General features: G+C 44.3%; 1 protein-coding gene across 2 annotated transcripts; it reads left to right on the forward strand.

Annotated features, from left to right (window-relative positions):
- Positions 1–24,242: 24,242 nt before the first annotated feature.
- LOC141265509 (serpin B3-like) lies at positions 24,243–50,143 on the forward strand. 2 transcript variants are annotated; one of them, XM_073678674.1, is made up of 8 exons: positions 24,243–24,370; positions 24,944–25,128; positions 25,281–25,316; positions 27,966–28,085; positions 31,017–31,134; positions 38,523–38,665; positions 38,778–38,930; positions 49,685–50,143. In XM_073678674.1, the coding sequence occupies exons 1-8, from the start codon at positions 24,310–24,312 to the stop codon at positions 50,084–50,086; spliced, it is 1,218 nt and encodes a 405-aa protein (XP_073534775.1). In that variant the 5' UTR covers positions 24,243–24,309; the 3' UTR covers positions 50,087–50,143. The 2 variants fall into 2 exon arrangements, with proteins under 2 accessions (XP_073534775.1, XP_073534777.1); XM_073678676.1 differs by lacking the exon at positions 24,243–24,370 and adding an exon at positions 24,524–24,653 and having other exon boundaries at positions 49,685–50,140.
- The last annotated feature ends 21,946 nt before the right edge of the window (positions 50,144–72,089 follow it).

The following is a 72,089-nucleotide window of genomic DNA, read 5'->3' on the forward strand; positions in this document are numbered from 1 at the left end:
AGCTTAATACAACCATCATTCCAATAATTGTACAGTTGCCATGATGACTTTTCATAGCCACAGCTTGTCCCTTCAGACTTTTCTCTTCTCCGGTCTTCTGCAGCACACCCTGACCTGGTGCCCTTAAAAATAAGTGTTATTAAAATACTCTCTACTTAAAAGTATCTGTCCATAGTATAAATAAGCTTCTTATGGTATACCGTATGTCTTCCACACTATCTGCCTTTAAGAGCTATACCTGCCACACTGTCCACTCTAAAGAACTATAACCACCACACTGTCTGCCCATATGAACCACGGCCAATACCAGGGCTGTCTTTTATCCACTGTTTTCCCTTATACTCTCTATATCCCCACACTGTCCCCCCGCCACTCCATATTATGTCACCATTTCATGCTGCCCCCTCTCCATATCCATTCTTTGCTCCCTCTTCACACTATGCCCTCCATACTGCCCATCACATTGCCCTCTCCAAACTGTACCTTTGCTTATACTGTCCCCTTACACAGCATGATGGTCACCAGAGTTGCCCATATACTAGGATATCCACAACAGACCCCCAATATACACTATGATGTCCACCACTGCCCACCACATTTTAAAATATGGCCACCAGCACATTCCTCCATAAATAGTATGTCTACCACAGCCCCCCTTATACAGTATAAATGGCTCCAGTCCCTAATATAATATAATGGCCTTCACAGGGCCCTGTACAGTATGCTCATTACAGCCCTCAGCATAATGTCTCCCATAGCCTCCTCCTTATAGTATGATGTTCCCACAGCATCCTATACAGTATAATGTCCCCACAATCCAAGTACAATGTCCCCCACTGCACCTCATATAGTAAGATGTCCCTACAGCCCCAAATCAGTGGCCAAATAATATAAGAAAAATAGAAAAAAATCCTAATCATCTAATCCAGGCTCCCCATCCACTGTGGTTGCCGACTCCTCTTCTATCTGGTAAAGCACTGGGCACTGGATGGCGACATGCAGTGATGTCATTGTGCCATTTGACATCCCCTGAAAGGCACCATCCTCCAACAGGGTGCAGGCTGGAGGTAACCGGCGTCTTGCTGGATTTACCGGCACAGCAGGGAGCTGCCTAGAGCTCCATTGCTCCTCTCTTGGGCGGCGCTCACAGAAGTTTTATGTCCATCTTTATTTGTGTGATTTGGGTGCAGGGAAGTAACACCAGCCAGGGAGTAGGTGGTGAATGATGTTCGTGACTCACTGACACTGCTTATCAGTGTGCTGAATGCCAGAGGCTGAAGAAAAGAGCTGGGCAGCCCCAGGCTCTGATTCATGCTGCCAGTGGGTCTGGTAGCATGAATCTAGTGACTGGTTTCTTTTAATAAAGTAACATGTCTTTTCAGTAAGCACTACTATATTTTTATGTCAGTTTCTGCCAAAAATCATTCACATTCTTATTACATTTTTAGTTTTAGTGTTCTGTTTAATAGACCAAGCTGTAAAATATCTAGGCTTCTGCCTAGCCAAACCCTTTACACAGTGGGCAACTTTTACATTTGATACTGCAGAAATTTCCTCTTCTACATCAAAACAATGATATTATTGGTTCACTTTGAAATCCTCTTGCACGGCCTTTTCTTCGACGATAATTCTATTTTCTACACTCATTTTTAATTTTTGTAAGGAACTGCTATGTTTACTTGCGTTAATTTTACATTGTTCTTTTTACATTTCTATGATTCGTTTTTTACATGATTTTTCTATCAAATGCTTGTTCTGTTAAAGTTGTCCCCAACTCTATAATTTAAAGGGTAACCGTACTGCAAAATATCTTTTAGAATTAAACTGTCAGGTGTGTGCATATCAGGAATAACATTATTTATGTCCATTATTTGTGTTGTATACTGCATTTACACCAGTTTTCCTCTTTGCATTATCTATTTCTTAATTTGCAATTGACTCTGAGCTAGAGGGAGGAAACTAGTGGCTGTGGCCTCTCCTATACATACCACAGCAGACAGATATGGATTTATGCTTGTCATTCATTTTTTAGAACACAAAGTCAAGACATAGCAGCAAGAATATTATACAACAGTGCTAAGCTGTCTGGATGTGAATCAAGCTCTGACATGAAGTAAAAGACTTGTTATAAAAGCTCAGAACAATTGTTCTGTGTCACTCTCTGCCTGTCTCCTCTCTCTGATCCTCATTCCTCCTTAACCTTTCTTGGAGTATAATGGTCTGTGTGATATGACACCAAAGTGAGCTGACAGTCTGTTTTGTCTGAGCATAACTCATTTTAAGCTGTTTACTTTTTTCAGATTGGAGGAGGAGTTCAAGAAGTAGCAGGAGATAGGAAAGAGTGGCTCATCAGTAGAGATGAGTGGTGTTCGAATCGAACTGTTCGCCAATCTCAAAATCGAGCTGTTTTGGGCGGTGTTCGAGCCGTTCGGCGAACACGAACGATTTGAAAAAAATTCGCCTGTTCGAGGCTATGTTCGATAACTGTTCGTGCACCAAAATCATAACTGGATTTTTTCTCAGTAATGCTGAAAATTAATGTTAATACGCAGTTTGAGTGTACAGCGGGGCGGGGGGGGGCAGGGGATGGATCTCTGCAGAAATAATGAAGATCTCCATTTTTTTTTCTCTTTCCCGCATTTACAGTGGGGAGGTGCAATCTGTCAGCCTATCAGCAGCGCACAAACGGAGCGAACTGCTTTTTTTCACACAAGCAAGGGCATGTGTCATTGGCAGTGTATGTCACATGTCCTTGCCCTATAAGACCCAGCCATTTTCCCCGTCGCCACCATTTTCTCACTGCTGCAGCTGAGTATTAGACGGCACCGCTGTTGCTGTGTGCGCTATACTTTGCTAATTTCAAGCCAATTTTCGCACAAATCTACAGATAGCTTGGGAGTAGGAAATAGTTGTGATTGCAGTCCTTTTAAGTACTAGGTTACATCATTTCCTACGACTTTTATCAGGCAGGTCTGTGCTCTTAAATAGATAGGCTGGGAGTAAAGACTAATTGTAATTACAGTCCTTTTCAGGGCTAGGTTACATCAGTTCCTATCACTTTTATCAGGCAGGTCTGTGCTCTTAAATAGATAGGTTGGGAGTAAAGATTAATTGTAATTGCAGTCCTTTCGAGGGCTAGGTTACATCAGTTCCTATCACTTTTTGCCAGCCAGGTCTATGCCAGTGCTGTGCAAGTTTTTTTCACAGCATTTGGCTAAATCTAGCAAAGCAAATCCTTTTTAGCCTCTTGCAGTGTGTGTTAGTCAGTGGAGAAGCCTATCTGTGTTGCAAGCTACTCCACCTGTGTATAGAATACCAATTTTTTTACTGCACCTAGTGAAGTAAAACATTTTGGGCATAGCATCATTCTATTAGTCCATCTATACTAACCTCCACCAGGTTGCAAATTCAACATAATTTTTATCTGCATCTAGCTCTGAAAAAATATTTCGGCTTGTAGCAGTGCGTGGGACTTATTCTATTAGTCCATCTATACTAACCTCCACCAGGTTGCAAATTCAACATAATTTTTATCTGCATCTAGCTCTGAAAAAATATTTTGGCTTGTAGCAGTGTGTGGGACTTGTTCTATTAGCCCATCTATACTAACCTCCACCAGGTTGCAAATTCAATATAATTTTTTTCTGCATCTAGCTCTGAAAAAATATTTCGGCTTGTAGCAGTGTGTGGGACTTGTTCTATTAGTCCATCTATACTAACCTCCACCAGGTTGCAAATTCAATATAATTTTTTTCTGCATCTAGCTCTGAAAAAATATTTCGGCCTGTAGCAGTGTGTGGGACTTGTTCTATTAGCCCATCTATACTAACCTCCACCAGGTTGCAAATTCAATATAATTTTTATCTGCATCTAGCTCTGAAAAAATATTTCGGCTTGTAGCAGTGTGTGGGACTTGTTCTATTAGTCCATCTATACTAACCTCCACCAGGTTGCAAATTCAATATAATTTTTTTCTGCATCTAGCGCTGAAAAAATATTGCGGCTTGTTGCGGTGTGTGAAACTTGTTCTATTAGTCCATCTATACTAACCTCCACCAGGTTGCAAATTCAATATAATTTTTTTCTGCATCTAGCTCTGAAAAAATATTTCGGCTTGTAGCAGTGTGTGGGACTTGTTCTATTAGCCCATCTATACTAACCTCCACCAGGTTGCAAATTCAATGTAATTTTTATCTGCATCTACCTCTGAAAAAATATTTCGGCTTGTAGCAGTGTGTGGGACTTGCTCTATTAGTCCATCTATACTAACCTCCACCAGGTTGCAAATTCAATATAATTTTTTTCTGCATCTAGCTCTGAAAATATATTTCGGCTTGTAGCAGTGTGTGGGACTTGTTCTATTAGTCCATCTATACTAACCTCCACCAGGTTGCAAATTCAATATAATTTTTTTCTGCATCTAGCGCTGAAAAAATATTGCGGCTTGTTGCGGTGTGTGAAACTTGTTCTATTAGTCCATCTATACTAACCTCCACCAGGTTGCAAATTCAATATAATTTTTTTCTGCATCTAGCTCTGAAAAAATATTTCGGCTTGTAGCAGTGTGTGGGACTTGTTCTATTAGCCCATCTATACTAACCTCCACCAGGTTGCAAATTCAATATAATTTTTATCTGCATCTACCTCTGAAAAAATATTTCGGCTTGTAGCAGTGTGTGGGACTTGCTCTATTAGTCCATCTATACTAACCTCCACCAGGTTGCAAATTCAATATAATTTTTTTCTGCATCTAGCTCTGAAAATATATTTCGGCTTGTAGCAGTGTGTGGGACTTGTTCTATTAGTCCATCTATACTAACCTTCACCAGGTTGCAAATTCAATATAATTTTTTTCTGCATCTAGCTCTGAAAAAATATTTCGGCTTGTAGCAGTGTGTGGGACTTGTTCTATTAGTCCATCTATACTAACCTCCATCAGGTTGCAAATTCAATATAATTTTTTTCAGCATCTAGCTCTGAAAAATATTTCGGCTTGTAGCAGTGTGTTGGACTTGTTCTATGAGTCCATCTATACCAACCTCCACCAGGTTGCAAATTCAATATAATTTTTTTCTGCATCTAGCTCTGAAAAAATATTTCGGCTTGTAGCAGTGTGTGGGACTTGTTCTATTAGTCCATCTATACTAACCTCCACCAGGTTGCAAATTCAATTTAATTTTTATCTGCATCTAGCTCTGAAAAATATTTTGGCTTTTAGCAGTGTGTGGGACTTGTTCTATTAGTCCATCTATACTAACCTCCACCAGGTTGCAAATTCAATATAATTTTTTTCTGCATCTAGCTCTGAAAATATATTTCGGCTTGTAGCAGTGTGTGGGACTTGTTCTATTAGTCCATCTATACTAACCTCCACCAGGTTGCAAATTCAATATAATTTTTTTCTGCATCTAGCTCTGAAAAAATATTTCGGCTTGTAGCCGTGTGTGGGACTTGTTCTATTAGTCCATCTATACTAACCTCCATCAGGTTGCAAATTCAATATAATTTTTTTCTGCATCTAGCTCTGAAAAATATTTCGGCTTGTAGCAGTGTGTGGGACTTGTTCTATTAGTCCATCTATACCAACCTCCACCAGGTTGCAAATTCAATATAATTTTTTTCTGCATCTAGCTCTGAAAAAATATTTCGGCTTGTAGCAGTGTGTGGGACTTGTTCTATTAGTCTATCTATACTAACCTCCACCAGGTTGCAAATTCAATTTAATTTTTATCTGCATCTAGCTCTGAAAAATATTTTGGCTTTTAGCAGTGTGTGGGACTTGTTCTATTAGTCCATCTATACTAACCTCCACCAGGTTGCAAATTCAATATAATTTTTTTCTGCATCTAGCTCTGAAAAAATATTTCAGCTTGTAGCAGTGTGTGGGACTTGTTCTATTAGTCCATCTATACTAACCTCCACCAGGTTGCAAATTCAATATATTTTTTTTCTGCATTTAGCTCTGAAAAAATATTTCGGCTTGTAGCAGTGTGTGGGACTTGTTCTATTAGTCCATCTATACTAACCTCCACCAGGCTGCAAATTCAATTTAATTTTTATCTGCATCTAGCTCTGAAAAAATATTTCGGCTTGTAGCAGTGTGTGGGACTTGTTCTATTAGTCCATCTATACTAACCTCCACCAGTTTGCAAATTCAAAATAATTTTTATCTGCATCTAAACCAGCTAATACTTTTGGGCTAATACCACAGTTTGGCCTCTCAGCTCTGCTCGGTTCCCCATCCATTGTTTTTTGTGCAAAGAACCCCAGAGTAGAGATGAGCGTTGTTCTACTCGAACTGTTCGCCAATCTCAAATTCGAGCTGTTTTGGGCGGTGTTCGAGCCGTTCGGCGAACACGAACGATTTGAGAAAAATTCGGCTGTTCGAGGTTATGTTCGATAACTGTTCGTGCACCAAAATCATAACTGGATTTTTTCTCAGTAATGATGAAAATTAATGTTAATACGCAGTTTGAGTGTACAGCGGGGTGGGGGGAGGGGCAGGGGATGGATCTCTGCAGGAATAATGAAGATCTCCATTTTTTTTTCTCTTTCCCGCATTTACAGTGGGGAGGTGCAATCTGTCAGCCTATCAGCAGCGCACACACGGATCGAAGTGCTTTTTTCACACAAGCAAGGGCATGTGTCATTGGCAGTGTATGTCACATGTCCTTGCCCTATAAGACCAAGCCATTTTCCCCGTCGCCACCATTTTCTCACTGCTGCAGCTGCGTGTTAGACGGCACCGCTGTTGCTGTGTGCGCTATACCTTGTTAATTTCAAGCCAATTTTCGCACAAATCTACAGATAGCTTGGGAGTAGGGAATAGTTGTGATTGCAGTCCTTTTAAGGACTAGGTTACAGCATTTCCTACGACTTTTATCAGGCAGGTCTGTGCTCTTAAATAGATAGATTGTGGGAGTAAAGACTAATTGTAATTGCAGTCCTTTTCAGGACTAGGTTACATCAGTTCCTATCAGTTTTTGCCAGGCAGGTCTGTGCCAGTGCTGTGCAAGTTTTTTTCACAGCATTTGGCTGAATCTAGCAAAGCTAATCCTTTTTGGCCTATTGCAGAGTGTGTTAGTCAGTTGAGTAGCCTATATGTGTTGCAAGATACACCACCTGTGTATAGAATACCAATTTTTTTACTGCACCTAGTGAAGTAAAATCTTTTGGGCATAGCATCATTCTATTAGTCCATCTATACTGACCTCCATCAGGTTGCAAATTGAATATAATTTTTTTCTGCATCTAGCTCTGAAAAAATATTTGGGCTTCTAGCAGTGTGTGGGACTTGTTCTATTAGTCCATCTATACTGACCTCCATCAGGTTGCAAACTGAATATAACTTTTTTCTGCATTTAGCTCTGAAAAAATATTTGGCCTTCTAGCAGTGTGTGGGACTTTGTCTATTAGTCCATCTATACAGACCTCCATCAGGTTGCAAACTGAATATATTTTTTTTCTGCATCTACCTCTGAAAAAATATTGGGCTTCTAGCTGTGTGTGGGACTTGTTCTATTAATCCATCTATACAGACCTCCATCAGGTTGCAAACTGAATATAATTTTTTTCTGCATCTACCTCTGAAAAATATTTGGGCTTCTAGCAGTGTGTGGGACTTGTTCTATTAGTCCATCTATACTGACCTCCATCAGGTTGCAAACTGAATATATTTTTTTTCTGCATCTACCTCTGAAAAAATATTTGGGCTTCTAGCTGGGTGTGAGACTTGTTCTATTAATCCATCTATACAGACCTCCATCAGGTTGCAAACTGAATATAATTTTTTTCTGCATCTACCTCTGAAAAAATATTTGGGCTTCTAGCTGTGTGTGGGACTTGTTCTATTAGTCCATCTATACTGACCTTCATCAGGTTGCAAACTGAAAATAATTTTTTGTCTGCATCTAGCTCTGAAAAAATATTTGGCCTTCTAGCAGTGTGTGGAACTTTCTCTATTAGTCCATCTAAACTGACCTCCATCAGGTTGCAAATTAAAAATGATTTTTATCTGCATCTACCTCTGAAAAAATATTTGGGCTTCTAGCTGTGTGTGGGACTTGTTCTATTAGTCCATCTATACTGACCTCCATCAGGTTACAAACTGAATATAATTTTTTTCTGCATCTAGCTCTGAAAAAATATTTGGCCTTCTAGCAGTGTGTGGGACTTTCTCTATTAGTCCATCTATACTGACCTCCATCAGGTTGCAAATTAAAAATAATTTTTATCTGCATCCAGCTCTGAAAAAATATTTGGCCTTCTAGCAGTGTGTGGGACTTTCTCTATTAGTCCATATATACTGACCTCCATCAGGTTGCAAATTAAAAATAATTTTTATCTGCATCCAGCTCTGAAAAAATATTTGGCCTTCTAGCAGTGTGTGGGACTTTCTCTATTAGTCCATCTATACTGACCTCCATCAGGTTGCAAATTAAAAATAATTTTTTGTCTGCATCTAGCTCTGAAAAAATATTTGGCCTTCTAGCAGTGTGTGGGACTTTCTCTATTAGTCCATCTATACTGACCTCCATCAGGTTGCAAACTGAATATATTTTTTTTCTGCATCTACCTCTGAAAAAATATTGGGCTTCTAGCTGTGTGTGGGACTTGTTCTATTAGTCCATCTATACTGACCTCCATCAGGTTGCAAACTGAAAATAATTTTTTGTCTGCATCTAGCTCTGAAAAAATATTTGGCCTTCTAGCAGTGTGTGGGACTTTCTCTATTAGTCCATCTATACTGACCTCCATCAGGTTGCAAATTAAAAATAATTTTTATCTGCATCCAGCTCTGAAAAAATATTTGGCCTTCTAGCACTGTGTGGGACTTTCTCTATTAGTCCATCTATACTGACCTCCATCAGGTTGCAAATTAAAAATAATTTTTATCTGCATCCAGCTCTGAAAAAATATTTGGCCTTCTAGCAGTGTGTGGGACTTTCTCTATTAGTCCATCTATACTGACCTCCATCAGGTTGCAAATTAAAAATAATTTTTTGTCTGCATCTAGCTCTGAAAAAATATTTGGCCTTCTAGCAGTGTGTGGGACTTTCTCTATTTGTCCATCTATACTGACCTCCATCAGGTTGCAAACTGAATATATTTTTTTTCTGCATCTACCTCTGAAAAAATATTTGGGCTTCTAGCTGTGTGTGGGACTTTCTCTATTTGTCCATCTATACTGACCTCCATCAGGTTGCAAATTGAATATAATTTTTTTCTGCATCTAACCCAGCCAATAGTTTTGGCCTAATACCACAGTTTGGCCACTCAGCTCTGCTCGGTTCCCATCCATTGTTTTTTTGTGCAAACAACTCCAGAGTTGTGAATTAGTTAACCACCAAAATGAGTGGAAAAAGGCCTGCTGCTGGTGGAAAGGGGAATAGGCGTGTTGGGAAGGGGAAAAAAGGTTGTGTCCGTGGGGTAGGTGTTAAAGCAACAGTAACATCTGCAGAGGAGGTGGAGGAAGATGCTAGTGATGACGAGGTCAGGTTGCGCCTTCCTGGACAGAGACGTAGTACTGGAAGCACGTCAACATCTGCATCCTCAAACACAACTCTGCCTCTCACCACAAGTCGTGGTGGCTCTTCAGGTCGCATGGGTGCTAAGCCTTGCATAGCCTGGGCATTTTTTCAGATCGATAAAGATGACCCAACTTGTGTTATCTGTAACATTTGTCAGCAAAAGCTAAGTAGAGGCCAAAAAATACATAGTTTGAGTACTTCATGCATGAACCGGCACATGGACATGAAGCATAAGTTGCAGTGGGAAGCTCAGTGTGCTACAATGCGGCCTAGCCGGCCGGGCCAACCACCGTCTGCCATATCTTGTGCATCCGCGGCCTCTTCATCCTCTGTGACTGGGGGGACAGCAGTCACACCTGTTTTGGGGCGCAGACCTGCCACCTCTTTACCCGCAACAGCCAGCGTGATTGGCAGGTCATCATTTTCTTTGGAGGTGGTAACACCAGCTGGTGTTGAGCGCTGTCCGACATCGATAGCACCACCTTTGGATCAAGGCAACCTAACATATCCGCCTGCATCTTCCTCACAGACCGGCAGATTGCCGGGGACACCCTTATCAACCCCGTCTAAGCACAATAGCCAGCCCTCGGTCCCTCAGATGTGGACAAGTAAAAGACCATTTCCTCCTAGCCATGAGAAAGCTAAGAGGTTGAATTTCACCATCTGCAAGCTCTTGGCTACAGAAATGCTGCCTTTTCGCCTGGTGGACACAGAGGATTTTCGAGACCTTATGTCCGTCGCAGTGCCCCAGTACCAGATGCCCAGTCGGCACTACTTCTCAAAGAAAGGTGTGCCTGCGCTCCACCAGCATGTCGCACACAACATCACCGCTTCTTTGAGAAACTCTGTGTGTGACAGGGTGCATTTCACCACAGACACTTGGACGAGTAGGCATGGACAGGGGCGTTACATGTCGCTGACTGGGCACTGGGTAACTATGGTGACAGCAGAACAAGGGGCTGCTGTCCAAGTCTTGCCGTCCCCACGAGTTGTGCGTCAATCCTCTTTATGTCAAAGTTCCTCCACTGCTTCTGCCTCCTCAACCTCCTCTCGGTCTTCCACCTGCACCCAAAGCCTGTCTGGTCATGCCACAAGCTTTCTAACTGCGCAGAAGGGATCCTGCACACCTCCTTACTATGCTAGCAGTAGGGCTCAACGTCATCAGTCGGTTTTTACTTTGAAATGTCTGGGAAATGTGAGTCACACAGCTGAGGAGTTGTGGTCAGCTCTGGAGAACCAATTTCATGAATGGTTGTCTCCACTGGACCTGAAACCAGGGAAGGCCGTGTGCGACAATGCTGCAAACCTGGGTGCGGCCCTTCGCCGGGGCAATGTCACACACGTGCCTTGTATGGCTCACGTGTTGAACCTGGTTGTCCAGCAATTTTTAGCCCACTATCCCAGACTAGATGGCCTTCTGCAGAGGGCACGGTCGCTGTGTGCTCACTTCCGCCGTTCGCATCCCGCAGCTCAGCGACTTACATCTCTACAGAAGTCGTTGGGCCTGCCACTTCACCGGCTAAAATGCGATATGCCTACCCGGTGGAATTCAACTCTGCACATGTTGCAGCGACTGTGGCAGCACCGACAAGCCCTGGTGCAATACGTTCTGACGTATAGCCTGGGCCAACGAGATCCGGAGGTGGGGCAAATCACGCTGGAGGAGTGGTCTCAGATCAGGGACCTATGCACCCTTCTGCACAGTTTTGAAATGGCGACGAAGATGTTTAGTGCTGACGATGCCATTATCAGCATGACTATTCCGGTGATTTACATGCTGGAGCACATGTTAAACAGAATTCGGAGTCAGGTGGTGGCACAAGAGGAGGTGGAGGAAGTAGAGGAGGAGGAGTTGTATGCGGAAAGGCTAACATCTGCAAGGTCCAGACGGTCGGCAGCACCAAGGCGGCAGGCATGTGAGGGTGGGGGAGATGGTTTTACCAGGGCGCATGGTAGCAGCCAAACTAGTGAGGAAGGTGCAGGAGCCCAGGAAGAAGTGGAGGACGAACTGATGGAAGACTCATCAGATGAGGGAGACCTTGATCACATTTCTGTTGTGCAAGGTTGGGGGGAGAGGACAGAGGAAGGAAGCATGATTGTTACCTCGCCACCAACACAACAGGGACTTGGTGCTCCTGGAGGCGCAACACAGATGAGTGCCTTCTTGCTGCACTACCTGCAACATGACCCTCGAATTGTGAGAATTAGAAATAATCCTGACTACTGGGTTGCCACACTGTTAGATCCCCGGTACAAAAGTAAATTTGCAGAAATTATTCCTGCCATAGAAAGGGATGCACGCATGCAGGAGTATCAGCAGAGACTGTTGCAGAATCTTACATGTGCTTTTCCACAAAACACCAGTGGTGCACGTAGTGAATCTCACAGTTCCAACTTGCCAACCGTGCGACCGTGGGACCGTCAAGTGTTCAGCACTCAAACCGTAACAGAACCACAGTATCTGCTAGTAACATCAATTTTGCGGAATCATTTCACCACTTTTTTAGCCCATCCTTTGCAAGGCCACAGGAGACAAGAAGTCTGACACATAGTCAACGCCTAGAGACGATGGTACAGGAGTATCTCCAAGTAAACATTGAAGCCATGACTGTGTCACTGGACCCTTGCTCTTTTTGGGCTTCCAATCTGGATAAATGGCCGGAGCTAGCCACTTACGCCTTGGAGATCATGTTATGCCCCGCAGCCAGCGTTCTGTCTGAACGTGTGTTCAGCGCTGCTGGTGGTGTGCTGACAGATAAGCGCACGCGGCTCTCCACAGACTCACGTTCATAAAGATAAACAAATCATGGATGCAAAACGACTTTTCTACCCCTGTGTCATCCTGGGGAGAGTAAAAGCTTGATGATTGGTTAAAATCACCCTACCAACCGTTTTAAGCTTTCAAATTACTAATCATGTTTATCTGTATCTTGACTGGAAAATAATTTGGGCTTTGTAGCAGTGTGCAGCACTGATCCTATTAGCCCATCTATACTAAGCTCCACCAGATTTAAAATTAATAATAATTTTTAGCTGCATCTCGCCCGGAAAATAATTTTGGGGCTCCGAGATGCGCAAGACACATAAGTGCCTTCTTGCTGCACTACCTGCAACATGACCCTCATATTGTCAGAATTCGAAGTAATCATGACTACTGGGTTGCCACACTCTTAGATCCCCCAAACTTTTCGATCAACCTTTTCATTTTAATAAAGACCAAAAAAATGGTCATTTTTGAAATTATAAGCATTAGCAGGTTATTAGAAACTGAAATCAAACAGTTTTCAACTCAAAACTTTATTCTAGGTGATGTTACATTTTCACATAGGACCCCTTGTTCGAAAGGAGCTTCTGAACTCTCTCGTCCATTGAATTTGTCAGGTTTTGGATGGTTTCTGCTTCAATTGTTTTGCATGAGGACAGAATACCCTCCCAGAGCTGTTGCTTAGATGTGAACTGCCTCCCGCCATCATAGACACTCCTTTTGATGATGCTCCAGAGGTTCTGAATGGGGTAGAGATCAGGGGAGCATGGGGGTCACACCATAAGTTTGTCCCCTTTTATGCCCATATCAGCCAGAGATGCAGATATTTTATGTGCAGCATGAGATGGTGCATTATCATGCAGAAAAATGATCTTGCTGTGAAATACATGGTTCTTCTTCTTGAACCATGGCAGGAAGTGCTGTTTGAGAAAATCCACATACATTATGGAGTTCATCTTTAGCGCCTTCAGGGATCCTAAAGGGGCCGACAATCTCTCTCCCCATGATTCCAGCACAAAACATTACTCCACCTCCTCCTTGTTGGCGCTGTAGCCGTGTTTGCGTGGGGTGTCCATCAACCAGCCATCCTCCACTCCATCCATCTGGACCATCGAGCGCTGCATGGCACTCATCCATGAACAAAACAGTTTTGAAATCAGTCTTCATGTAATGTTTGGCCCACTGGAGCCGTTTCTGCTTGTGTGAAGTGGATAGAGGAGGTCGACAGGATGGCATATGCACAGCTGCAAACCTCTGAAGGACCCTGCATCTTGTTGTTCGGGGGACGTTGGAGGCACCAGCAGCTTCAAAAACTTGTCTGCTGCTATGACAAGGCTTTTTTGCCGCTGCTCTTTTAACCTGACGTAATTGCCTGTAGGAAAGAGTCCTCAATTTGCCCTTATCAGCACGCACACGTGTGTACTGTGAATCAGCTACATACTTCTTGATTGCCAAGACACTTCATCCTGATCATCGCACAATGTTGATTGTAGTCATGCCTTGACCTAAACACTCCACAATTTGTTGCTTCTCAGCAGCCGACACATCCTTTTTCTTTCCCATTTTTGCAGAAAATGTAGGCTGCTTAATAATGTGAGACAGCCTTCTTAAGTAGTCTTGCCTTTCATTGGACACACCTGCCAAACTAATTAGCACAGGTGTCTGCAATTGCTTACAGTGATATAAAGAGCCCTGACACACATCACCATCAATGAGTTTAACTGACAAACAAATTCTTCCCTTATCACTCCTAAACACTTTTTGCATAATAATTTGGAACACAGTGTACATGTGCTTTTCCACAAAACACCAGTGGTTCACGTAGTGAATCTTACAGTTCTAACTTGCCAACCGTGGTCTGTATGGAGTTGTTCAATAAAGGGCCCAAAATTAAGATAACATAGATGGGAGAGGTCTCTATGAATAGGAATTCCTAAGTATTTGATACCCTGTGAGGGCCAGGCAAAGGGAAAGTTGGACTGGATGGAATCCTAAATGGATTTGGGGAGGGAGACATCGAGGGCCTCAGACTTCGCTGCATTGATTTTAAAATTTGACCATGTAACAAAGTGATCTATTTCAGCCATAACAGCATGGATGGATATATGTGATTGAGTGATATATACTAGTACATCATCAGCAAATAGAGAGCACTTGTACTCGGTGCCTCCCACCTCAATCCACCTAATATTGGGGTTATGGCGAATTGATGAGAGCAGGTGCTCCGTCACTAGGATGTATAAGAGATGGGACAGAGGACATCCCTGCCTTGTCCCATTGGTGATTGTGAAAGGTGATGAAAATGTTCTGATGCAACCCCTGGGCCTTGGGACACCCGGAGCCCGACCCTTTTTGGTGGATGCTAGTGGTTGTAGTCTTCATGGCGGCGACCCGATTCCGTGGCTCAGGGTGGTCAAACCAGTGGCGGAACTATTTATGTGGTTTTGATGTTTAAATGTCCGACTACGCCACCCGTGGATTGCGGTCAGAGTGAACCGCCGCTGCAGGGCAGACCGCTGAGGCTGGTGTTGTGGGTGCAGCAGAGCGTAGCATAACTCCCCACGGGAGGAGTATAGCCTCAGTGCAGTGTATGCGGAGGATGGGGGTGATGGTGCAGGGCAGCAGCAGTAACGACACTGAGTCAGTGATGCAGTCCAGGGCCTTTACTCACAGTTCTTATTACCCAGACCACGTCTGCAGGTAACGGCTGCCCACGTCGTACTGTGCTCACCAGGTGAGGGGCTCAGACAACTCCCAGATAACTTTGGAGCGCTTCACAGGACCCCCTTTGTGTGTCCTTTGTCTGGCCTTTCTTACCAACCCTTCTGTCCGGCTGCCTCGGGCCTCCTCTTGGTAAACTTGGCGCCAGTTTCCCTGACCCTATGTGCTGCCCTCCTAGCGGTTGTAGTGAGGGGCTGCGCCACATAAAATGTCACAGCCTCTGGTTTCTAGCTGAGGGTCGTTTCCTGCCTCCACTAGTTTCGGGGACCGGTCTCCCCCTTTGGCCTGACCCCTCCATGCAGGTGGATTCGGGCGTGCGGTGGCGACTCGCCCGTCCGCACCCCTGGGATCCCTTCGTTCCTCGTTCCTGGAGCCTTCTCCGCTCCTCTTCCTTCCTTCTCCCTCTTCCAGGCCTGGGCCTCTGTTACTAGGCCCGCCTCCGGAGCAGAGCTCACGCAGAGCCCCTGCTCCCTGCCACTTCTGCTCAGACTTCTCTTCACTGAACTAAGATGGTGCCCACCTTTTATACTCCCTTCTCAATGCACCCAGGAACTGCTTCCTCCCTGCTCCTGCACTACAGGGTTCCCCTTCCTCAGTGTTCCCTCCCCCCACTCCAGCCAGGGACAGGGACTGTCGTGCCCATCTCAGGGGCATATTGGTCGCCCTGCCCCACGGCAATGTGGTGTAATGCATGCAGGTGTCGGGTCCTGATCCACACTCCATCCTTACCTGAGAGTGAGATATCACACCTCTGGGTGAGATGCAATACCTCTGTAGCAACCGAGCCCTCAGGGTGCTACAGTTCCATTTATCTTCAGCCTAGGTGACGTATTGCGATACAGGGCTGTGATTTTGGCTATAAAAGGGTCCCCTAGACCCCTACCCCAAGCTTTTTAAGAGAATCATATATGGCGTGCCAGGAGACTCTATGGAATGCTTTCTCAGCATCCAACGAGAGTATCTAATTACAAATTTTTAACTGCATCTAGCCCAGGAAATACTTTGTGCCTAGTAGCAGTGTCTGCTAGTCAGCGGATTATCCCGGCTGTTAAGCAAGCTACACCACCTGTAGTTTGGACACTTAATTTTTTCAAAGGAAATGCTTCGGGACCACGGGATACTCAGTGAAGAGCATCAGGAGGCACCCCAAGGCATAGGGGCTGGGACTGGCAGTAGGATGCCTTGCGGTGGACAGCCGAGCTCGATCCTTATAAAAGCTTTTTAACTGCAGCAGCTTTAGTGGACGCTACTGGAGCTGGAATTACGCGGCTGCTGGCATGAGACTTGCCCTCCAATAGATCCTTGTAAATGGATTTAAAGTGTATTCATTCAAATTAGAGAGACAATTTAAATTAAAAAGCTTAGAGCTGCCTCCACCACAGGGGGGCTCGCTCGACCCACCAGCGGACAGGCACCAGTATTGGGAGAGGGGGGCTGGCCATCAGGGTTCACCGCGGCTCTGGCACAAACCCGGCGACACGGAGGTGGCACGGGCAGGAACGGACTGAACGTGTCGGCTTCTCACTTTTTGGATTTTAGAAGGGCATGACATGCCTATATCTGTGTCTCCCCCTCCTTTTACTCCTCCACCTCTTTTCTTTTCTCATGACTATATGTACTTGTCACTTTTCCATGTGTTAGTTGTGTCTTCTGAGCAGTTTGTCAGCTTTTGGACACCTTTGAAGGTGTTTTCTATGTGTTTCTATGTGTTTTTGTTTGCCTGCCATTGGTTTTAACGGTGTTCGAATGTGTTCGACGAACAGTTCTACGAACAGTTCGGCGAACACACGGGTGTTCGACGAACCGAACTCGAACACTACGGGGGTGGCTCAACACTACTCCAGAGGTGTGAATTATTTAACCACCAAAATGAGTGGAAAAAGGCCTGCTGCTGGTGGAAAGGGGAATAGGCGTGTTGGGAAGGGAAAAAAAGGTTGTGTCCGTGGGGTAGGTGTTAAAGCAACAGTAACATCTGCAGAAGAAAGACCATCTTCCAGCCAAACTAAGATGTCTACTTCTTTTAGCGGACAATGTGATAAGATCCCTTTCTTACGGCCACGCCAATCGCTACAAATTCCAGATGAGGCACAAAAACAGCAGGTGCTTCAACGGATATCAAGTGCTCCTTTAAGTGGGCTCTCCTCCACCTCAACTTCAACATCACAAATACTCCAGTCCTCAGAGGTGTCACCCCAATCACACTTGCTTCCTCACAGCTCCCAAGTCTCCAGCTGCCCGTCGGAGTATGGGGTAGAACAGATGGTTGATTCTACAGAGCTGTTTACTCATACTATAGCTTGGGAATCAGAGGTCGGCTCCAGAGCTTCTCTGAATCCAGACGAGGAAATGATCTGCACTGATGCCCAGAATCTTTATGAGTCGGATCCAGGACCAGACGCAGAAGGTTCTGACCATAATGTCTACCCAAGTACCCAAACTGTAACTCCTGTTGGTGGAGACAATGAGGAAGACGATGATGAGACTCAAATACCTGATTGGAGCGACAACTTTAGTTTTTTGTCAGGGCAGGAAAAGGTTGGCTCTGAGGACGACGGGTGTGATAACACACAGGGTGATGATGACGAGGTTGGAGATCCCACTTACTGTCAACCCACAGTCAGCCAAGAGATGAGGTCAGCAGAGGAGGTGGAGGAGGATGCTAGTGACGACGAGGTCAGGTTGCGCCTTCCTGGACAGAGACGTAGTAATGGAAGCACGTCAACAACAACATCCTCAAACAAAACTCTGCCTCTGACCACAAGTCGTGGTGGCTCTTCAGGTCGCATGGGTGCTAAGCCTTGCATAGCCTGGGCATTTTTTCAGATCGATAAAGATGACCCAACTCATGTTATCTGTAACATTTGTCAGCAAAAGCTAAGTAGAGGCCAAAAAATCAATAATTTGAGTACTTCATGCATGAACCGGCACATGGATATGAAGCATAAGTTGCAGTGGGAAGCTCACTGTGTTACAATGCGGCTTAGCCGGCCGGGCCAACCACCGTCTGCCACATCTTGTGCATCCGCGGCCTCTTCATCCTCTGTGACTGGGGGGACAGCAGTCACACCTGTTTTGGGACGCAGACCTGCCACCTCTTTACCCGCAACAGCCAGCGTGATTGGCAGGTTATCATTTTCTTTGGAGGTGGAAACACCAGCTGGTGTTCAGCGCTGTCCGACATCGATAGCACCACCTTTGGATCAAGGCAACCTAACATGTCTGCCTGCATCTTCCTCACAGACTGGCAGTTTGCCGGGGACACCCTTCTCAACCCCGTCTAAGCACAACAGCCAGCCCTCGGTCCCTCAGATGTGGATAAGTAAAAGACCATTTCCTCCTAGCCATGAGAAAGCTAAGAGGTTGAATTTCACCATCTGCAAGCTCTTGGCTACAGAAATGCTGCCTTTCCACCTGGTGGACACAGAGAATTTTCGAGATCTTATGTCCGTCGCAGTGCCCGAGTACCAGATGCCCAGTCGGCACTACTTCTCAAAGAAAGGTGTGCCTGCGCTCCACCAGCATGTCGCACACAACATCACCGCTTCTTTGAGAAACTCTGTGTGTGACAGGGTGCATTTCACCACAGACACTTGGATGAGTAGGCATGGACAGGGGTGTTACATGTCGCTGACTGGGCACTGGGTAACTATGGTGACAGCAGGACAAGGGGCTGCTGTCCAAGTCTTGCCGTCCCCACGAGTTGTGCGTCAATCCTCTTTATCTCAAAGTTCCTCCACTGCTTCTGCCTCCTCAACCTCTTCTCGGTCCTCCACCTGCACCCAAAGCCTGTCTGGTCATGCCACAAGCTTTCTAACTGCGCAGAAGGGATCCTGCACACCTCCTTACTATGCTGGCAGCAGGGCTCAACGTCATCAGGCGGGTTTTACTTTGAAATGTCTGGGAAATGTGAGTCACACAGCTGAGGAGTTGTGGTCAGCTCTGGAGAACCAGTTTCATTAATGGTTGTCTCCACTGGACCTGAAACCAGGGAAGGCCGTGTGCGACAATGCTGCAAACCTGGGTGCAGCCCTTCGCCGGGGCAATGTCACACATGAGCCTTGTATGGCTCACGTGTTGAACCTGGTTGTCCAGCAATTTTTAGTCCACTATCCCGGACTAGATGGCCTTCTGCAGAGGGCACGGTCGCTGTGTGCTCACTTCCGCCGTTCACATCCCGCAGCTCAGTGACTTACATTTCTACAGAAGTCGTTGGGCCTGCCACTTCACCGGCTGAAATGCGATGTGCCTACCCGGTGGAATTCAACTCTGCACATGTTGCAGCGACTGTGGCAGCACCGACAAGCCCTGGTGCAATACGTTCTGACGTATAGCCTGGGCCAACAAGATCCAGAGGTGGGGCAAATCACGCTGGAGGAGTTGTCTCAGATCAGGGACCTATGCACCCTTCTGCACAGTTTTGAAATGGCGACGAAGATGTTTAGTGCTGACGATGCCATTATCAGCATGACTATTCCGGTGATTTACATGCTGGAGCACATGTTAAACAGAATTCGGAGTCAGGTGGTGGCACAAGAGGAGGTGGAGGAAGTAGAGGAGGAGGAGTTGTATGCGGAAGGGCTAACATCTGCAAGGTCCAGACGGTCGGCAGCACCAAGGCGGCAGGCATGTGAGGGTGGGGGAGATGGTTTTACCAGGGCGCATGGTAGCAGCCAAACTAGTGAGGAAGGTGCAGGAGCCCAGGAAGAAGTGGAGGATGAACTGATGGAAGACTCATCAGATGAGGGAGACCTTGATCACATTTCTGTTGTGCGAGGTTGGGGGGAGAGGACAGAGGAAGGAAGCATGATTGTTACCTCGCCACCAACACAACAGGGACTTGGTGCTCCTGGAGGCGCAAGACACATGAGTGCCTTCTTGCTGCACTACCTGCAACATGACCCTCGAATTGTGAGAATTAGAAATAATCCTGACTACTGGGTTGCCACACTGTTAGATCCCCGGTACAAAAGTAAATTTGCAGAAATTATCCTGCCATAGAAAGGGATGCACGCATGCAGGAGTATCAGCAGAGACTGTTGCAGAATCTTACATGTGCTTTTCCACAAAACACCAGTGGTACACGTAGTGAATCTCACAGTTCCAACTTCCAAACGCGGGATCGTCGAGTGTTCAGCACTCAAACCGTAACAGAAACACAGTATCTGCTGGTAACATCAATTTTGCGGAATCATTTCACCACTTTTTTAGCCCATCCTTTGCAAGGCCACAGGAGACAAGAAGTCTGACACATAGTCAACGCCTAGAGACGATGGTACAGGAGTATCTCCAAGTAAACATTGAAGCCATGACTGTGTCACTGGACCCTTGCTCTTTTTGGACTTCCAATCTGGATAAATGGCCGGAGCTCGCCACTTACGCCTTGGAGAACTTGTCATGCCACGCAGCCAGCGTTCTGTCTGAACGTGTGTTCAGCACTGCTGGTGGTGTGCTGACAGATAAGCGCACGCGGCTCTCCACTGATAATGTAGACAGACTCACGTTCATAAAGATGAACAAATCATGGATCTGAAAAGACTTTTCTACCCCTGTGTCATCCAGGGGAGAGTAAAAGCTTGATGATTTGTTAAAATCACCTCACCAACCATTTTAAGCTTTCAAACTACTAATCATGTTTATCTGTATCTTGGCTGGAAAATAATTTGGGCATTGTAGCAGTGTGCAGTACTGATTCTGTTAGGCCATCTATACTAAACTCCACCAGATTTAAAATTACTAATCATGTTTATCTGTATCTTGGCTGTAAAATAATTTGGGCCTTGTAGCAGTTTGCAGTACTGATTCTATTACGCCATCTATACTAAGCTCCACCAGCTTTCAAATGAATAATCATTTTCAGCTGCATCTAGCCCGGAAAATAATTTTGGGGCTCCTAGATGTGCAAGACACATGAGAGCCTTCTTGCTGCACTACCTGCAACATGACCCTCAGATTGTCAGAATTCGAAATAATCCTAACTACTGGGTTGCCACACTCTTAGATCCCCCACACTCTTTGATCAACCTTTTCATTTTAATAAAGAACAAAAAAATGGTCATTTTTGAAATTATAAGCATTAGCAGGTTATTAGAAACTGAAATCAAACAGTTTTCAACTCAAAACTTTATTCTAGGTGATGTTACATTTGCACATAGGACCCCTTGTTCGAAAGGAGCTTCTGAACTCTCTCGTCCATTGAATTTGTCAGGTTTTGGATGGTTTCTGCTTCAAGTGTTTTGCATGAGGACAGAATACCCTCCCAGAGCTGTTGCTTAGATGTGAACTGCCTCCTGCCATCATAGACACTCCTTTTGATGATGCTCCAGAGGTTCTCAATGGGGTTGAGGTCAGGGGAGCACCATAAGTTTGTCCCCTTTTATGCCCATATCAGCCAGAGATGCAGATGTGTTATGTGCAGCATGAGACGGTGCATTATCATGCATGAAAATGATCTTGCTGCGGAACACACGGTTCTTCTTCTTGAACCATGGCAGGAACTCCACATACATTATGGAGTTCATCTTTACCCCTTCAGGGATCCTAAAGGGGCCGACAATCTCTATCCCCATGATTCCAGCCCAAAACATTACTCCACCTCCTCCTTGTTGGCGCCGTAGCCGTGTTTGCATGGGGTGTCCATCAACCAGCCATCCTCCATTCCATCCATCTGGACCATCGAGCGTTGCACGGCACCCATCCGTGAACAAAACAGTTTTGAAGTCAGTCTTCATGTATTGCTTGGCCCACTGGAGCCGTTTCTGCTTGTGTACAGTGGATAGAGGAGGTCAACAGGATGGCTTACGCACAGCTGCAAACCACTGAAGGACCCTGCATCTTGTTGTTCGGGGGATGTTGGAGGCACCAGCAGCTTCAAAAACTTGTCTGCTGCTATGACAAGGCTTGTTTGCCGCTGCTCTTTTAACCTGACGTAATTGCCTGTAGGAAAGAGTCCTCAATTTTCCCTTATCAGCACGCACACGTTTGTACTGTGAATCAGCTACATACTTCTTGATTGTGCGATGATCAGGATGAAGTGTCTTGGCAATGTTGATTGTAGTCATGCCTTGACCTAAACACTCCACAATTTGTTGCTTCTCAGCAGCCGACACATCCTTTTTCTTTCCCATTTTGGCAGAAAATTTAGGCTGCTTAATAATGTGGGACAGCCTTCTTAAGTAGTCTTGCCTTTCATTGGACACACCTGCCAAACTAATTAGCACAGGTGTCTGCAATTGCTTACAGTGATATAAAGAGCCCTGACACACATCACCATCAATGAGTATAACTGACAAACATAAAAATACTTACCTTATCACTCCTAAACACTTTTTGCATAATAATTTGGAACACAGTGTACATGTGCTTTTCCACAAAACACCAGTGGTTCACGTAGTGAATCTTACAGTTCTAACTTGCCAACCGTGGTCTGTATGGAGTTGTTCAATAAAGGGCCCAAAATTAAGATAACATAGACGGGAGAGGTCTCTATGAATACGAATTCCTAAGTATTCGATACCCTGTGAGGGCCAGGCAAAGGGAAAGTTGGACTGGATGGAATCCTGTATGGATTTGGGGAGGGAAACATCGAGGGCCTCAGACTTCGCTGCATTGATTTTAAAATTTGACCATGTAACAAAGTGATCTATTTCAGCCATAACAGCAGGGATGGATATATGTGATTGAATGATATATACTAGGACATCATCAGCAAATGCAGAGCACTTGTACTCGGTGCCTCCCACCTCAATCCACCTAATATTGGGGTTATGGTGAATTGATGAGAGCAGGTGCTCCTTCACTAGGATGTATAAGAAAGGGGACAGAGGACATCCCTGCGTTGTCCCATTGGTGATTATGAAAGGTGATGAAAATGTTCTGACGCGCCCCCTGGGCCTTGGGACACCCGGAGCCGGACCCTTTTTGGTGGATGCTGGGGGTTGTAGTCTCAGTGGCGGCGACCCGGTTCCATGGCTCAGGGCGGTCAAACCAGTGGCGGAACTATTTATGTGGTTTTGATGTTTAAATGTCCGACTATGCCACCCGTGGATTGCGGTCAGAGTGAACCGCCGCTGCAGGGCAGACCGCTGAGGCTGGTGTTGTGGGTGCAGCAGAGCATAGTATAACTCCCCACGGGAGGAGTATAGCCTCAGGGCAGTGTATGCGGAGGATGGGGGTGATGGTGCAGGGCAGCAGCAGTAACGACACAGAGTCAGTGATGCAGTCCAGGGCCTTTACTCACAGTTCTTATTATCCAGACCACTTCTGCAGGTAATGGCTGCCCACGTCGTACTGTGCTCACCAGGTGAGGGGCTCGGCCAACTCCCAGATAACTTTGGAGCGCTTCACAGGACCCACTTTGTGTGTCCTTTCTCTGGCCTTTCTTACCCCACCAGTGACCACGCTTCTGTCCGGCTGCCTCGGGCCTCCTCTTCGTAAACTTGGCACCAGTTTCCCTGACTCTATGTGGTGCCTTCCTAGCGGGTGTAGCGAGGGGCTGCGCCACATAAAATGTCACAGCCTCTGGTTTCTAGCTGAGGGTCGTTTCCCGCCTCCACTAGTATCGGAGACCGGTCTCCCCCTTTGGCCTGACCCCTCCACGCAGGTGGATTCGGGCGTGCGGTGGCGACTCGCCCGTCCGCACCCCTGGGATCCCTTCATTCCTCGTTCCTGGAGCCTTCTCCGCTCCTCTTCCTTTCTTCTCCCTCTTCCAGGCCTGAGCCTCTGTTACTAGGCCTGCCTCCGGAGCAGAGCTCATGCAGAGCCCCTGTTCCCTGTCACTTCTGCTCAGACTTCTCTGCACTGAACTAAGATGGTACCCACCTTTTATACTCCCTTCTCAATGCACCCAGGAACTGCTTCCTCCCTGCTCCTGCACTACAGGGTTCCCCTTCCTCGGTGTTCCCTCCCCCCACTCCAGCCAGGGACAGGGACTGTAGTGCCCATCTCAGGGGCATATTGGTCGCCCTGCCCCACAGCAATGTGGTGTAATGCATGCAGGTGTCGGGGTCCTGATCCACACTCCATGCTTACCTGAGAGTGAGATATCACACCTCTGGGTGAGGTGCAATACCTCTGTAGCAACGGAGCCCTCTTGAACTATTGATTTATGCAAAGTTTGTTGAAAGCTCAGTTCCATTTTAATGTTGATAGGTCCAAAATGAAGTATTAAAAGAAAAAAAATGAAAACTCCCTTCAGGAGTCACTCCTGTCACTCCTCCACATTTGTTTAGTGCTTCCCCCACAGGTCTACTGGCAAAATCATCCTATAGTGGTCACTCAAAGTTGTGCAGGATCTTGATGCCAGAAGACTGGCAGAGAAGGCAGCACCCAGTGCAGAGGAGCAGCGCTGATCCAGAAGGTGATTATAAGTTTAGATTTATTACTACAACTTGGGTCCATTAACATTAACTTTTAAAGTAGCAGGCAACTCCAACAATGCAAGAAACTTGCTCAGCCTGCTTGAATGTGTCAACAAAGCTAAGGCAAACTTTGTGCCATGTAGTTATACGCTAATAAAACATTGCACTTCATGGCACCATGCCAGTGGGTAAAGTAATATAGTATAAAAGTCTGCATGTTTTAAATGCCTTACCAGTCCACTGAATTGCAGTGAAGATACACAGTATAAGCTATCCCTCAAGGTAATGTAACTTTTTATTTACAAAAATATACTTTATAGGCACTATATTACTTTTTATTTTAGAAGCACATGACACAATGCTAAATGTAGTACTTTAAAGTACTTATAGCTTGCATTCTTCATTGTTCCAAAGTGGCATCTGGATTAAAATAAGAATCCCCTTGTTTGCTAACTCAACTCATAAAATTGTTTGTAACTTTTGTTAGACCTGCTGGAGACAGTCAAGTTACAAAATTGTAATGAACATTTCTTAAGTAATTTTCTTAAACTGTGAACAATATTTTTTTCTAGGATCCATTGTAAGCATTATGGATGCCATTAGTAAAACTGTTCACAACTTCTCATGTGACCTATTGAAAGAGATCATAAAATCTGAACCAAACAAGAACATTTTTTATTCACCTCTCAGTATTGCTACAGTGTTGAAAATGGTTATGTCTGGAGCCGGTGGTAAAACAAAGTCTCAAATGGAAAAGGTACTTTTGCCTATGAGCCTGTCAAGTTTGGATCAGTCTGTTCATCACTATCCGTACTTGAAATTGTGAATTACGAATGTGAGAGACAAGATACATTTTTGTTGACGTAGTAATTATTTATGCTAAATTGTCTTTTGTCTTTTTCATTCCAGGTTCTTCATGTGTCGCACGAATGTTCAAGTCTAAAGGTTGTATCATTGTTTCATTGTGTAATAGAAATGCATGATTCAGTGGCTTGCAAAAGCATTCACACCCTCCCCCATCCCTTGGCATTTTTCATGTTATGCTACTTCACAACCTGAAATTCCATTGTTTTTTTTGAGGGTTGGCATTAGTTTTTGTAAAGAACATGCCTACAACTGTGAACATTTGGCTTTCTTTATATTGTGAAACAAACAACACATATGACAAAATAACTGAAAGCTTCAGTGTGCATAACTATTTATGCCACCTAAAGACAGTACTTTGTAGAGCCTCCGTTTGTGGCAATTACAGATGCAAGTCACTTTGGATAAGTCTCTATGAGCTTTCCATATCTTGCCACTGGGATTTTTGCCCATTCCTCAATGCAAACTTTCTCCAGCTCCTTTAAGTTAGATGGTTTCCTCTGGTGAACAGCAGTCTTAAAATCTGAGCACAGATTCTCAATTGGATTAAGGTCTGGTGCTTTGACTAGGCCACTCCAAAACATTTACACAATTCCTCTTAAACCACTTGAGTGTTGCTTTAGCAGTATGCTTTGGGTCATTGTCTTGTTGGAAGGTGATCCTCTGTCCCAGTCTCAAATCACTGACAGATTGAAATAGGTTTTGCTCAAGAATACCCTAGTATTTCGCACCATCCATCTTCCCCTCAACTCAAACTATTTTCCCTGTCTCTGCTTCCTAAAAACATCCCCAAAGCAAAATTCTGCCACCATGTTTCACTGTGGTGATGGTGTTCTTGGAGTGATGAGCTGTGTTGGTTTGACGCCAGACATAGCGTTTAACTTGGTGGCCGAAAAGTTCAGTTTTGGTCTTGTCTGACAACAGCACCTTCCTTCATACATTTGGGGAGTCTCCCACATATCTTTTGGCAAACTCAAAATGAGCCTTACAATTTTTATGTGTAAGTAAAGGCTTTTTCGTGCCCACTCTTCCAAAAAGGCCACCACTATGGAGTGTACGGCTAATTGTGGTAATATGGATAGATACTCCAGTCTCTGCTTGGGAACTCTGAGTTACCATTGGTCTCAGTGCTGCCTCTCTGATTAATGGCCTCCTTACCCGGGCTGAAAGTTTTGGTGGGTGGCCCTCTCTTGACTGGTTTGTTGTGGTACCATGTTCTTTCCATTTGATGATAATGGATTTGATGGTGCTCTGGTGGATCATCAGAGATTGGGATATTTTTTTATAATCCAACCCTGACTTGTACTTCTCAACAACTTTGTCCCTGACTTGTTTGGAGATGTCCTTGGTCTTCTTGGTGTTATTTGGTTAATGGTGCCTCTTGATTAATGCTGTTGCAGACTCTGTGGCCTTTCATAAAAGGTGTGTATATACTGAGAGACCATGTGACACTTAGATTGCACACAGGTGGACTTCCTTTCACTAAGCATGTGACTTATGAAGGTAATTGCTTGCACCAGAAATTTTTAAGCGCTTCATCGCAAAATTGGTGAATACATAAGCACATGTCAATTTTTAGTTAGTTGATCAAATAAATTTAAATTATGCCTATATTATTCTCACTTAACTTCAACAACTTAGACTATTTAGTGCTGATGCATCACACACAAATTGAATTACAAAAATATTTAAACACAAGTTGCAATGTAACAAAATAGGTAAAAAGCCAAGTGGGGTGAATACTTTCGCATGCCACTGTAAATGGCATAAGTGAAAAATACATAATAACCAGATCTGTGCTTATAATCATATGTGCAGTATAATTACAATGAAACATTTATAGCAATATATGGGTTAAGAGATGCTACATGCTTAACAAAGTGAGTAAACTTGCTAAAACATATTATAAGTGCAATGTGAAAGGGGGTACAATGACAAAATATAAATGTGGTTCTCCCAATGGAACAGATGGACTAATTAGTTCTTTTAGGAATCAGCTCTTGGGCTAAGTGCAGTCCAGTTCTTTCCTTGTAGCAAACATTGCTTATCTGATAGTTTTGGTACCCAATATGTATTATGAGACAAAATTGAAGGGAATCTGCAACCAGATGTTTGCTACTCCACCTGAAAGCAGCATGATGTAGGGTCAATGCACTGATTCCAGTGATATGTCACTTACTAGGCCACTAGCTATCATTTTGTTACAATTTGTGTTTTATCTGCTGCAGATCTAGCAGTTATCTAAATGTTGAGCTCTGTATAAACCCGCCCACATCACTGACTGACTGCTTTCTGTGTACTCTATGCATAGGCAGAAAGTCAAGGCAAGTCAGGGTTGTGGTGGGTTTATACAAAACTCCTGAATTTGCTTGACTGCATGACAGCAGGTTAACTAGTTCTGTAATAATAGCCTCCTGCTGTTAAAACTACACTAAGCAGCCCAGTAAGTAATACATCACTGGAATCAGAGTCTCTGCAACTATATTATGCTTCTCTCAGCTCTCAAATTGCGTGGCAAAAACCTGGTGACAGATTCCTTTTAATGCACCACTTACGCCAACAAGATGTTTTTCTCATAGATTTTTTAAAGTAAGTGTACAATGAACATGCTCAGATAAATCTTATTTCAACAAAGCTAAAACGTCATGACTTAAATTCTTGTAAAGTAATACTATATTTCTATCAGAAATTCTTTATCTTTGAATGGTACTTACAGTATGTGCATTATAGGAATGTGAAGAAGATCTTCAATTAGATATCAAAGAACTTCTGTCTAATCAGAAAGGTAAAAAATATGAACTGAAGATTGTTAATGGACTATTTGGAGACAAGACATTCACATTTAAAGATGTAAGTTACAAATTTAGAGTTTATGTTTGAATGCTGTTCATTTACAGTGGGTATGAAAAGTATTCAGACCCCTTTAAATTTTTCACTGTTTGTTTCATTGCAGCCTTTTGTTAAATTCTAAAAAGCTCATTTTTTTTTCTCATTAAAGTACACTCTGCACCCCATCTCAACTAAAAAAACAACCCAGAAATGTAGAAATTTTTCCAAATTTATTAAAAAAGAAAAACTGAAATATCACATGGTCATAACTATTCAGACCATTTGCTCAGTATTGAGTAGAAGCACCCTTTTGAGCTAGTACAGCCATGAGTCTTCTTGGGAATGATGCAACAAGTTTTTCACACATGGATTTGGGGATTCTCTACCATTCTTCCTTGCAGATCCGCTCCAGTTCCATCAGGTTGGACGGTGAACGTTGGTAGACAGCCATTTTCAGGTCTCTCCAGAGATGCTCAATTGGGTTTAGGTCAGGGCTCTGGCTGGGCCAGTCAAGAATGGTCACAGAGTTGTTCTGAAGCCACTCCTATGTTATTTTAGCTGTGTGCTTAGGGTCATTGTCTTGTTGGAAGGTGAACCTTTGGCCAAGTCCAAGGTCCAGAGCACTCTGGAAGAGGTTTTCATCCAGGATATCTTTGTACTTGGCCGCATTCATGTTCCTTCAATTGCAACCAGTCGTCCTGTCCCTGCAGCTGGAAAACACCTCCATAGCATGATGCTGCCATCACCATGTTTCACTGTTGAGATTGTATTGGGTAGGTAATGAGCAGTGCCTGGTTTTCTCCACACATATCGCTTAGAATTATCACCAAAAAGTTCTATCTTCGTCTCATCAGACCAGAGAATCTTATTTCTCATAGTCTGGGAGTCCTTCATGTGTTTTTGAGCAAACTCTATGTGGGCTTTCATATGTCTTGCACTGAGGAGAGGCTTCCGTTGGACCACTCTGCCATAAAGGCCTGACTTGTGGAGGGCTGTAGTGATAGTTGACTTTGTGGAACTTTCTCCCATCTCCCTACTGCATCTCTGGAGCTCAGCCACAGTGATCTTGGGGTTCTTCTTTACCTCTCTTACCAAGACTCTTCTCCCACAATTGCTCAGTTTGGCTGGGCTGGACGGCCAGGACTAGGAAGACTTCTGGTGGTCCCAAACTTCTTCTATTTAAGGATTATGGAGTCCACTGTGGTCTTAGTAACCTTGAGTAATGCAGAAATTCTTTTGGAACCTTGGCCAGATCTGTGCCTTGCCAAAATTCTTTCTCTGAGCTCCTTGGGCAGTTCCTTTGAGCTCATGATTCTCATTTGGTCTGACATGCACTGTGAGCTGTGAGGTCTTATATAGACAGGTGTGTGCCATTCCAAATCAAGTCCTATCAGTTTAATTAAACACAGCTGGACTCCAATGGAGGAGTAGAACCATCTCAAGGAGGATCACAAGGAAATGCACAGCATGTGACTTAAATGTCTGAGCAAAGGGTCTGAATACTTATGACCATGTGATATTTCAGTTTTTCTTTTTTAATAAATTTGCAAAAATTTCTACATTTCTGTTTTTTTTTCAGTCAAGATAGGGTGCAGAGTGTACTTTAATTAGAAAAAAAAATAACTTTTTAGAATTTACCAAATGGCTGCAATGAAACAAAGAGTGAAAAATTTAAAGGGGTTTGAATACTTTGCGTACCCACTGTAGCTTTGCTGACTTTATCATAGTAGCATAGTAACATAGTAACATAGTTTTTAAGGTTGAAGGAAGACTAAGTCCATCTAGTTCAACCCATAGCCTAACATGTTGATCCAGAGGAAGGCAAAAAAAAACATGTGGAAAACACTAAGCTACACATTGGGGAAAAAAATTCCTTCCCGGCTCCATACGACAATCAGACTAGTTCCCTGGATCAACGCCCTATCAAGGAATCTAGTATATATAACCTGTAATGTTATGCTTTTCAAGAAAGGCATCTATGCCCTTCGTAAATTTTAATAGTGAATCACTCATTACAACATCATGCGGCCGAGAGTTCCATAGTCTCACTGCTCTTACAGTAAAGAATCCGCGTCTGTGATTATGATTAAACCTTCTTTCCTCCAGACGTAGAAGATGCCCCCTTGTCCCCGTCTCAGGCCTCAGAGTAAAAAGATCAGTAGAAAGGTCTTTGTACTGTCCCCTCATATACTTGTACATAGTAATAAGATCACCCCTAAGCCTTCTTTTTTCCAAAGTAAATAACCACAAGTGTAATAACCTGTCTTGGTATTGCAGACCCCCCAGTCCTCTAATAACCTTGGTCGCTCTTCTCTGCACCCTCTCTAGTTCAGCTATGTCTTTCTTACACACCGGAGACCAAAACTGTACACAGTATTCTAAGTGTGGTCGCACTAATGACTTGTATAGAGGTAAAATTATGTTCTCCTCATGAGCATCTATGCCTCTTTTAATGCATCCCATTATTTTATTTGCCTTTGCAACAGCTGCCTGACACTGGCCACTAAACGTGAGCTTGTCGTCCACCAATACACCCAGGTCTTTTTCAGTTGTAACCTTTCCCATTTTCTCTATGTGTTTTCAAATGTTGTAAAGCATTTTCTTGCTTTTATTGGCATACATTATTTTTGTACAGTTCAATAGGCTATAGACAATGAATTCATTCAAAATGTCTAATTTCTCGTTCATTTTACTGGTTTGGCTTTCAAAAGGTAAAAAGAGACATTATGGACATTTAAATGTTCTCTATTATATGATTTCTAGGGCACCTGTTAACTCTTCTCTTATGTCAGTTTTAGGCAATACATGTTTTCCTCATAAAAGACTATAGAACATTTCTTATAATTCTGCCCCCTGTTATTCCTGCTGTAAAAGTGCGAAGAAAGTGACAACTCCCTTGAGTACCCCTTTAACTTAAAAAAAAATGTGTAATTTTGGAATTATTTATTTTAGAAATATGTACAGCTTCTGAAAAATGAATATAATGCAGAGTACCAGAATGTTGATTTCAAGCATAACGCAGAAACAGAACGCCAAAAAATAAATGAATGGGTAAAATGCTTAACAAATGGTAAGTCATTTGTCTTTATCATACTAGTACAGTACACTGTAGTTTAGTACACTGTGTCCTATATTTTTTAGTTTCTTCGGAATAATTGTGTGTATATACTGTGGGGAAAATAAGTATTTGATACACTGCCGATTTTGCAAGTTTTCCCACCTACAAAGAATGGAGAGGTCTGTAATTTTTATTGTAGGTACACTTGAACTGTGAGAGACAGAATCTAAAAATAAAAAATAGAAAATCACATTGTATGATTTTTAAATAATTAAATTGCATTTTATTGAATTAAATAAGTATTTGATCACCTACCAACCAGGAAGAATTCTGTCTCTCACAGACCTGTTAGTTTTTCTTTAAGAAGCTCTCCTACTTTGCACTTATTAAATGTATTAATTGCACCTGTTTGAAATAGTTAGCTTTATAAAAGACACCTATCCACACACTCAATCATTCACACTCCAAACTCTCCCCCATGGCCAAGACCAAAGAGCTGTCTAAGGACACTAGGGACAAAATTGTAGACCGGCACAAGGCTGGGATGGGCTACAGGACAATAGGCAAGCAGCTTGCTGAGAAGGTGTAAGGGGGAAGACCAGGGTGTAAGTACTTTCAGAATAAGGGATCTGGAACTGCCGGGGCCATGCCTCTGGTTTCAGGGGGAAGACAGACTGTGAACACAGGAATCAGGTGACTGGGAAGCTGGGAGCGTGTCCAGAGCCAGAGCTCAGGGGTCAGGTGACCGGGAAGCTGGGGACGTGTCCAGAGCCAGAGCTCAGGGGTCAGGTAACCGAGGAGCTGGGGGCGTGTCTAGGAAGAAGGAGAATGAGGAGTTTGGGGCGAGAAAGCAGGCAGTTGACAGTTAAAGTCAAGCCCGACTAGAGGGAGAAGAGACGCAGGGTCCGTGGAGCTGAGCAAGTGAGGTGCAGTGTTATGGACTAAGGGCTTAGCGGGTCAAAAAGGAGACCGCCCGCTGCCGCCAGAAGATGGAGCATTGTTTAGGCGGGGAAGCCAGAAGAAAACAACACCGGCATCAGCCGGCAACGGCCTTGTGGGGAACAAGAGTCAGCTAAGTGTAAAACTGCCGATTACAACCATCTCAACTCTGCTACATCTAGCCAAACTGTGGATTGTCGGATATAGCCTTTTATCTGCTACTCCCCTTGTTGTCCCCATATTTCCCCTGTTACTCCCTGCGTGGAGATTGACCCTGTTACAATAAATACCCCCCTGCTTATTAACCCTTTACTGGCTGCTCTGTGTTTCTGTGTCACTGCATCTAGAGTACCTGTGTCACATTTGGCGTAGTCGGCAGGATGCAGTCTTTAGACACAGACACTGCAGATCAGTCCATCCTGGGAGCCCCTAGATCTAGCTTGCCGTTGGGGGCCATGCTCAGCAATCTCCCAAAGTTCACCGGCGACAATATGATGCTGTGGGACTGGGTTGAGAGAGTTACGAGTATGTTACGTATGCATCTGATGACCCCAGCTATGCAAGCCGAAATAGCCTTACAGGCCCTGGACGGCGAGGCCTGGCACTTCGTGATGTACCGCCCTCCTCATGACCGGGATACTGTAGAAAAAGTGGTGCAGATATTGGAGGAGATGCATGGGGATCCCACCAATGTAGGAGAGCTGAGGATACAGCTGTTTCACCAAGTGCAGCAGGAGGGGGAGACTGTGACGCAGTATGTTAATGCATTACAAAGGGTGCATGCCTATATCACTAGAAAAGACGAATGTGCTGAAAGAGATGAGGCAAATCCTGATTAGTGAGCCGAAGGAGATTCCTCTAGACCGGTGGGACCCACGAACCCCCCAAAGGAGGGTTTTTCAACAATTAATCCGAGCCGCCCAGGCTCAGGAGACGTCGAGTGAAGGGAAGGTCCTGGGGAAAATAATAGTACCAGCAGCTACGGCACTCACCTTACCGCCAGGACAAACTGTACTCACGTTACCCGCATGGGCCTGCACACCTCTTGAGGGGGTCGAAGTTCAGATAGAACCAACATCGCTGGAAAAAGTACCCCCCGAACTCCTGGTGGCTTGGACACTGGCCACCGTCCAGGGTGGCAATGTTATTGTGTGGTGCGTTAATCTGGGAGAAGGTGATCTCACACTCCTTCCCAGGGCGGAAATAGCCCAGATTCTGGGAATGCCAGAGAAGTTGGTGCGACCTGATGTGGTACAGCTGTCCACTGTACGAGGAGACCCCTGGACTCTGGTGGTCACCGTGCCGCCGGAATCCCACCGTGCTAGTCCGAAGGGGGGACGAAGAATCCTAGAAGAAATGCGGGCTAAATTGACGGGACTTTCATCTCGTCAGGTGCAGCAGGTTGAGGAGGTACTGGAGCGGTAACAGGAAGTCTTTGCTCGCCACGAGGATGATTTTAGTTGCACCAAAGCCATTACCCACGAGATTCCCATGGGGAGTGCTGCCCCAGTGCGGGAGAGATACCGGCAGATACCTCCCCAAATGTATAAAGAGGTTAAGGAGATGCTAGCCCATATGTTACAGAATGGTGTGATACAGGAGAGTCACAGTCCGAGGGCAGCCCCGATTGTCCTGGTCAGGAAGAACGATAGGACCGTGCGGTTCTGTGTGGACTATAGACGACTGAATGCCTGTACAGTACGAGACTCTTACCCACTACCCACAATCGAAGAGTCCTTGTCGGCCTTAGGGAAGGCAAGATACTTCTCCTCCTTGGATCTGGCCAGCGGGTATTGGCAAGTGCCTGTGGCCGAACATGACCATGCGAAGATGGTGTTCATAATACCCATGGAACTATTCAAGTTCAATTGGATGCCTTTCGCCCTGACTAATGCCCCCATGACGTTCCAGCGTCTGACAGAGAGGTGCTTGGGCGATTTGAACTTCAAGGCGACACTGATTTATCTTGACGACATAATGGTCTATGCCGCCACCTTCGAGGAGCACCTCCAGCAACTGGAGCAAGTATTGAGTCGCCTACAGAGTCATGGCCTAAAGGTGAAGCCCCAGAAGTGCCACCTGTTCCGCAAACAGATCGAATATCTCGGTCATACTGTGTCCGGTGAAGGAGTCATTGAATTGAGAATTGACAGAGAATTGACCCTGTTACAATAAATCCCCCCCCTGTTTATTAACCCTTTACTGCCTGCTCTGTGTTTCTGTGTCACTGCATCTAAAGTACCTGTGTCACAAAGGCAACAACTGTTTGCACATTTATTAGAAAATGGAAGAAACACAAGATGACTTTCAATCTTCCTCGGTCTGGGGCTCCATGCAAGATCTCGGCTCGTGGGATAAGGATGATTCTGAGAAAGGTCAGGAATCAGCCCAGGACTACATGGGAGGACCTGGTCAAGGACCTGAAGAGAGCTGGGACAACAGTCTCAAACATTACAGTTAGATGTGGTATGATCAGACCATATTCCTGCACGGTCAGACACAGCCATTACACAGAACACAGCAAGGGCACATTTATATGATCATCTCAGCACAGGGACATTTTATTTACACACATCCAATTGTGGAAGTTATTATTATTTTAAGATCTATTTATTAAAATTAACTTTTGTTCATAGGAAAACCACTTTAACTAACAAACCAGGTCCCAAGTAATTGTCTCAGATAAAAGGAAAATGTCAAAGCATAACCCTTGAAGGGTTGAACTGAGCTAAAAACAAGTTGAAAGGTTATTATTACATTTTTGTAAAAATGTCTAAAAATAAAAAAAATACTACTACTCATGTAGCTTAGTACCTACATACTATAAATTGTGAATTTTATTTATTTTTCATTTCCATGTTGTGCCTTTCAACCTGCAGCTCTGCTAGTTTACATCCTAATGCAGCAAGGAGGGGGCATGTCACTCGCAGACTGTACTAAATATCTACCCCCTCCCATCCCCCTCTTCCCTTTTTACTTCCTGGTTTCTTATAGTTCTCCCGCTCTTTCTCTCTCTCTTGCCTTTCTTGAGTTATCTACAAAATGGTAAAAATAGTGTTTGTTCACCCTCCTAATAGCCAGAACTGCTACTCAGCTCTTCTAAACCAGACACAGCACAACACACCACACAGTCAGCTCTACTACACAAGACACAACACAGTCAGCTCTGCTACACCAAACACAGCACACAGCACAGTAACAACACACAACACAGTAAGCTCTGCAACACCAGACACAACACACATTCAGCTTACACTGGACTGAATAGCATCCTTTTAGCATCAGGTGGCTTCATTATTAGATACAAGTTGGAGGGGGGAAGGTTCTTATTGAAGTATTGAGCAGTTTTCCTATCTCCTTTCTTTCCAGTCAGACTGCATGCACCTAAGAAGCAGCTGCTGCTTGGTCTGTGTATGTTACTGTGGGGCACAGGGTGGTAGTTGTGGCGAGGGGCTACTGTTTTCCCATACCCTGGCTTCCCACAAATAAAAGATAATGTCCTGTCTGTCTTGTAGATTGTGTGTACTATATAACACTCACGTTTGAGCTTTGAGATCCCACTGGTCCTACGATCCCGGACCTGGCAGATACCACACAGGCAATGACAGACTTTTTTCCTTTTTCAATTACTCAACTTTACTTAACTTCAGATAGTCAATCGCAGATACAGCACAGTACATGTCCACTTGTTCATCCTGAGCTCTCCCTTCACTTTCTGGCACCACTGGCCCCGGAGACGCTCTTTCCACCCTTGCAGCACCCATGCTTTCAGGCCCACTCTTCCGACCTGGTTTTGCATCTGACTTCCGCTTATGGAAGGTGAATAAGGCACACGCTTCCACATCTAATTTCTTAATTTGGGCCATAGGCCCCAGATATTCTGGAAAGGTCCGCTGAAGTTAGTAGCAACCGCCCGCATGCTGCTTCCTTTGGAATCCCGTATTCTTCAGTGCTATCCAGCCCCTTGGCTTAATCTGCTTTCATTTTGATCACACTATCTTACTCTGCATCAACTCTATCTCTCCAACTACCAAACAACCAGGAAGTGTCCTACTCTTTTTACTGCTTCTACCCCCTCAATCTGGGAAACCTCTTTGACACATTAACTATTTCCTTATTGTATATAACTACTTCCTGACCTTCAGTGCCCACAACTGTACTTTCCTAACTATCCTTATTACCCTATCTAGTGCCTACACTTATATCATAATTTCCTATCCTTTCCCTATGCTATTACATTACCATAAAACACATTTTTATTATCCAACATTAGTCATCCACTTATGAAACCATACACATTATTTTGTTTACATTACTATGAATAAACTGTTATCAAAATATAAGCATTATTCACACTTCCATAAAAAAGTGTACCTATTTTATTAGGAAGGGATGAAGAGCATGAATTGACCCTGACATACCCTTATAATACATGGACATAGGTTGTATTCTCACCCTAAAACTCGTAACGCCTCACCTGTGGGCTGTAATCTGGAGAAAGCCAGAGACCAATGTGACTGGTTGTAATGATGTACCGTATTTTTCGGACTATAAGACGCACTTTTTTCCTCCAAAATTTTGGAGGAAAATGGGGGTGCGTCTTATAGTCTGAATGTTGGGGGGGTGTATATTTACAGTATGTGTGGTGTGGGAGGAGAGGTATCGGTGGAGAAGCGGGGGACAGGAGGCAGCAGCCGCCTGCTGCAGCCTACACTGTCCCCGCTGCTAAAGAAAATGAATATTCACTGCTCCCCACACCCGTGGAGCGTGGGGAGCACTGAATATTCATGCTCCTTAATAGCGGTATACAGTGTAGCTGCGCAGCGGCAGTTGCTGCTGCCGGAATCGCCTGTGCCCGCTGTTAAAGGGCATGAATATTCAACCTCTCTCCATGCCCATGGGCGTGTGGAGGGGGTGAATATTCATGCCCTTTAATGAGTGGGCACAGGAGATAGCTGGTAGCAGCAGCTGCAGCGCGGCTCCACTGTGTGACGGCTATGAAGGAGAGTGAAGTCACTGCTCCCCGCGCACATAGACCCGGCGTGGGGAGCAGTGACTTCCGGCAGCTGATCTCTCCTTGTGAGCCGCGCATGGCAGTGACGTCATGCGCGGCTCACATGGAGAGATCAGTGCAGGTAGACTGGACGCAGCGCTGGAGGAGAGAAGAGAGGTGAGTAGGAAGGTTTATTTTTTTTTTAATGTGCAGCATGATGGGGATTAGGGGGACCATGCATACTAGGATGAGGATGAGGGAGCATACATACCAGGGTAGGAATTAGGGGTGCCATGCATACCAGGATAGGGATTAGAGGTGCCATGCATACCAGGATAGGGATTAGAGGTACCATGCATACCAGGACAGGGATGAGGGTGCCATGCATACCAGGACAGGGATGAGGGGTGCCATGCATACCAGGACAGGGATGATGGGTGCCATGCATACCAGGATAGGGATTAGGGGTGCCATGCATACCAGGACAGGGATGAGGGGTACCATGCATACTAGGACAGGGATGAGGGGTGCCATGCATATCAGGATAGGTATGAGGGGTGCCATGCATACCAGGATAAGGATGAGGGGTGCCATGCATACCAGGGTAGGGATTAGGGGTGCCATGCATACCAGGACATGGATTAGGGGTGCCATGCATGCCAGGACAGGGATTAGGGATACCAAGCATACCAGGACGGGGATTAGGGGTGCCATGCATACCAGGACAGGGATTAGGGGTGCCATGCATACCAGGATAGGGATTAGGGGTGCCATGCATACCAGGACAGGGATGAGGGGTGCCATGCATACCAGGACAGGGATGAGGGGTGCCATGCATACCAGGACAGGGATGATGGGTGCCATGCATACCAGGATAGGGATTAGGGGTGCCAAGCATACCAGGACAGGGATGAGGGGTACCATGCATACTAGGACAGGGATGAGGAGTGCCATGCTTATCAGGATAGGTATGAGGGGTGCCATGCATACCAGGATAAGGATGAGGGGTGCCATGCATACCAGGATGGAGGGATGCCAGGCACACCAGGATGTGGATGGGGACCACGTATAAAAGGAAGGGGGGGGGCATATATACCAGGATGGGGGATATTGTCAGAATTGGGGGACATTACCCCTATACCAGTGTCAGCAGAAGACCCCCTCCCCTTTAAAAGTGCATTATGACCACATTTTTTGCTTAAATTTTTATTTTTTTATTTTCCTCCTCTAAAACCTAGGTGCGTCTTATGGTCCGGTGAGTCTTATAGTCCGAAAAATACGGTAATCACAGCCAGATCATAAGAGTCACATGGTCACATTCCAGAAGACCAATAAGGACACATGTACACAAATGTAAAGTGGAATAACTGAGAGGAGAAGAATGAAAGTGTACAACCCTTTTTAATAATTAATTTATATTATAACGCATTCTCATTTGTTTTGCTTTTTTGTGTCTTTGTAATTCCAGGTAAAATAACTAACCTTTATGGTGATGGATCCCTTGATAAATCATCGGTTGTGGCTTTAGTAAATGCAATTTACTTTAAGGGGAAATGGGCAAACAAATTCAATCCAGAAAATACAAAAGAAGGAATTTTCCATGTGAATAAGGTATAGGGAATCTGTTACAGAGTTGTGCTACTGGAAAAAGGTGTCACAAGCAGTAACTAGTGATAATTGATGCAATTCTCAAAAAAATAAATATATGTTTTGTTTCCTCTAGAATGAAAAGAAGACCATTCAGATGATGTCTCAGAGTGGGAAGTTCAAATTTCTTGCCCTACCAGAGGTTAAGTGCAAGGTTTTAATGCTTCCATTTGAAGAAGACCTATGTATGATCATTGTGTTGCCGGATGCAATTGATGGATTGAATGAGGTAATGTTAAATATCAAATATAACAAAAATGGTGACACATTGTAATCAATAGGATCATTAAAATGAGTTTGTCACATGGGGCTGAAAGGTGATGTCCGTAGGTTATATGGGAAAAAAAATGGTGACAGGTTTCCTTTAGTGGCAAAAAAAAATGTGGTTTCTGTCATCATTTTCCAAGACTCAAATCAACACTTTATATTTTTCATTCATTGAAGCTGTATGAGGGCTTACTATTTACATAGAGAGCTGACAGTTTTATTGATTATTTTAAGTTTGCATAGATACGACTGATTGGTTCTTGAAAACAATAAATCTGATGTTTTGATTCTTTCTCCTTATGGTGTTTACGATACAGCGTTTATCATTACGGTTTTCCGAATGCAGCAATACCAAATTTATCTAATTTTTTTAGTTATTAAAATATTTATGTTTTTAACATTTTTTATATATATTTTTTCAAAACTTTGTTTTTTTCTATCTTAATTTTTTTAGTCCCTTCACATGACTTGAAGCTGCAATCATTTAATCACTTCTACAATATACTGCAATACCATAGTATTCTAGTATATACACTGTGTGCAGAATTATTAGGCAAGTTTTATTTTAGAGGATTATTTTTATTATTGATCAACAACTATGTTCTCAATCAACCCAAAAGACTCATAAATATCCAAGCTTAATATTTTTAGAAGCTGGAGTGTTTTTTTTTTTAGATTTGGCTATCTTAGGAGGATATCTGTTTGTGCAGGTAAGTGTTACTGTGCAGAATTATTAGGTAACTTAATAAAAACCAAATATAATCCCATCTCACTTGTTTATTTTCACCAGGTAAACCAATATTAGTGCACAAAATTTAGAAATAAACATTTCTGACATGCATAAACAAAAACAAAAAAAATTAGTGATCAGTATAGCCACCTTTCTTTATGATGACTCTCAACAGCCTTCCATCCATAGATTCTGTCAGTTGCTTGATCTGTTTTCGATCAACATTGCGTGCAGCAGCCACCACAGGCTCCCAGACACTGTTCCGAGAGGTGTACTGTTTTGCCTCCCTGTAGATCTCACATTTTATGATGGACCACAGGTTCTCTATGGGGTTCAGATCAGGTGAACAAGGGGACCATGTGATTATTTTTTCTTCTTTTAGACCTTTACTGGCCAGCCACGCTGTGGAGTAGTTGGATGCATGTGATGGAGCATTGTCCTGCATGAAAATCATGTTTTTCTTGAACGATATCGACTTCTTCCTGTACCACTGCTTGAAGAAGTTGTCTTCCAGAAACTGGCAGTAGGTCTGGGAGTTGAGCTTCACTCCATCCCACAAGTTCATCTTTGATGATACCAGCCCATACCTGTACCCCACCTCCACCTTGCTGGCGTCTGAGTAGGAGTGGAGCTCTCTGCCCTTTATTGATCCAGCCTCTGGCCCATCCATCTGGCCCATCAAGAGTCACTCTCATTTCATCAGTCCATAAAACCTTTGAAAAATCAGTCTTAAGATATTTCTTGGCCCATTCTTGACGTTTTATCTTATGTTTCTTGTTCAAAGGTGGTCGTTTTTCAGCCCTCCTTACCTTGGCCATGTCCATGATTATCGCACACCTTGTGCTTTTTGATACTCCAGTAACGTTGCAGCGCTGAAATATGGCAAAACTTGTGGTAAATGGCATCTTGGCAGCTTCACGCTTGATTTTCCTCAATTCATGGGCAGTTATTTTGCGCCTTTTTTGGCCAACATGCTTCTTGCGACCCTGTTGGCTATTTGCCATGAAACGCTTGATTGTTCGGTGATCATGCTTCAAAAGTTTGGAAATTTCAAGACTGCTGCATCCCTCTGCAAGACATCTCACAATTTTGGACTTTTCAGAGCCCGTCAAATCTCTCTTCTGACCTATTTTGCCAAAGGAAAGGAAGTTGCCTAATAATTAAGCACACCTTATATAGGGTGTTGATGTCATTAGTCAACACCCCTCCTCATTACAGAGATGCACATCACAAGATTTACTTAATTGGTAGTTGGCTCTCAAGCCTATGCAGCTTGGAGTAGGACAACATGTATAAAAAGTGTCATGTGATCAAAATACTCATTTGCTTAATAATTCTGCACACAGTGTAGTAAAAATCTGTCTCTTTTGAAGCTAGCCTGTGGCTGAATTTCATAGATGTACCTAGATAGCAGTGATGGCACCTTCAGCAGATCCTCAGCTGCCATTGTAACCCATCGGTTCTCTGCGATCATGTTGCAGGGGGCCGATGGAATCCAGTACATGTGAGCACCAAGAGATTTAAAAGGTTAACAACCACGGACAAAGCTGAACTTCTGTCATAGCTGTTGGATACAGATGCTGTCTAAATTAAATAGCCAACATCTGCTGCGTGTGGAGTGGGCTCAGCATTTTATAACAAAAACAGCAACACATTGTAATCCATCTTATCATTAAAATGAGTTGTCTATTATACAACCCCTTCTCTAATAGTAAATGCCCAGACTATGAGAGGATCACCTTGGGTCTATCTCCTTGAAATCCAAGTGATCAGCTGTAATAGCCAAAAGTTTGGTTTGGAAAAATAGTTGCCCTGCAGCTATTCCCTAACAAATAAATGACCATCTATATGGATGGTCCGGTCAGCCAGAATGAAAGTCTGTGAAAGCTGAAGATCTGTAAGTGGTTCGGTTTTTAGTGTGTGGCCTTTCACCCCAAATACAGCACCTCACTTAATGATAGCGCAGCTACCGATCCTCTTCTTCCAAAAGTCATAATGTTTTTATTTTTCTGTCACAATAGCCATATTAGGGCTTGTTTTTGCAGGACAAATTGTAGTTTTCAATAACATAATTCATTTCACTATACATTGTACTAAAAATGTGGGGGAAAAATTACAAGTGGAGTAAAAGGGTAAAAAAAAATGCAATTCTGCCATAGTATTTTTGGGTTTTGCATTTACAATGTTCATTGTGCATTAAATATAACCTGGAAACATGATTCTCCAGATCAGTACAATTACGGCATACTCGTATCTTTTTTTTTTTTTTTGTTTAAAGGGAACCAATTTACCCTGCAAGGAAAAAAAAGATCTTGTATTTTACTCACCAGTCCGATGGGCATTGCCGGTCTTAGTTTGGTGCCTTCTCTCTTCTTGCGATGCCGTTCTCCTTCTGTGCTTCGTGTGGATGATCCTACATTATCCACACAGTGTTCATCTTCTCACTTCTGTGCAGGTGCACTTCTCTGTGCCCGGAGCAAAGTACTGCAGTGAGCATGCGCTTTTTTGACCTTTCCCGGCGCATGCACAATGCAGTACTTTGCTCTGCCCTCAGCAGGGCAGAGAGAAGAGCGCCTCCCCAGAAGCGCAAAGGGGAACACTGTGTGGATGACATAGGATGCATCATCCAAACGAAGCACAGAAGGAGGACGGCATCGCAAGAAGCCAGGAGGCAACGGACCAAGACTAGCGACGCCCATTGAACCGGAAAGCCCAATAGGTTAGCACAATAAAAGATCTTTTTTTGCCTTGCAGTGCGAATTGGAGTTTTATGTGCAGCATTATAGAGTGCTGTCACATGGGGCTGAAAAGTGGTGGCCGTAGGTTATGTGGGAAAAAACTGGTGACAGGTTTCCTTTAGTGGTGAAAAAAACTGTGGTTTCTGTCATCATTTTCTGTGACCCATAACACCACTTTTTATTTTTCTTTATTGAAGCTGTCTGAGGGCTTACTGTTTGCATAGAGAGCTGACAGTTTTATTGATTATATTAAGTTTGCATAGATACGACTAATCGGTTCTTTTAATAACGACAATTCTGATGTTTTGATTCTCTCTCTTTACGGTGTTTATCATTATGGTTTTCCAAATGCAGCAATACCAGATTTATTAAATTTTTTTAGTTATTCCAATTTTTATGTTTTTAACTTTTTTATATATAGTATATACTGTATATTTTTCAACACTTTTTTTTTACCTTAATTTTTTTTGTCCCTTCACGTGACTTGAAGTTGCAATCATCTAATCGCTTCTACTATATACTGCAATACCATAGTATTCTAGAATAGAGTAAAAATATGTCTCAAGATGGCAGCGATGGCACCTTCAGCAGATTCTGAGCTGCCATTGTAACCAACCGGTTCCCCATGATCATGTTGCAGGGGGCCGATGGAATCCATTACACGCGAGCAGTGAGAGATTGACTGCAGCATTTAAAAGGTTAACAGCCATGGACAGAGCTGAACTTCTGTCATACAGTGCCTACAAGTAGTATTCAACCCCCTGCAGATTTAGCTGGTTTGATAAGATGCAAATAAGTTAGAGCCTTCAAACTGCAAACGAGAGTAGGTTTTATGAACAGAAGCATAAATCTTACAAACCAAAAAGTTATGTTGCTCAGTTGAATTTTATTAAATTTTAAACATAAAAGTGTGGGTTAATTATTATACAACCCCTATGTTTACTATTTTGTGGAATAACCCTTGTTTGCAATTACAGCTAATAATCGTCAGGCCGGCACAGGTCTGTGGAGTTATCTTGGCCCACTCCTCCATGCAGATCTTCTCCAAGTTATCTAGGTTCTTTGGGTGTCTCATGTGGACTTTATTCTTGAGCTCCTTCCACAAGTTTTCAATTGGGTTAAGGTCAGGAGACTGACTAGGCCACTCCAACACCTTGACTTTTTCCCTATTGAACCAGGCCTTGGTTTTCTTGGCTGTGTGCTTTGGGTCGTTGTCTTGTTGGAAGATGAAATTACGACCCATCTTAAGATCCTTGATGGAGGAGCGGAGGTTCTTGGCCAAAATCTCCAGGTAGGCCATGCTATCCATCTTCCCATGGATGCGGACCAGATGGCCAGGCCCCTTGGCAGAGAAACAGCCCCACAGCATGATGCTGCCACCACCATGCTTGACTGTAGGGATGGTATTCTTGGGGTCGTATGCAGTGCCATCCAGTCTCCAAACGTCACGTGTGTGGTTGGCACCAAAGATCTCGATCTTGGTCTCATCAGACCATAGAACCTTGAACCAGTCTGTCTCAGAGTCCTCCAAGTGATCATGAGCAAACTGTAGACGAGCCTTGACATGACGCTTTGAAAGTAAAGGTACCTTACGGGCTCGTCTGGAACGGAGACCATTGCGGTGGAGTACGTTACTTATGGTATTGACTGAAACCAATGTCCCCACTGCCATGAGATCTTCCCGGAGCTCCTTCCTTGTTGTCCTTGGGTTAGCCTTGACTCTTCGGACAAGCCTGGCCTCGGCACGGGAGGACACTTTCAAAGGCTGTCCTGGCCGTGGAAGGCTAACAGTAGTTCCATAAGCCTTCCACTTACGGATGATGCTCCCAACAGTGGAGACAGGTAGGCCCAACTCCTTGGAAAGGGTTTTGTACCCCTTGCCAGCCTTGTGACCCTCCACGATCTTGTCTCTGATGGCCTTGGAATGCTACTTTGTCTTTCCCATGTTGACCATGTCTGAGTGCTGTTCACAAGTTTGGGGAGGGTCTTAAATAGTCAGTAAAGGCTGGCAAAAGAGATCTTTAATCCACACATGTGAAGTTCATTATTCTTGGTGCCTGAACTACTTCTTAATACTTTAGGGGGACCAAACAGAATTCTTGTGGTTTGAGGGGTTGAATAATAAATGACACTCTGAATTAACTTTTTACGTTTTAAAAAAAAAACAAAAACAAAATTTGCTGCAGTGCATTTCCCACTTCCAGGCTGATCTACAGTACAAATGTCACAATGCCAAGTTAATTCCGCATGTGTCAACCAGCTAAATCTGCAGGGGGTTGAATACTACTTGTAGGCACTGTAGGTGTTGGATACAGATGTTATCTATTTAATTTAGCCAGTATCTGCTGCGTGTGGTGTTGGCTCAGCTCCAGAGCCCACTACACACACTTAAACTCATTTTTTTTATATATTCATCTTGGGGCATTACAGGATGAATCAATTTGGGGCAAAGAAAGTGACCACCTTGAAGTTTTATGGCTTAATGTGACATGTTTGATGGTTACACAACAAATAATGTCTTAAAGCTTATTAGTTACATTTTAAGATTAATATACAGAATAGAGGCACAAAACTTGATTGTTATGGTTAATGATGCAGGTCACAAAGGAACTCAGTATTGCAAGCCACAGTTTTTGTCACTGTGTCAAACCACAGCAAAGTTCAGGATACAGGTTACAGTCTTTCTATTTCTCTGGTGCCAGCAAAGCTAAGTGGTGCCTTCACTGTCTAGGCCGACATTAGAATTCAATATGACAGACTGCAGTAACTTTCAGTGTGCTTGCAGTGAAGGCAGGCTGGAGCAGTCAACAGCTGATGGTTATTTTTGGACATAATGTCTGTACTTCTTGTGCTTGAGGGTTTAAAAACTGTGTGACCATTTTTTTTGTTTGTTTTTTCTATTTCACCACAATGTAGATAGTTCTCCAGAATTTCCCCCACATCTGGCTTAATACAGGCAACAGTTCAGTTCAGGTTTCGAACTTTAAGTACTGACCTGCAATCACTCTATCACATCTCAAGGTCACTAATACTCTAATTAGGTCCAACTCCATCCTCCAAAGCCCCTTACTTTTCTCTTTTAAAGGGCACTATATCTGAGATGCACACTGCCTCTAGGGTGGCCAGTAAATTACTTCCATAGCCAGAATTTATACTGTACTTAGAAGCTTGTAAAAGTTAACTATTTTACTGGAAGTAGCAGGGCTCCCACCAGGATTTTCAGGGCCCCATGCTGGCAAAATTTTCGGGCCCCCTTGATGTTCTGCCCAGGCTCCACCCCAGTTCCGCCTACACCCCTCCAACCTTCCAGAGTCCCACTGCCCACTTTTGGAAAAACTCCACTTCTGCACCACGTCCTCACCAATCACACATTAACAGTTGCTACTGAACACCATATCACTACCATAGCCAGCAGCTTTTGTTTAGGCCAAAAGATTTTTTAAGACTGCCACCACGACAAGGTAGACTCTTTTGGCAGGGTCCTACTCTACTCTTTTACTTATTTTTCTTTAAGGGAATGTGTCGCATACATTTTTTAAACTAATTGAAACCAGATTGTGATTATTTTTTTCTAATCTGTAATTCTGTATTCCTGATTGCAGATTATTGTATTCTATTTTCTGTACATTTATGGAAGCTGCTCTCTTGCCTGTTTGGAGATATGGACATAAGCACGTATATACATCACAAGACATTATAGGGGACTCTATTTCCATTGGAGAGTTTTCTATACATGTTCTCATGTTTAGTGACATGTAGATGTCATTGTGCAGGAAAGGGGAAGAGCTGATCAGTGACATTACCTACTCTGAATGGTGGATTCTGTTATCTCTCATTGTAATCCTGCTTGTTATGATAATGAGGCGACTAAGGAAAAGGGATCTCTTCCAGACGTGTCAGTCTATTAGAACAGCAGTTTATATTTATTTATTATTTTATGATAATTGGAATGGGAGGTCGGAGGGGCGAGTGGGCGGGAGCACGCACTTTATCATTTTCAGTCCCTCAACTCCTGCATATAAATGTGCCACAAGGGAGCTGGGCACAACAGCAGCTTAGGAACAGTGGACGGCCCTGCAGCATCTGAAGTCATGAGTGTCAGACGTGGCCAGCCCCCTCTGCTGCGGCCATACAATTTAAGTAGTTATAGCTGTGAGTGACTGGGGCCCGGAGCTTAATAAATCAAAGTAAAGTAATTAGCATAGACCCCAGCATGCCACGCAGCCTGCCAGGCTGTTTATACAGTGGCTAAGCTGTGCTGCCTCAGCGCAGGCTGTACAGTGTGTCTCACCCAGTCCGGGCTCTTTGCTTCGGCTCACCATGCCCTGTACACCAGTAATTTCAGTAATGCCCTGATGGCCTGTGTGCACAGTAAAGTTCCTCCCTATTAGAATTGAATACTGCTCCTTTGCCAGCCCATCCAGCATCTGAATGCCAGCAGTATCAGTACTAGGTCAAGTTTGGAACTGGCATTGGTGGGAGATTGTACGGGCAAGGCAGCAGAGAACTGCACACAACACACTGCCTGCCTACGTAGCCATGTAAATGGAAAGACAAAGTGGTTTCACAATGATATTTGCCTTTTGGCCTTTATCAAGCCGATATTTGGTATACTTTTTACTGCTCTATAAAACAGCGTGAATCAATACTCTACAGTCTACAGAGATATCCAGGAAAAAAATGATGTAACTCACAGTGGTGAATGGCAATTGCATTTTCACAAATTGCAGAAAAGAAGTCAAACACAACAATAATGTATAAATTCCTGGTTGGAATTGATGGCAAGAATGTAAAGTGATTAGCAACAACTCTACAGCCACTCTCCATTTTTAACCTTGTCCAGTATTTTTGGATGAAAGAGGTGAAAACCCTAACTCCCATATATTTACTATCTGGCCAATTCCTTCTCATGGCAAGGAATAATATCTTCTTCATATACTAACAGCAGCTTTTAGTGACTTGAGCACCTGTAATGCAGGTGCCGGAATGCAACGCACAGAGACACAAGGCGAGAACAGTCAGAAATGTTTGTAAACAGTTTTATACAACAGGTATACTGAAACAAGGGATTAGCAACAAGGGTAATGAACAGTGGTTTGAAATATCAGAAAAATACGAAATTTCTCAAAATAAGGCGCAGTCTCTTAAAATAAGGCGCAGTCTCTTAAAGTAAGGCGCAGTCTCTTAAAGTAAGGCGCAGTCTCTTAAAATAAGGCGCAGTCTCTTAAAGTAAGGTGATGCCCTCAAGCATGAGAAGCACCACACAAGTTCTTTAACCGTGAATTTGGCCCTAGCGGGGGTCACCGGTTATTCCCGCTAGGCCGTGAGTCTCTTTCCGGATGAATTCAATTAAATCACGTTGTGCTACTTTAGCCCCAACCGTCCCCCTCCCAATCTGAGTACTTAAACCCAATTGTCCCCGGTACCGTGGGTGAGCAGTGGAAGTGACGGCCCTCCTCACGTATGCAGCTCCTCTCTGCTTGGCTGTTGGGGGCAGTCTCTCGAGCCTTGGATAGGGGGGTCCAGGCCTCGTCTGTCGGCGGCCGACGTCGGGTTCCGCGAACTCACTCAGCACAGCGATCAGGTTCCTAGTATCCTCAGCAGGCACAGCACTCGAGTCACAACTGTGAGGGATCCGGAGCTCTTTTACCGGTGCCCGGCTGGAGCACCTCTCAGGCCTCTGGATTTGGCCTGTCACACGGGGTTTCTCAGGATGCAGGGAGCACGTCTGCACCTCTCTGCTGCTTGGCGCCAAAGACCCCTCAGGTTTGGCGCGCTGGCCTCTTATCTCTCTGAACTCCTTCCTGGAAGTCACCTGATCGGGTCCAGCCTCTGAATCTCCCCTGCCTGCAACTTCCTTTGTGTATTTTGGTTCCGCTTGACTGTCTCTGGCCAGTAGATGGCAGTCTCGCTCCATCCTTGAAACGTCATGTTGAAGTTCTGTTACAAGCTTTTTAGCTCGTTCTACACACCTATAGATCTACAGGAGCTAAATTGTCACAAATTTTATGTGCCTGTTTTATAGTGAGACAAACATGCATCAATTCAAATCATTTATTCCACACATACACAATATTGAAGCCAAGATAAGTTTTGATTTTGATTATCGTGAGCATCTGACAAGCGGGATGCGTCATACTGGAAATCTTACACCAGTCACTGACCGCACAATAAGTAAAGCCACAGCTGGTCATGAATTAGGTGAGTTGTGGTGTCACACCCACGCTGGGCCTCCATCACTCCCTAGCTCCACCCATTTTGGGGTAGCTGGGAGAAACTGATATGAAAACGCCAAAAGTCGCAACATTTTTGCACAACTCCGCATTGTGCCAAAATATTATGACTTTTCAAATCAATTTAAGGCAGAAATCTAGAGAAATTGCTTTGATGAATCGGGGCCAAAACATGTGTAAGTATTGTATAAAGTTCAAACATAATTCTGTATAAAAGTTTTGTAAAAGTTTGAACTTCTTATTGTAGTAAGATGTGGTAAATTTATTTGTATGTCTCTACAAACTCAAATGTATTCCAGCTATATGCTAGTGTAGATTTCTGCTATAATTTACACCAACTTCTGATGTACATTAGTGTCTGTTAGGCAGTAATTGTTCACATTCTCTCCTACTAAACTTCGTCCACTATTTATAAAATTGGCAAGAGTGGCATAAAATTATAGTCACAATTTTGGGACTTTTTTCAAGTCTGTAAACTGATACAAAATGCTCCAAGGAGTTGTTTCATCTTCTTAAATGGGTAAAATTGCAAAATGCCTTGTTTTCACAATCATTTTGCAATTTTACCTCCTGTTAATAATTTCTTCATAGTCAAGAACAGAGAGATTGTTAATTCTATTGTGTACTTCTCATTGCCTAAATTAGAGGCCACCTAGATGATCCTTTAGGCAAAGAGCACAGAGAACGCGGCCACAAGTGAGAGTTGCTCTGATGCTTACCATATCGCTGGATCCGGACAGTTTCAGTGCCCCTGCGCTCCCCAGTCTTGTAGAGGCAAAGCTGTTTCCGCTTGCAGCACCAGAGGGCGCACTATTTGGGCCAGGAGCATTGAAAATTATCAAGAGTGATGGCCCTGCGGGAAGCCTTGAGGTGGGGTAGCTATGTGCTCTTAAAGATATAACACGGGATAAATCCTTAAACAGAAATTCCGCTATGTGGTATTGATTATTTCAATTTCAGTGGAGCAATAAAAACAAATTATTTACCATGGTTTCTTATTTATTTGCTCTTTTAGCTACTATCAAAGGCAACTCCTGACTTACTGACCACCTGGGCCCAAAGAAAAAATTTAAGGGAGAAGGAAGTTGATGTGACGATGCCAAAATTTAAACTGGAAGATAGCTATGAACTAATGCCAACATTAAAGAAATTGGGAATGACAGATCTTTTTCAAGAAAATGCTGATTTATCTGGAATATCTAGTACAAAGGGTTTAGTTTTGTCAAGTTTTGCCCACAAATCTTCTATAGACGTAGATGAAGCAGGTTCTGAAGCAGCTGCTGCCACCGGTGTTGGAATAAGTGTAACCAGTTTGCCTAAACGTGAATCATTTACTGCAGACCATCCCTTTATGTTTTTCTTAGCAAGGAGCAGCAATTTTCTCATCTTTTTCCAAGGAGTGCTTTTCTCCCCATGAATACTGGGTCTATTACCCTAATTATCAATAATAATGCTAAAAACTATTTGTCTATGTAATTACTGAGATGAATATAATAAAATGTACAGCAAAAAGTTTTTCTTCTTTCATTTCTATTAAAGAAATAATGAAACATACAGAAAAAACACAGTATGATATAGTGCTAGAACACAGCGTAAATGTGTAACAAATGAGGCAAAAGGACAAACCCCTCTAATAAGGGCTAAATTAGAGCAGCGAGGTCAAAATGGAAAGGGGATCTGTCAGCAGGTTTTTGCCTACTAGTCTGAGAGCAGCATAATGTAGAGACAGAGACCCTGATTCCAGCAATGTTTCTCACTGAGCTGCTTGCTGTAGTTTTGATAATATCACTGTTTATCAGCAGGATATTTTCACCAGATGACTAGTAAATCTGCTGCCATGTAGTCTGTCATATTCATGAACTCTGTAAAACCTTGCCCCATCATTGATTGACAGCTTTATGTGTACACTGTGCATAGGCAGAAATTTGCCAAACAGTGGGGTTGGAGGGGTTATTCAGAGCTCAGCATTGGGAGAACTGGTAGATCTGCAGATAAAACAAGGATTTTGTGAAAATCGCAGCAAACAGCCCAAAAAGTGATACATCACTGGATTAAGGAGCTCTCCCCCTACATCATGCTGCTCTCTGATTTAGTAGCGAAAATCTGGTGAAACATTCCTTTTTAGAGGTAAGAAAAAATGTAGTTGATCTCTCTACACAAGAAAGACAAAGAGATGGATGGAAAGAAGGGAGAAAGCAATAAGTGAGAGAGAGGAGAGAGAAGTTTTATGGCGGCACATATTTCAACCAGTGGGACCAGATTAGTGTAAATTTATTTTGTATGTCAGCCAGAAGTGTGGACCTAAAGATGAAGGAACGGTTGTTTCCAAGCTCTCACTATCACCTTAATAGTGACTAATAAAATAATGGATACCAGTTTGTGAGTTCAATGAAGAATGCCAGTCATTGTCTTGCCAATGGCTTTCTTAAATAATTGTTAGTGAGGGAGCCCGACTGTACCTTGGACTCCCAAAGAGTAGTATTGAAAAGCAGCAGCTGCAACTACAAAAAAGTACTTCATATATGGGTATGTGGGTTGGGTACCTCATTCTAGTGATTTATGGCAGTCCCTTCACTGACTTAAAGGGGTTGTCCAGCTTTAGGCTGCAAGTCTACAGTCTTTCTGTGACTGCAGACTTGTGAATCCTCACGTCATGCGCGCTGAAAAGATTCTCTGGTGCCGGCGGCGGACGTATGACTGGCAAGTATGTGCTTTATATACATGCAAAGATGGCTCTCAGAGGGAAAAATAAGATAATCTTGTAGTGTAGTTATAATGCCTTTTAATGGCTAACAAAAATAAAATAAATGATGTTACAAGGCAAGCTTTCGAGACAACTTAGGTCTCTTCCTTTGGCATGGTATAACAAAATATATGAACACAAATATATGCACACAAAAAAAAGAAAAACCAGATGCATGGCATAATAAATGGACATTTAAAGAAACAAACAAACTGAGCTTACAGAGGGAATTCTTAATTAGATTAGATAAGTAGTGTGAAAGTTTTATGGTCCCAATATCCATATAATATCAGAGGCCTGGTGCCCTCACTGTCTCTGGAGCAGATTCTTCAGATTTCGTAGAGAAGCATAAATCCTCTTGACAGATTCAGTCCTGAGTGAGTTACCCTAATCAGTTTCTATTTCCAAACCCTTCAATGTTTTTGTGATTTAAAGTTGCCTTTTAATATGACAACTTTCATATTGTTGATGTTGTGTCCTGGACCACAGAAATGTTTGGCCACCGGTACATGGGTTTTTTATCTGTAATTGTGTGCCTAGGAGACCTCATCCTTGTTCTCAGTTTCTGTCCTGTTTCTCCCACAATAGGAAATATAGTGCACAGAATTAAGTACACCACATTGGAAGAGGAACATGTGACTGTCCCGGCAATATTATAGTCCTGCTGTGTGTTGGGAATCTGTATCCTGTCTTTGGTCTCTACATGAGTGCAGGTTTTGCAGCTATTCACATTGCAAGGAAAAGTTCCACAGTTTTTCCCACTGAGAGCAATCTTTTTTTTTCAACTGGCTAACATGGTACCAAACCCTTTTTTTCTTTTAACTTATATACATGCAGTCACTTGCCGACAAGATGGACGCTGCCTTGCTCAATGCAAGTAAATCACATGACAATTACCATGGACTGAGGTCCTAGCGATGTAAACTGGTGCAAATACTATGCCAGAAAGGGATAAAATCATTCTTTATTTAGATATGTCTAAAATAACAATAACAAACAATTAAAAGCAAGACTGCCACGATAGGCTGTACTAGGTAGAGGACCACCTTACAAGAATAATATCATACAATAGTAAGTTTTAGTGATGATTGAACATGCTCAGATAAGGGGTTAACTGAGCATGCTCGAGTGCTAACTAATTATCTTCGGTGTGCTCGAAAAATAGTTTTGACTGCGACAGCACATGTATGGATTGCCTGTTTGTTGGTGAATCCATGCATGTGTTGCAGCAGTCAAACAGCTGCGGGACATGCAGCTACAGCGACTCAAACCTATTTTTCGAGCACACCGAAGATACCCGATTAGAGCCCGAGCATGCTCGGTTAACCCCTTATCCGAGCACGTTCGCTCATCACTGGTAAGTATTCAAACAATGTATACGATTTGCATCACTAAAGATGGCCCACATGACTGAAAAAATCAATGTTATAATGCTGTATTGTTCAAAGGTCAGAATCTGTTAGATGCATTCACCCATTATATATCAATCTGTTCACAGATATTAGAGTAATCCTCATGTATGCCAAAACTCGGTGGTGGAGAGCTGTATATACATACATCACTTATACATAATCTACCTCATAGACAATCAGCATATCACAACATCCCAGTGGATACTTATCTCTTAATGGAGAAAAAAATAATTAAACTAATTGCCTATTCATTCCTTTAAAAAATTCAGAAACTTCAAAAAATTAAAAAAATGCATAGTGCTAAATGATCAATTATGCATACACACTGTTGACACAGAGGAATCCAATTGCAAGAATGGTTAAGGTTTGAACTAACAGGTTCTATGCATGTAAGTAAAGAAGGTGGCTTAACCAGTGCAGCACCGAGCACCAACATGCGTTTCACCCTGCTTCCTCAGGGGGCATTTGTGAAGGGGGAAGGAGTCGTGGATTTAAGTAGTATACGATTGCCAATAGGATGGAGGAAAGACTGCAGTCACAGCTGTAAACATTCAGTGCTTGGGTCGTGTGTTGGCACACAGAGGAAGGTGTAAGATCCACTTCCTGTTTCCAGCCAGCGAGGCGCAAGCTAGGCACGGACACCATGCAAACGAGGTGCCAGTGTGTCCGCGCATGCGCCAGCGTCCCGCTATGCCATACGGCACAAAGTGGAGGCTCGGAGTTGAGGACTGTGCATGCGCACTGCAACCAAGGGTGACGTGGCGGGGATCGGAGGAGACAAAGTTTGCTGACCAATCTAAGCACTCAAGGGACGTGACTGTGCTGTTTAAGACAGTGGCTAGTTAAAGATGCACATTGTTATGTTAGTTACAGCAATCTGCTGTGGATGAATGAATGAGTGGTTGTTGAAGGGCGGATAGACGTTAGGAAATATTGGACATAAACTGTTCACAACCATTACGTACCTGATTGTCCCAGGATTAGTAAAAAATTGGGGCATTGTATTTGTCAATATATAAAATTAAATATAGGGTAGAGATGTGCTAAGGATGATTGATATTGGAGGTTACTAAATAATAAACTAAAAACAAAAGTGCATGGAAATAATAAACAAATGGATAAAATAAATAAAAAAAATGGATAAACAACAGATTATACACAAACCATGATTGAAATGGGATGTGACACTATAAAGTATTCAGACCCCTTTAATTTTTTTACTCTTTGTTTCATTGCAGCCATTTGGTAATTTCTAAAAAGTTCATTTTTTTCTCATTAAAGTTCACTCTGCACCCCATCTTGACTGAAAAAAAAGAAATGTAGAATTTTTTGAAAATTTATTAAAATAGAAATATCACATGGTCATAAGTATTGGGACCCTTTGCTCAGACACTCATATTTAAGTCATATGCTGTCCATTTCCTTGTGATCCTCCTTGAGATGGTTCTACTCCTCCATTGGAGTCCAGCTGTGTTTAATTAAACTGATAGGACTTGATTTGGAAAGGCACACACCTGTCTATATAAGACATCACAGCTCACAGTGCATGTCAGACCAAATGAGAATCATGAGCTCAAAGGAACTTCCCAAGGAGCTCAGAGACAGAATTGTGGCAAGGCACAGATCTGGCCAAGGTTACAAAAGAATATCTGCATTATTCAAGGTTCCTAAGAGCACAATGGCTTCCATAATCCTTAAATGGAAGAATTTTGGGACCACCAGAAGTCTTCCTAGACTTGGCCATCCAGCCAAACTGAGCAATTGTGGGAGAAGAGCCTTGGTGAGAGAGGTAAAGAAAAACCCCAAGATTACTGTAGCTGAGCTCCAGAGATGCAGTAGGGAGATGGGAGACAGTTTCACAAACTCAACGATCACTGCAGCCCTCCACCAGACGGGCCTTTATGGCAGAGTGGCCCGACGGAAGCCTCTCCTCAGTGCAAGACATACGAAAGCCCGCATAGAGTTTGCTCAAAAACACATGAAGGACTCCCAGACTATGAGAAATAAGATTCTCTGGTCTGATGAGACGAAGATAGAACTTTTTGGTGATAATTTTAAGCGGTATGTGTGGAGAAAACAAGGCACTGCTCATCACCTGCCCAATACAATCCCAACAGTGAAACATGATGGTGGCAGTGTGGCGCCAGTTGCCACAGAGGTACTGCATCTCACCCAGAGGTGTGGTACCCCATTCTCAGATAAGGAGGGAGCACTACCTGGAACCCAACCACTCACATCCAACACTACACCACTCCATTAGGGAAGGTCCAGATAGCTCCTAAGGGAGAGCACAGACCTGGTCCCTGTCAGGAGGGTGGAACTAAGTAGAGGAGGTGGGTGGAGGAAGTAGTTTAGGGGAGCACTGAAAGAACAGTATAAAAAGAAGGGTAGAAACATCTAAAGTGGTTGATTCCTGCTTCCAGGAGCAGGAGTTCTGTCAGTTCTGCTCAGGGGAACAAGGGAAGACTGTGTGGAGTAAGGTCTTGATGGCGAGGGGGCCCAGTGGAAGGGGCCCAGGAGGAGAGTGAAGAGAGAACACCGGAGCAGTAAGAGGGGCTCCAGAGATAGAAGGGATCCTAGGGGCACGGCGAGTGCGGGATGCCACCCGTGTGCCCGAGTTCACGCTGACCGTGGGGGGATCAAGGCCGCAGTAGAGGACCGGCCCCAGACTAGTGGAGTACTTTAAGGCTCAGCTAGCAAACCGGAGGCTGTGGTATCTTCATGTGCCATAGCCAAAATCCACACACAATCGCTGAAAAGGTGGTCATATAGGACAAAGGGGAGAGACCGGACGTCGCCCGACAAGGCCCACGGCCACTGGCTCGGGACACTGTGTGTGAGGCGCAGGGCAGGAGCGTGAGAGCCAGTGCAGAGAGAGACGACCTGGAAAGGTACACAGAAAGGGGTCCCGTTCAAATGCACTCATGTTATCTGAAAGTTGGCTGGATCACTTCCCCGGAGGACACAGGACGACGTGGGCGGTTATAACCTGGAGCAGCTTGATAACTGTGAGTAAATACTTGAAGACTGCACCCCACTGTGTCCTTGGCTAATTGCTGCACCACCTGCCTTGCTCTACACCAGCAACATCTACTTCATCAAGTACTATATACTGCCCTGGGGCTTAGCTCTACTCGTGGAGAGCTGCACTATCTCAGTTGCGTCACCGTCAGCCCCAGTCAATCTGCACTGCAGCGGCAGCCCCCTATAGCCGCATACTACGGGTGGCGTCACAAACTTTATCCCCAAACACTTTATTCCCCAATTGAATCTTTGCTTTATTTGACTGCCCTGGGCCACGGACCTGGTCACTGCCACCGTGACTACCCCAATAGAAAAGGACCGGCCCAGCTACCGAGTATCCCATAACCCCAGGGGGCGCATGAACTTTGGCATCACGAACAGGATGAACCGACCCGTTACAACGGGTCCCGTGCGCCTATAGACTGTGCTTGTTACTGAGCAGCAGCACCCGCCCCAGAAGAACAAGCGCCATTATATAGCTGCATTCCATAGGTGGCATCACAAACTTTATCCTGAAACACTTTATTCCCCAATTGACTCTTTTCTTTATTTGACCGCCCTGGGCCACGGACCGGGTCACTGCCACCTTGACTACCCCAATGGAAAAGGACCAGCCTGGCTACCGAGTACCCCACGGCCCCAGGGGGCGGATCAGCAGCATCATAATATGGGGGTGTTTTTCAACTGCAGGGACAGGACGACTGGTTGCAATTGAAGGAAACATGAATGCGGCCAAGTACAGAAATATCCTGGATGACAACCTCTTCCAGAGTGCTCTGACTTGGCCGAAGGTTCAGCTTCCAACAAGACAATGACCCCAAGCACACAGCTAAAATAACAAAGGAGTGTCTTCAGAACAACTCTGTGACCATTCTTGACTGGCCCAGCCAAAGCCCTGACCTAAACCCAATTGAGCATCTCTGGAGAGACCTGAAAATGGCTGTCCACCAACAATCACCATCCAACCTGACGGAACTGGAGAGGATCTGCAAGGAAGAATGGCAGAGGATCCCCAAATCCAGGTATGAAAAACTTGTTGCATCATTCCCAAGAAGACTCATGGCTGTACTAGCTCAAATGGTGCTTCTACTCAATACTGAGCAAAGGGTCTGAATACTTATGACCATGTGATATTTCAGTTTTCTTTTTTAATAAATTTGCAAAAATTTCTACATTTCTGTTTTTTTTCAGTCGAGATGGGGTGCAGAGTGTACTTTAATGAGAAAAAAAATGAACTTTTTAGAATTTACCAAATAGCTGCAATGAAACAAAGAATGAAAAATTTAAAGGGGTCTGAATACTTTCCGTACCCACGGTATATTAGTCAATGATGGAAACACTAAAACCTGGAATATGTTGACATTAGTCATAGGTGTAACGTCTAGTTGATGTAGTAAGAAAATTACAACCCTGGATAAACCTTTGAGGAAGTAAATGGTGAATACAGTTGATAGAATAATGTGTGCTAGGGAGGGAGTATTATGTATAGGGACGCTGTGCTATCGTAAGGTACTGTATAATGATACAAAAAACCTGATGAATGGAGACAGTGAAATATTAGAGGTTCTTGAGATACAATGAACCACTAGTAACATGTGTTCTATCTATACACATAATAATTAAGTATAAGGAGGGCAAAGTAAGTGCGGTTATGATTGCATGTTTAAGGGTGTGAGTGTGAACACTGCGGTGAAATGAATATGAAAGAAAGAAGAATGACAATAAGTGATGAGTGATAAGAAATCAAATTATTAATGCTATTGATATCATGTTAAATATTATCATCACTAAAGAACATGCCCAGAACATGAGGCCTGGAAAGTTTTAAAGTCAGAGTCTTTTGCTCCCACAAATAGTCATGAAGAAGGACTTTTGTGAGTCCAATGCGTGCCCTTGCAGTAGACACAATACATGTACTGCAGTCAGTTGAGGATAAGACCATTCTTGTATACAAGTCAATGTTCTGTAAAGAGGAAATCCCACTTGGAAGTGTTGTTAGGACAAATTGAAGAATGGATAAGAGAACATGCAGATTCAGTCGATACATGAAATCAGTTTATCCTCTGATGGGAAATAGTTGTTCCAACCTCAGATCCATTGTGGATTAATTTATCAGCACTTATTCAAATCCATTCATCATGCAGGGTAAAGTGGAGTCAGCTCAGACAATTCTTGAGGTTGAACCAGGGGAATATGTGCAGACTTTTAGAAACCACATTATGGATAAAGAAAGGAAGATATCATGTATCGCCAGTGTGTCCAGCCCTGGTACAAGGTTAATGGTGGCACTGTCACAGCTGTCACTGTCACCGCCAAAGTGTAAATTGCTATTCCAATACTGCAAAAATAATAGACACATGAATTGTCACTAGATGTGTATGAATGATACTGTAGCAGTTCAATAGAGAGAACTAGACTTAAGACTTAGAACTTAGACTTACTCCTAAACAAAACAAAAATAAAAGCAAGTAGGTAGGAACTCTAAAATCAAGAAATATTAAAATACCCAGTATAGAGTTATAGGAAGGCTCCAAAGCCAAAGGGCTCATTTAGACCTGCCGGTGCCACCATGCCTAACCTAAAGATCCATTTACTTTCAAGTTGGGCTAAAACCCTGTTTGTGTTGCCACCCTGTGGACCTACCTGGATTTGGTCAATAGCTTTGGCCTTTAAGAGTCTCAAATTTGAGTTATGAAAAGTTTTTAAATATCTAGGTAGGGTCTTTAGATGTTCATCACTGGTGGTTGTTTTGGCATTCTCGATGTCCTGGATGTGCTCCCTCACCCTTATTTTTAGTTCCCAAGTGGTGAGGCCTATGTAGTACTTTCCATATGGGCATTTGGCCTGGTAGATCACATGTTTTAAAGAGCAGTTGAGATTTGTCCGGATTATGTACTCCTTTGGTCCCTTTTGTGCCTCTAAAGAATTTAGCCCTGGTCATGTTAAGGCATGCTTTGCAGATGCCACATGGGTGGAATCCCATATTTTGATTGTTGGTACTCGTAGTCTTGGCACCTGTGTAGTGGCTGTGGACCAGGGGGACTCTCAGGTTTCTTGAACGACAGGCTGTAACAAGAGTGCGCTCAGGGAGGAAATTGCAAAGAATCGGGTCTACATGCAAAACCTTCAAATGTTTTTTGAGGATCTCCAATAGGTTCCCCCATTGATTATTATAAGTTGTGATCAATCTTACCTTATCTGTGGATTTATCCATTTTGATGGTCTGGTTGGGCTATAGAAGGGAATTTCTAGAGGTTTTATTTGCTCTCTTTAGTCCTCTATTTATTTTCCTCTTACTGTATCCCCTGGTGTGAAATCTGCTAGCTAGATCCCTAGCTTGGGGTCTAAAAGCTTCCTCCGATGCACAAATACGTTTTACCCTCAGGAATTGAGTAATTGGAATTCCTTTGATGGTAGATGGTAAATGAGCTGACTCAGAATGAAGTAATGCAACTCCAACTGTCTGCCATATTTAAAGGTTTGATGGATGATGTCATCATTCTGGTTCAATCTCTGAATGAACTGTTCGAGTTCAGGGATGAATCCCTCCCATATGAACCAGATGTCATCAATATTACTCATCCAATTTTGAACCTTATTAATAGAGGGGTCAGGATCAGTCAGAAAAATTTGGCATTCCCAAGATCCCAAAAAAGGATTGGCATATGGTGGGACACACAAGGCCCCCATGGTGGTGCCTTGGGACTGGAGACAGCTAGAATTCTTGAACAGGAAGAAATTGTGAGTCAGTATATACCTCGAAAGGGTAAGTAGCAATTGTGCAAGGTGGTCTTCAATGTTGCTAGACCTTAGAAAATATGCTGTGGCTCATAGCCTATCTTTATACCTAATAGATGTGTACAGGGCTCCTAAATCCATTGTAACCATGACCACGCCTTCGTCCAGATACAGATTGTCATGCCGCTGGAGAGCAGCAGTTGTGTTCTTAACAAATGATGATAAAGCTGCCATCAAAGGCTTGAGGTAAAAATCAATCATATCCCGGCACCTAGGAGGGTCTAGTGTGTTTTTGTGTAGTTTTGGTATAAGGTAAAATGTAGGGGTCTTGGGATCCATCTTAATGAGGGCTTCCATTATTTTTTTGAGGATGATGCCATCGCTAAAGGCCTGTTCCAAAATTTCAATGAGTTTTGATTGATATTTCAGATGGGGATTGTATGGCAATTTCATGCAACACTGAGGATTTTTGAGTAGTTTCTCTGCCTCCTTTTCCTACATACTATTGGGCCAGATAAAGAGGTTGCCCCCTTTATCTGATGGTTTAAACGAAACATCTGTCCATGACTGTAGTTGCCTAAGTGCTTCTCTCTCACGTTTGTTTAAATTAGATGGTGAATTCAGTTTTTCAAAATAGTTTGACACCAGTTTTACAAAGATATCAGCTGCAGGTTAGGTGGTGAGCAGAGGGAACTTTTTTCGATTTAGGTATAGATGTGTTGGAAAAGTATTTACATTTGGGGAGGCGTCATATGCAAGCATCTCCAAAATGGCTAATACCTCTTGTTCTTCTTTTGTGTTGAAAATTCCCCCTGTGTCAGGTTGATAGAAGAATCAGGTTGATAGAAGAAACATTCAAGAATTAGCATATGTGCAAATAGATGAATATCTTTAATGGTTGTAAAAACATCCAATGGATGCGAGGGAGAGAAAGATAGACCCCTTTCAAGAACCTTCATTTGTGTTTCAGTCAGGAGATGGGATGAGAGGTTTTGTCACAGGTTTACCGTGACAGAGAGGTGGCAGAAGACCGCAGCATCTAATTTCCCATACTCCCTCATGATTAGAAGCACCTCACCATCATATTAAACAGTGCAGGTTTCTGCTACCTGTGCTGTTGAGAGCTTCAAGAGCTTTCCAGCGTTGATGGTCTCAACTGTTCAATGTTGGCCACTCCCCTCTCCTATATATATTTGACTCTGGCTATCAGGTTCTGGAGGAGTTGGTTGTTTGAGGATGCATTTGGATTGTTTATCTAAAGACTGTTGCATGGTTATTCGGCTGTGTGCTAATCCTCATCCTCTCCTATTTGTTTTTTTTCTTCCTTCACACCCCGGTGTTCCACTCTGTTGTTTGTGAGTTCATATTTGTGTGATTGGTATTTTCCTTTATCAATGTACGTATTCCCTTGTTAGTCTGGTTTGTGTATTTTCATGCACTACGACTCCCCACTTTCTTGGGTGGGGGAGGGAACAGATTAAGGGCAGATTGAGAAGCTCAGCAAGGTGTGTGGCCCAGTCGACTTCTCCATCAGAAGTTATCCACGGACCAGGGATAGCTGGTGCGCCCCTAGCACTAAGAAAAGAGAGGAAGCCCCTGGCCCTGGGATATCCGACAACAGAGTCGTGACAGGTTTGTTACCTTGGGATGAACCTTGCGTTGATGCTTGTTGTATTGAAAGAACTCCTCCAAATTCTGTCTCTTGCCATCAAATTGAGTCTTCATGGTGCGTTTATCACCAGCTTCAGATTCTTATGCATAGCTCTCTGCTTCGCTAATAGAATTGGTAGAGGACTTGAATGCATTTCTATATGAGGGTCCCTTGTTAGTAGTTTTTGGATATTGCCAGCGGAAGACCTTGTTTGTTTCATAATCTGTCATGTCTCACTGAAATTTTTTGACCTTTATCTGGCTAATATCTTTTTCCCAACCCTCAATATCTCAGATCCAGATTAATTTTTTCCCAATGTTTTCTGCATTGTCTCGATTTCAAGATCCATACAGTCAAGGGATGTGGACTTCTTCTCAATGATAACACATGGAACAAGTGTTATCAGCTTCCTCCCATTTTTTAATAAGCACCTCGTCATCAAGAGGTAAAGAAGGATACGTCTGGATGCGCAGGCCTCTTTGTATGATTTTATTAGAAAGATAATTTTCCAATGACATTTTGTTCCACTAAACCTTCATTTTTTTATGGACCAAATTTTTATATTTTTGGAGCATTTTTCCATTAGAAGAATGGGTGGAATTTAAAAACAAAGAGAACCCTTGCTTAAATAGATCAGTAATTCTATTGCGCCAGGGCTTTAAATAAAATATAACTATTACTTCAATTACTTAAAAATGCTTTATAAAATCCAACGACAATGTGCTCAAGACAAACAAAAAGTGACACTTATATTGCACCATCTTACACCCGAAACTTGACCATCCTTGGTGGTCTCAGCAATTGTAGCCCTTTTAATCTCAAGTACAAGAGTACCTATAGGCAACCTGTTATATTCTCTATATTCAATGTAGTATACCTATCCACATAGTTACCCTGCTCTCTCCAGGACAACTCCTGTGGTGGATAAGGTGTGCATAAGACCAATTCAGTCTTCAAATGACCTTTAAGTTTTAAATTACCATTCATATGCCAAATTTTCACACAGACAAATTCTGGTCATGTTAAACCAGAGGTCCCCAACCGCCGGTCCGCGGACCAGGACCGGGCCGTTGGGGTTTTTCAGCCGGTCCGCGGCGCCGCTGACCAGGGCCGGCGTCAGCACCCGGGCAAATGCCGGCGCTCTGAGCAGGCAGAGGGGCCCACTGGCGGTCGCGCACCGCGCTGGGCTATGGGCGGAGGAGAGCGGTGTCAGCGCCCGCCCTTCTCCGCCGTTTGCTCAGGGCCCCGGCAGCCGGATACTTACCTCTCCCCGTGCCTCCGCAGATCAGCTGTCTTCCTGCTCTGCGCTCCCTGTGACGTCTCAGGTCAGAGGGCGCGGTGACGTCTTTACACCGCGCCCTCCCCTGAGCCGTCACAGGGAGCGCTGAGCGGGAAGAAACGACAACGCTGGAGTTCGGAGCCGAGCAGCGAGCGGCGGGCAGCAGGTAGCAGGTGAGGAGAAGGGAGGTGAGTATTTGATTTTTTTTTTTTTTTTAATGTATGGAGGCATGGGGCAGTATAAAGAGGGGAGGGGGGGCATCCTGCTTGGGGCATTATAAAGAGGAGGGGTGACAGCCTGCATGGGGCATTATAAGGTGGGGAACAGCCTGCATGGGGCATTATAAAGAGGGGGGGATTCCTGCTTGGGGCATTATAAAGAGGAGGGGTGACAGCCTGCATGGGGCATTATAAGGTGGGGAACAGCCTGCATGGGGCATTATAAAGAGGGGGGGATTCCTGCTTGGGGCATTATAAAGAGGAGGGGTGACAGCCTGCATGGGGCATTATAAAGAGGGGGGGATTCCTGCTTGGGGCATTATAATGAGGAGGGGTGACATCCTGCATGGGGCATTATAAGGTGGGGACCAGCCTGCATGGGGCATTATAAGGTGGGGACCAGCCTGCATGGGGCATTATAAGGTGGGGAACAGCCTGCACGGGGCATTATAAAGAGAGGGGGGGACATCCTGCATGGGGCATTATAAAGAGGAGGGGTGACATCCTGCATGGGGCATTATAAGGTGGGGACCAGCCTGCATGGGGCATTATAAGGTGGGGAACAGCCTGCACGGGGCATTATAAAGAGAGGGGGGGACATCCTGCATGGGGCATTATAAAGAGGAGGGGTGACAGCCTGCATGGGGCATTATAAAGAGGAGGGGTGACAGCCTGCATGGGGCAGTATAAAGAGGAGGGGTGACAGCCTGCATGGGGCAGTATAAAGAGGAGGGGTGACAGCCTGCATGGGGCAGTATAAAGAGGAGGGGTGACAGCCTGCATGGAGCATTATAAAGAGGAGGGGTGACAGCCTGCATGGGGCATTATAAAGAGGGGGGGTGACAGCCTGCATGGGGCAGTATAAAGAGGGGGGGTGACAGCCTGCATGGGGCAGTATAAAGAGGAGGGGTGACAGCCTGCATGGGGCAGTATAAAGAGGAGGGGTGACAGCCTGCATGGGGCATTATAAAGAGGGGGGGCAGCCTGTATGGGGCATTATGTGGGGGGTAACAGCCTGCATGGAGCATTAAAAGGGGGGGGCCTGTATGGGGCATTATGTGGGGGGGAACAGCCTGCATGGAGCATCATAAGGGGGGGGGCAGCCTGTATGGGGCATTATGTGGGGGTAACAGCCTGCATGGAGCATTAAAAGGGAGGGGCCTGTATGGGGCATTATGTGGGGGGTAACAGCCTGCATGGAGCATTATAAGGGGGGGGACAGCCTGTATGGGGCATTATGTGGGGGGTAACAGCCTGCATGCGGCATTATATGGGGACCGGTACCCTGTATGGAGCGTTATATGGGGGCCAGTATTCCGTATGGGGTCTTATATGGGGGCCAGTATTCCGTATGGGGCCTTATATGGGGGCAAGTATTCCGTATGGGGCCTTATATGGGGGCAAGTATTCCGTATGGGGCCTTATATGGGGGCAAGTATTCCGTATGGGGCCTTATATGGGGGCCAGTATTCCGTACGAAGCGTTATATGGGGGCCAGTATTCCGTATGGGCGTTATATGGGGACCAGTATTCCGTATGGAGCCTTATATGGGGGCCACTATTCTGTGTGGAGCGATTCACCGGTTTCTGAGCTATTGTAGAATTTACAATAGATATCACTCATGAAGTGAAATCTTTGCATTGTACTATATATATATATTTCTCCGCCGTATCTCTGCATCATGAATCGTGGTATGTGTTAAAGGGGCCCACTGAGACTCTTTCGCCCGGGGCCCAGAAAAACCTGGAGCCGGCCCTGCCGCTGACAGCTAGCTCCACGGCCCTGCGCCTGGTCAGAACTCGCTCTGTGTGGATTTATAATGTTTTCTGCCATAGCCGTGACAGCTCGCAGCTCCCGGCAGAGAACATTATGCAGGACGGGGTGGGGCGTCGGGCGGGTCTTAGTGACGCAGCCCTCCACAGCACAGCATGGTACCTGTTGTACGTCACGGGGCGGGTCTTAGTGACGCGGCCCTCCTGCACAGCATGGTGTGTTCCTGACGGGGTGGGACGGCAGGCTCTCCTCACTGACACGCCCCCGGCAGAACATGTTATGTGGGGCGTGCTGGGGCAGCAGACTGGCTTCAGTGACGCGGCTCCCGGTACCGGTGTTCACTGTATACACTGACGCTCAATGTACAATGCTGCTACTTAGCAGCGCTGTACACCGAGGTCCCGCCAGCATCCTCCCCATACAGCTCCACCCCTCCATAACCCCACCCCCATATGACCAAAGCCCCGCCCCCACCCCCACCGGGCCATGGAAAACTGGTCTTGCTTAAAGCCGGTCCCTGGTGCAAAAAAGGTTGGTGACCTCTGTGTTAAACGGATGCTCATTAAAGCACATATTCAGATTTATTCTGTCAAAAGAGCATCTTACCAACAGAGACCTGAATTCTTAGTGTAATATACCGGGCTGTTGTACCAGCCACAGATACCTTAAAAGAGAAACGGACCGTGTATGCAGCAATTTAAAACCCAGTCATTAGTCCGATGGATTAAATAAGTTGTTTCTATAGGTCAATCCTTCACATAAGTCATCTAATTGACAGGTTAAAATCGTAACTGGTTTTATCATATGACACCCTGTAATATGATTGCTACAGAATCCAATTACACTAAACGTAAACTTTGCAATTGTGTGTATGCCCACAACTCATGCAGCAGAAAATAAGGTATATATAGCCCATGACTATAGGCAGACGCAAAGAAACAGAGGAGATCACCTCCAAGAATCTGTCTGCCAAGTCACCATCTTATCGGGCCTATATCATTGGCCACCATTAGTGTTGAGTAGTGTTGAGCGATACCTTCCGATATCAGGAAATATCGTATCGGATTGGATCGGGCCGATACCCAAAAAGTATCGGATATCGCCGATTCCGATACCGGAAACCAATGCAAGTCAATGGGACACAAATATCGGAATGAAAATAAACCCTTTCTTTCCTTGTAGGTTAATTCTACATGAAGTAAAACAACTAAGAATAATGTAGAATGACATGAAAAGCCGGCAATTCATCAGCGGCATTCACCGGTACCCGACAATTTACAACAGAAAGAATAGAGCTTCACACATAGATTAGATAGATAGAAACATGTCAGTCACATATATATGAAGTACAGTGACAGTGTTGCTTACTGTACTTGTCATTTAGTGTAAAGGATTTATTAAAAAAAATATTAGTGTTTTCGTGCACCGTCTCTTTAAAAAAGCCGGCCGGCAATTCAGCATCTGTACCCGACAATTTATAACAGACAGAATAGAGCTTCACACATAGATTAGATAGATAGAAACATGTCAGTCACATATATAAGAAGTACAGTGACAGTGTTGCTTACAGAACTTGTCATTTAGTGTAAAGGATTTATTTAAAAAAATAATAGTGTTTTCATGCACCGTCTCTTTAAGAAAGCCGGCCGGCAATTCAGCATCTGTACCCGACAATTTAGAATAGAAGGAATAGAGAATCACACATAGATTAGATAGATAGAAACATGTCAGTCACATATATATGAAGTACAGTGACAGTGTTGATTACTGTACTTGTCATTTAGTGTTAAAATAAAGGATTTATTTAAAAAAAAATTGGCGTGGGGTTCCCCTTAATTTTAGGCTCTAGCGGAGGTTAAGCAGACAGCTGGGGCAAATGTTTGAAGCCTGGGAAGGGGGTAATACCCACGGAGCTTCCCAGGCTACTAATATCAGCCCCCAGCTGAATACCTAGCCTTTACTAGCTATTAAAATGGGGGACCCCCCCAAAAAAATGACGTGGGGTCCCCCCTAATTTAATAGCTAGCACAGGCTAGGCAGACAGCTGGGGGCTGATATTAATAGCCCAGGAAGGGTGCCATGAATATTGGCCCCCTCCCAGGCTAGAAACACCAGCCGTCAGCCGCCCCAGAAATGGCGCATCCATAGGATGCGCCAATTCTGGCACTTAGCCTCGCTCTTCCACGCTGCCCTGGTGCGGTGGCAGGGGGTAATAGGGTTGGGGTTGATGTCAGCTTATAATGCCAGCTGACATCAAGCCCAGGTTAGTAATGGAGAGGCGTCTATAAGACACCCCCATTACTAACCCCATAGTCAAAGTTAAAAGAAAACACAAACACCCAGAGTAAAGTCCTTTAATTGAAATAAAGACACAATTCTTTATTGTTCTAAATTAAACCATACTTACCATCACGCCCATTCCAGCTGAAGCCAACGATCTCCTGCAATAAAAGTAAAATAATAAAGCAACCTCATCCTTACCTTTCGATGGTTCCCAGGACAGCTCCAGCTCTGCTACATCGAGATGACAGGCTGGACCGCAGCAGAACGCCGCCATCCAGCCTGTCATCCCGCAGACACTGAGAAGAGCAGGCATGCTTGCGCTCCTCAGTGTCTCTCTGTGACGTCATCCAGATGAGCCGAGTTCATGTCCAATGAACTCAGCTCACCTCATGCACGTCACTGACAGCGTGGGAAAATTCTCCTGCACTCAGCGCTTCAGCGTGAGAATTCTCCCACGCTGTCAGTGACATACATGAGGTGAGGTCATGTCCAATGAACTCAGCTCACCTCATGCACGTCACTGACAGCGTGGGAAAATTCTCACGCTGAAGTGCTGAGTGCAGGAGAATTTTCCCACGCTGTCAGTGACGTACATGAAGTGAGCGGAGTTCATTGGACATGACCTCGGCTCATCTGGATGCCGTCACAGCCAGACACTGAGGAGTGGAAGTATGCCTGCGCTTCTCAGTGTCTGCGGGATGACAGGATGGATGGCAGCGTTCTGCTGCGGTCCAGCCTGTCATCTCGATGTAGCAGAGCTGAAGCTGTCATGGGAACCATGGAAAGGTAAGGATGAGGTTGCTTTATTATTTTACTTTTATTGCAGGAGATCGTTGGCTTCAGCTGGAATGGGCGTGATGGTAAGTATGGTTTAATTTAGAACAATAAAGAATTGTGTGTTTATTTCAATTAAAGGACTTTTTTCTGGGTGTTGTGTTTTTTTAAATACTTTACTAGAAATTCATGGTGGTCATGTCTAATATTGGCGTGACCCCATGAATTTTGGGCTTAGGGCCAGCTGATAATGCCAAGCTGGCCTTAACCCCTTTATTACCCAGTGAGCCACCGCACCAGGGCCCTGGATGAGTTGGGTACAGCGCCAGAAGATGGCGCTTCTATGAACGCGCCATTTTCTGGGGCGGCTGCGGACTGCAATTTGCAGCGGGGGTGGCCCAGAAAGCTTGGGTCTCCCTGCGCTGCGGATTCCAGCCCCCAGCTGCCTAGTTGTATCTGGCTGGGCACAAAAATAGGGCGAAGCCCCACGCATTTTTTTTTAAAATTATTTCATGAAATTCATGGAATAATTAAGAAAAAAAGGGCTTCCCTATATTGTTGTGTCCGGCCAGGTACAAATAGGCAGCTGGTGGTTGGGGGCAGCCTGTTCCTGCCTGCTGTACCTGGCTGGACACAAATATAGGGCGAAGCCCCACGTCAATTTTTTTTAAAATAAGTCCTTTATTTTAACACTAAATGACATTTGAGGAGTTAATAAAGATGCAGTCCCTAAATTATTATTTATTTTTTAATTAATTTTTCCCAAAACTTTTGACGTGGGCTTCGCCATATTTTTGTATGCCAGCCAGGTACAGCATCCAGCTTCTATGAACGCGCCATTTTCCGGGGTGGCTGCGCACTGCAATTTTCAGCGGGGGGAGGGGGGGGGGGCAGAAAGCTTGGGCCTCCCTGCGCTGCAGATTCCATCCCCCAGCTGCCTAGTTGTACCTGGCTGGACACAAAAATAGGGAGAAGCTTCACGTATTTTTTTTTTTTAATTATTTCATGAAATTCATGAAATAATTAAGAAAAAAAGGGCTTCCCTATATTGTTGTGTCCAACCAGGTACAAATAGGCAGCTGGTGGTTGGGGGCAGCCCGTTCCTGCCTGCTGTACCTGGCTGGACACAAATATAGTGCGAAGCCCCACGTCAATTTTTTTTAAATCATTTCAGGAAATTCATGAAATAATTTAAAAAAATTGATGTGGGGCTTCGCCCTATATTTGTGTCCAGTCAGGTACAGCAGGCAGGAACGGGCTGCCCCCAACCACCAGCAGCCTATTTGTACCTAGCCGGACACAACAATATAGGGAAGCCCTTTTTTTCTGAATTATTCCATGAATTTCATGAATTTAAAAAAAAAAAAACGTGGAGCTTCGCCCTATTTTTGTGTCCAGCCAGGTACAACTAGGCAGCTGGGGGCTGGAATCTGCAGCGCAGGGAGGCCCAAGCTTTCTGGGCCCCACCCGCTGCAAATTGCAGTCCGCAGCCGCCCCGGAAAATGGCGCGTTCATAGAAGCGCCATCTTCTGGCGCTGTACCCAACTCATCCAGGGCCCTGATGCGGTGGCTCACTGGGTAATAAAGGGGTTAAGGCCAGCTTGGCATTATCAGCTGGCCCTAAGCCCGAAATTCATGGGGTCACGCCAATATTAGACATGACCACCATGAATTTCTAGTAAAGTATTTAAAAAAAACACAAACACCCAGAAAAAAGTCCTTTAATTGAAATAAACACACAATTCTTTATTGTTCTAAATTAAACCATACTTACCATCACGCCCATTCCAGCTGAAGCCAACGATCTCCTGCAATAAAAGAAAAATAATAAAGCAACCTCATCCTTACCTTTCCATGGCTCCCACGACGGCTCCAGCTCTGCTACATCGAGATGACAGGCTGGACCGCAGCAGAACGCTGCCATCCAGCCTGTCATCCCGCAGACACTGAGAAGCGCAGGCATACTTCCACTCCTCAGTGTCTGGCTGTGACGGCATCCAGATGAGCCGACAATGAACTCGGCTCACCTCATGTACGTCACTGACAGCGTGGGAGAATTCTCCTGCACTCAGCGCTTCAGCGTGAGAATTTTCCCACGCTGTCAGTGACGTGCATGAGGTGAGGTCATGTCCCATGAACTCGGCGCACCTCATGCACGTCACTGACAGCGTGGGAGAATTCTCACGCTGAAGCGCTGAGTGCAGGAGAATTTTCCCACGCTGTCAGTGACGTGCATGAGGTGAGCTGAGTTCATTGGACATGACCTCGGCTCATCTGGATGACGTCACAGAAAGACACTGAGGAGCGCAAGCATGCCTGCGCTTCTCAGTGTCCGCGGGATGACAGGCTGGATGGCAGCGTTCTGCTGCGGTCCAGCCTGTCATCTCGATGTAGCAGAGCTGAAGCTGTCCTGGGAACCATGGAAAGGTAAGGATGAGGTTGCTTTATTATTTTACTTTTATTGCAGGAGATCGTTGGCTTCAGCTGGAATGGGTGTGGCGGTAAGTATGGTTTAATTTAGAACAATAAAGAATTGTGTCTTTATTTCAATTAAAGGACTTTTTTCTGGGTGTTTGTGTTTTTTTTAAATACTTTACTAGAAATTCATGGCGGTCATGTCTAATATTGGCGTGACCCCATGAATTTCGGGCTTAGGGCCAGCTGATAATGCCAAGCTGGCCTTAACCCCTTTATTACCCAGTGAGCCACCGCACCAGGGCCCTGGATGAGTTGGGTACAGCGCCAGAAGATGGCGCTTCTATGAACGCGCCATTTTCCGGGGCGGCTGCGGACTGCAATTTGCAGCGGGTGGGACCCAGAAAGCTTGGGTCTCCCTGCGCTGCAGATTCCAGCCCCCAGCTGCCTAGTTGTACCTGGCTGGACACAAAAATAGGGCGAAGCGCCACACATTTTTTTTTTTAATTATTTCATGAAATTCATGGAATAATTAAGAAAAAAAGGGCTTCCCTATATTGTTGTGTCCGGCTAGGTACAAATAGGCAGCTGGTGGTTGGGGGCAGCCCGTTCCTGCCTGCTGTACCTGGCTGGACACAATTATAGGGCGAAGCCCCACATAATTTTTTTTTTAATTATTTCATGAATTTCCTGAAATAATTAAAAAAAAATTGACGTGGGGCTTCACACTATATTTGTGTCCAGCCAGGTACAGCAGGCAGGAACGGGCTGCCCCCAACCACCAGCTGCCTATTTGTACCTAGCCGGACACAACAATATAGGGAAGCCCTTTTTTTCTTAATTATTCCATGAATTTCATGAAATAATTAAAAAAAAAAAAACGTGGAGCTTCTCCCTATTTTTGTGTCCAGCCAGGTACAACTAGGCAGCTGGGGGATGGAATCTGCAGCGCAGGGAGGCCCAAGCTTTTTGCCCTCCCCCCCCCCGCTGAAAATTGCAGTCCGCGGCCGCCCCGGAAAATGGCGCGTTCATAGAAGCTGGATGCTGTACCTGGCTGGCATACAAAAATATGGCGAAGCCCACGTCAAAAGTTTTGGGAAAAATTTATTAAAAAATAAATAATAATTTAGGGACTGCATCTTTATTAAGTCCTCAAATGTCATTTAGTGTTAAAATAAAGGATTTATTTAAAAAAAAAATGGCGTGGGATCCCCCATAATTTTAGTCTCTAGCGGAGGTTAAGCAGACGGCTGGGGCAGATGTTTGAAGCCTGGGAAGGGGGTAAAACCCACGGAGCTTCCCAGGCTACTAATATCAGCCCCCAGCTGAATACCTAGCCTTTACTAGCTATTAAAATGGGGGACCCCCCAAAAAAAAATGACGTGGGGTCCCCTCTATTTTAATAGCTAGCAAAGGCTAGGCAGACAGCTGGGGGCTGATATTAATAGCTCAGGAAGGGTGCCATGAATATTGGCCCCCTCCCAGGCTAGAAACACCAGCCGTCAGCCGCCCCAGAAATGGCGCATCCATAGGATGCGCCAATTCTGGCACTTAGCCTCGCTCTTCCACGCTGCCCTGGTGCGGTGGCAGGGGGTAATAGTGGTGGGGTTCATGTCAGCGCCAGCTGCCATGAAGCCCAGGTTAGTAATGATGGCCGTCTATATGACACCCCCATTACTAACCTACAAAGTGTTAAAAAGAAAAAACACACTACACCCAGAAAAAATAATTTATTTGAAATAAAACACCATTTTATTTAATTCTTAGTTTACTAAAAAAAAAATAGTTACCTGTCCACGTTCCTGCGCTGATCTCCCATGCACAGCTGTCACATCTGGAGATGGTGACAGCTGTGCATGGCTGCTGTAAGCTCAGGCTGCCGGGAACACGTCCGCTCCCGGCAGCGGGAGCCACTGACTGAGGTCACCGGAGTGCATTCAGGCAGCGCAGCTCCGGAGACCTCCTTTACGGCAGTGCTGTACCGTGGGAATTTCTCACGATACAGCAGTGCCGTAAAGGAGCTAACCGGAGCAGCGCTGCCTGAACTCCGGTGAACCCTTACGGCCCCGTCATTCTAGCGGCGGCAGCGGTTCAGAGCGGTCACATTCT

This window comes from Phyllobates terribilis, unplaced genomic scaffold (assembly GCF_046119375.1).
Source record: "Phyllobates terribilis strain yellow unplaced genomic scaffold, ASM4611937v1 Scaffold_4__5_contigs__length_816908805, whole genome shotgun sequence".
In the NCBI taxonomy this organism is placed as follows: Eukaryota; Metazoa; Chordata; class Amphibia; order Anura; family Dendrobatidae; genus Phyllobates; species Phyllobates terribilis.

Bases quoted from the DNA above. Each gene is read 5' to 3' on its own strand.
- LOC141265509 (XM_073678674.1), top strand. From the start codon at position 24,310: ATGCCAGAAGACTGGCAGAGAAGGCAGCACCCAGTGCAGAGGAGCAGC. The intron at 31,135-38,522 runs GTAAGTCATTTG...TTGTAATTCCAG, and splicing joins GGTAAAATGCTTAACAAATG to GTAAAATAACTAACCTTTAT. The intron at 38,666-38,777 runs GTATAGGGAATC...TGTTTCCTCTAG, and splicing joins GAATTTTCCATGTGAATAAG to AATGAAAAGAAGACCATTCA.